Genomic DNA, 72,089 nt, shown 5'->3' on the forward strand with positions numbered 1-72,089 from the left:
CCCGGAGAAAACCCACGCAGACACGGGGAGAACATGCAAACTCCACACAGAAGGGCCCGAGCCGGGATTCAAACCAGGAACCCTCCAGCTGTGAGGCGACAGTGCTAACCACCACACCACCTTCGGGGGAGAACCCCTGCCTGAAAAGGACTCTAACTTTGGGGTTACAGCCCTGAATGTTTTCACAAGCTAGCACACGCTTTACCCAATTTAATCTTCTTTACAACTTCCTTTTTTGACTCCATCAGTGCAATACTGTAGTGGATATTAGTGCCTCAGACTACTCTGACTTTTGGTCAGGAAACAGTCCTGCAGTGACTCAAGAAAGCACATTAATGGACAACCTGCAAATTTGTGATGTTTATGATGACTGTGAGAGAGGCCCAAAAGAAACTGATGTTTCAAAGTAAAGTGTACTTTGATTGATTTGTTACTAGGAACTGTTGTTTCAACATGTAGATTTTGATAGATGAACTCATCACCATGAGGATGGTAGGTCTGGATTCATATTGTTAATAAAGATTGGGAGAATATGACAATAGGGCCACTTTTAGAGACCAATACCGATACACATACTGATTTTAGAGGTACATTTCATTAATTTTTGAGCTGGGATGAAAATAGCCCTTTACTATGTGGATTGTATAGTATGACTCTGCAGAGATACTCAGAAAGCTGCTTTCCTAAAAATATAATTTTATTAAAGAATATTTACCATTAATATACATTATATATACAATTCTAAAATATGAACACTGAGAAAATAAATAATAAATACAAATAAACTAGATTACTAAAGATCAGAATGTTAAGTATCAGGTAATATCTGAATGTACTATGAACTATGTAATGATCATTTCTAAATCACATCAAGCATCGTTTTTTGCATTATATGTTCTGTAAAAGTATTTCATAACGGATAATCGGACCAATAATTGCAGATACCGATATATCTGTAATAGGCCAATATCAGCCGATAACATCCGCAATATCGCTCTGGCCAGTAAAGTCATCATAGATAAGAAAACAGGAGGTGAGCTGAAATACCAATCCTGACTCCCACACATGCACAAGCCATATCTGTTCAAGGAGGGGGGGAATCCCACTACTCCCCTCTCCCAAGAAGGAGCTAGCACAATTGACTGGAAGTCAATATAAAAAAGATTCTTTTTTTGTGATTTGGGTGAACTGACCCGTTAACATTTGGTCCATGAAACTAAATATGAGGTAAAGGTTGGGTGTATTAGTAACATGCTTTTCTTTCTGATTCCAAAACCTAAATAAAGGGAGCTTTAATTACATGTTCAACTTTACCAATAACAGCATGTAACATTATAGTAGGTAGCCTGCACTTATTGCACACACCCACTGCTGAAATCATTGTTTCTATACTAGTGCAATGACGCCGCTCTCCTGTGTTTTCTCTGGCTGATAAAACTCAGAGGGAGAGTGAGGGGTAGAGAAACACTGAGCATGAATAGGAGTGTGCAGCTCTCTTTCTCACGGCTTTACTCCCATGTAAACTTCAGCCAAGTTGGCACCTTTAACTGTATTTTTCTTTTGTCCCAACATTGTACAATATTTTCCAGCTGTTATTAATGGGACTGGAAACAACTGTTTTCACCTTCTACACTCAACACAATGAAGGTTTAAAACTTACTCTGATTAAATTGCATCATGTTTAAGGAACATAAATCATTTTCTCATATGATCCAGACAATGTCAGGGTCAATAGGGGTCGATAATAATAATAAGGGTTATTAATATTTAGAGCTTGTGAAATGATTCTTACAAATCATTTCACAGCCTGCTGTTATACACTGGAGATAAAATTAGAGAACAAAGTATTTTTACTTGTTTTATTTTGAAATACTGTTATTTTTTATCGTTCATAATGTGATAGAATATCATCTGTGTCTATACCACTGCTGTATTAGCATGTTTTTTTAAATAACCAAGGCACTTCAACAAAAACCTTTTTTTGTGAAAAAAACAGTGATCAAAATTAGAGAACACTTTCAGAACCCTCCCAGTTATCGGTGTTAATCTGCACCTGGTGACAGTTGACTTCATTGTTGGACACACCCTATTTATCAGCATCTCTCCTGGTTAGTTAGTAAGATGTCAGGCTGCTCTAAGGAGACTGAAACCCTGAGACAGCAGACTGTCCAGATGAAGGCCAAAGGGATGACCCTCTCAGCCATCAGAGAGAGGTTGGCCGTTGTTGAGTTTAGGATTTCGCTCCAAGAGGCTTTGTACGGCAGGTGGATGAATAATAGTTATGAAAAGTTCTAAATTGACGGGCTCAGAACCCAAATCCCTGAGGGAAGAAACTCCTCTTTATCCTCACTCTTGGTGTTGAGGCAGTGGCAGCAGAGAAGAGCCTGTCGTCACGGTGACTGTTTAACTTCATCATCACAGTAGAACGTTTGGACAAATCTGAGGCACCTGAAGACTTGAAACCTCCGCCTGTGAAAATGAGGTTTCCCAGCAGATAGCAGTGTTGGACAATGCACCTTCCTTTACCCAGAACAGCTGTCGTGTGGTAAACTTGTGCTGCCTTCATGCTCTTGCTTATTAGAGATTAGAAGTCACGAATGGGACTTGTTAACAGGCTTCTCTGTTGAAATCATCTGTAACAACAATGTGCTTTTTTGGGCATCTGTTACTTTTATAAGCAGGTAGCACAGAGCTTACATGCTCTGCAGTGAAATATTAAGTCACAAAAGTAGAAACTAAGTGGAGACTGTCCATAGGCATCAAACTGTTGAATGTAATTAGGACATGGGGATGAAAGCAGAACAATGGTTTGAACTAATTCCTCAGTTCCTGTTCCTGCATTGTTAACAGCGACCACAGTGTCCCATAGTTACTATCAATACAGATGAAACAACATACACTATTGTGAACTTGTATCAATTATAGGGGGACATTTCTTTTGCAATTGAAGCAACTCATTTATTAAAAACAAGTGCATTATAATGTTCCCAGTTAAAATGTGTGTTCATGGCTCAATATGACCCAACAATATATCAATATATAAGAAAAAAATCAGATTAAATATAAGCAAACATTTTTAAATTGAACTTGTGTATTTGAATTTGTTCTAGTAATGGCCTTAAAATAGTGAAATCTCTGCTTTTGAAGTCCTGTCAGGATCAATAAACTCTATCACTGATAACAGATAACTGCTCTTACATTAAAACCTGTTGATCCAACAATATGAAAAAATCTTATTATAAATGAGCAAGCATTTTTTAAATTGAACTTGTGTATTTGAATTTGTTCTTTTAATGGCCTTAAAATAGTGAAATCTCCAAGCTGCATTTGAAGTCCTGTCAGGATCAATGAACTCTATCACTGATCACTGATGTTCCATTGAGACCTGTTGCTCCCCCTCCTGTGTGCATGTGTGACAGCTCTGCAGACTCTGACAGCTGCATGAAGCTGCTCACAGTTACACTGAAAAGCACACGCTGAGTGCTGTATCTGATTTCAAAATAAAAGCACATTTCTTTTGCTATTTGGGGTAAAATCACGTTGCTATTATGTACCTACCTGCTAAAAGGAAAATCCGGATGAATCAGTAACAAGTTGTTTTTCAACAGTTAGCTAACTGACTAAAGTCCTTTTCCCATTGTTCTTTGGGGGCCATATTTACAACATGTGGAGTTTGGCAAAAGTGCGAACAGCTGGTGTTTTCTAAATTTAGAAATCAGCCATGTTAACAGCTTTGAACAGGGGCAACCGAGGTGCATTTTATTTTTACTCCACCCGATTGCAGACAGCATTTAAGTCCTGCAGAAAATACTCCACCAAGAGATTTTTCAGAGTTAAAAATGAAAACGACCATGGGCTACTTCCCATAAATCAAACCTCTCAAGAAGCTGTTGTTATGCAAAACCCTTACATAATAATATCAAAACAACAAGTGTTACACCTGGAACAGAAGGATAATGTATTTTTACTCTGGGGAAGATACATGTATACCACTGTAAGAAATCTAGGAACCAAAATTTAAAATTCCAAATTCATTAATTTAAGTAAAACAAAATGAGAGAGATACAAGGATGGATAACCAACCAGGCACAGTGGATAACTGCCATGGGTCCGATGTTCCCCGCTTTTTATGTAAAGCGGGGAACATCGGACCCTTTTCTTTAAAAAAAAAAGTTCCGCTGTTCCCCGCTCTTCACAGAAAGGTGCCTATGTTTTGCCACAACCGGTGCTTTTATTGTGAAATCACAAACAGGAAGACCGTGTCGCTCCATCACGTGCATCTTGGCAGCGTTCACTTGGTGGGAGAGTCTTCCAGCGCCCAGCAGTGGAGCGACTCTGGCAGCCGTGGCGGCCGCCTCTCACCCTCCCACGTCCCCGCTTTCAGTAACCGACGCTGCGCTGCGGATGCACCGAGCCGCCATCATTCCCCGTTCCCTCACACCTCCGCGGAGAGCTCGCAGTCTCACCGGGGCTTCTGTATCACCGTCCCCGCGCACCTGAAAATAACTCGCACACTCTGGACTTCAGAATAAACCGCCGCTTATTACTTTTACCCTCCGTGTCTGAATGACGGGCGGTCGGTTCGACTTTGACGATGGTGGCACCTACTGCGGAGGCTGGGAGGACGGCAAAGCCCACGGCCAGGGTGTGTGCACTGGTCCCAAGGGCCAGGGCGAGTACTCGGGTTCGTGGTCTAACGGGTTCGAGGTGGTCGGTGTTTACACCTGGCCCAGCGGGAACGTGTTCCAGGGCTACTGGGCGCAGGGGAAACGCCACGGACTCGGGGTAGAAACCAAGGGGAGGTGGATTTACCGGGGAGAGTGGACTCACGGGTTCAAGGGCCGGTACGGAGTCCGACAGAGCCTGAACACACCGGCCAGGTACGAGGGCACCTGGAGTAACGGGCTGCAGGACGGGTATGGCGTGGAGACGTACGGGGATGGAGGTGAGACGGGGCAGGGATTCTGATGCAAGTGAATGTTTTTTTAATGATGGAACATATTAATATGTCTATTTTTAGAAACTACTGTGCAGCAAAAACACGGTGCACGTGTCCAGTGACCAAACATCATCCCAAATGCCTCAGTAACACACACACACACACACACACACACACACACACACACACACACACACACATTTTGAGCATTGTGTTTATCATTTTTGTATTCAGTTTGAATAAAAAGCTGTGGAGATACCTATGAGCTAGTATACTTGCTGTAAAGGGTAAAAAAAAGATTCAGATTGATTAATATGAAGAAATGTTTTATTTTATATTGGAAATATTATTTATTTTCATTATTACTTTTCATAATAACTGAATGATATTGGATATTTTGTTTTTAACCAGCCAGTTAGCTAGAACAACATCAATGCCAACCATATTCTGAATCAATTTCAATTCAATTCAATTTTATTTTTTACTGCCAAATCATAACAAAAGTTATCTCAGGACACTTTACTGAGTAGGTTAAGCCCACTCAATGACTTATTTATGATTTACATAGACCCCACAATTCCCCCGTAGAGTACGGTGGCGTTGAAAACCTTCCCTATAACAGGCAGGAACGTGGGACAGACCCAGCTCTGTGGAGGACGGACATCTGTCTTGACAACTAGAGGCTGCTGTGGCCCCTTCCCTACTTCCCTACTTCCTAACCCCCCACTTCTGCCGCCCTTGCTTCGACCACACTTCGTGCCGTCATTTTGATCTGAGCTAAATAATCCGTTTAGGATTATGCAAACCAGCCCGATGCTAAACTCCCGGGTTTTGACGTCAGCCCTGGCACACCTGCTACTCACAAATAATAAGGGTGTAAATAAAAACAATAATGTAAAGAGTGAGTGGTATTTTGTAGGGAACTGTTTTGGTTCTTGGGCTGTGGGTGACACAGTTGTATGAATGAGAAAGGTCAGGTGGACGTGGTTTTGTGCACATAACGTTAGTTCAGTATTCAGTGGCGTGCATATTTTCAGCTCTCGTGCACGTGCATATAATGCAAAATTTTCAACTTTTGACTCCGCCTCATTTCCTCTTACCAAAAAAGGGCATGTATGTGACGATGGGGGGAGGGAGATACGTCCATTCCGCTGACGTTTACCTCCCAGGAGAAGTGAGGAAACTATAAACTCCAATAAAATAAAAACTAGCCTGGTACAAAAAATATTACCCTCCTAAGTGTTGTCATGGAGATATGAAGTAAACATACAGACTAGAATGTTTTCTGTAAAGAAGTCCTGAACAGGTTTAATGATGCTGTGAAATCGGCCTGTTTAACATGGGGGTCAATGAGAAACTGCTCTACTGTGCAAACTGAGACTAGTGGAAACTCAGAGAACTGCAGTTTTTGGCACTTCAGTATGGGAACAACCAGGAAGTGGCTGTGGTGGGGGCTTGGTATTCTTTTTAAATTGTTATTTATATGCTTGAATTATTCTTCGACAGCCCTGATAGGAGGACAGCATGAATAAGTGGCCTCAGAAAACATACACTAGCATATTTAGCTACTTTATTGATTCCGTTGCTGCAGGTGGTAGACAATACCAATGGAAATTGGTATGCGCCCAATTTGGAGAATCAGGCAGGAGTATTACGCATTTAAGCCACCTAAAAAAAAATCAATATAATTCAATTTAATTCAATTCAATTTTATTTACAGTGCCAAATCATAACAAAAGTGATCTCAGGACATCTTACAAAGTAGGTAAAGACCACACTCTATGACTTATTTATGATTTACATAGACCCAACAATTCCCCCGTAGAGTACGGGAAAGTTAGACAGACCCAGCTAGCTCTATGGAGGACGGACAGATGTCTTCACCGGTTGGGGAGGAAGAAAAGGAGAGAGAAAGAGAGAAAAGACAGACAGATCGACAGAGAGAGACAAAGACAGACAGACTCTTAAATATGGGGACAGTGTCTGCCTCCTGAACAGCAATTGGGAGGTGGTTCCAGAGGAGAGGAATTTAAGTGTACAGTTTATACAGGGGGATCTGAAGCCCTTGCATCCTCTCGTCAGTCACCAAAAACAACAGTTTACCTCACAGAACACAGGGGTTGCTTCTCCAGCACTGCCTCGATCGGTTAGTTTGTTTGTTTTATTGTGTGACTTTGGTGTTTTAAAGGGTTAGGAAACTAAAAAAAAAAAAACAACCGATCAGGGCAACAGTAGACCAGCAACCCCTGTGTTCTGCGAGTTCAAATGACTGTTAAAGCCAATGGGGTGTGGTATAGATGGCTTCAGTTCCCAATCTGAAAGGGCTGTGTGGGGGTGCCTGGTGGCTCAGGGGTTAGAGCAGGGGCCTCATATACAGAGGCTATTAGTCCTCCTCTATTGCGCTCCCATTTCCTGTCAATCTCCAGCTGTACTGTCAAAATAAAAGCATAAAAAGGCCCAAAAAATATATATATATACATAAAAAATTTATTACATATATAGTATTCTAATAGCATACATTTAGTATGATATTGATTTATTAGGTTGGCCTTTTTGAAGTGTCTAAAATACGTTTCGCTGCTGCCTCTGTCCACAGCAGTACGTTGCTTGGCTTCTGTGTCACTACTGTCTGCTCTCCCAGTAGGTAACACACTCACTGTGGAAGTCACTCATACATTTAGTTTCAAGAGGCAAGGGGTAGGGGTAGGGGTACAAATGAGAAGTGTTATTTTGGAGGGATTTTTGACCATTTTTATCAATTCTTGAATGGTATAAAATGGTTAAATGTAGCACCAAATACGCATACGAATGGTATCAACTCAAACATTGCAGCCTCTAGCTCACTGGTTCTCAAACTGTGGTACACAAAGGAATCACCAAAATACATTTTAGAAAAGGAGACATTAATTACTAAATAAATATAACACTAAGAAAATACTATACTTTTAAGATCTGTGAAATTTAAAATAAGTTGATCATTTCCTGTCATGTTCTTGTTTCAGTATCAGCCTGCTGCGTAGTCCCGTTCATGAGTTAGGAGCTAAACTGTGATGGAAGAGAGTGAGCAGAGGTAAAAGGATTGGTCTGAAAACACTGACATGTCAGTTCGGATGTTCTTCCTACAGCGTGGCTGAAGACAGTCAACAGTAAATAATCTTCTGATTAGGAATAGACCTTACTGTCTGCAGCTGAATAGTGTAGACCTATGCTGCTGTACTTTAACATTGGTTTAATGGTGGGACCTGAGAGAGTCTGATATTTTCTGACCTGGTACGTCATGTGCAAGGTTTGGGAACCACTGCTCTAGCTCATCAGGTAGAGTGTTCAGCCCACAGTCTCATTGCTTGGCAGTGGCTTGGTTCCAATCTGACCTGCAGCCTTTTGCTGTGTGTCATCCCCTCGCTCTGTCTTCCCCCGCTCCTGTCACTTTTCAGCTGGGATTGGAAATAAAGGAGAAAAAGCCTCCTTTTGCAGCTTTTTAAAAAAAAAAAACCTTAAGAGACATAATAGAGTTAAGAAACAAATGGGAATCATAAACTCACAGCGTGATGTTCTAAGCCTTCATACATGTTCACAATTTATTTTAAATACTTAAAAAATACATTTTTTAAATTTATTTCTGATTTAAGACTCGAAGAAATGGACACACAGAGCTGAGCTGCTTCTCAAATTATTCTTCAGGCTCCAGCTTTCAGATGATGTACACCACTTATATAAGGGAGAAAAACCCGTTTTCTCACATGCACCTTTGTATTATAATGGCACAGAGTATTAGTAAGAAAGAGGGTTGAGCGAGTACAGCATCATCTGTATCTGTATCTGTTTACCATATGAATTATCCATATTCCGGGGCGTAACCCAGAAGTGGGCGGGATTTAACTCTTAAGTGGGTGGAGTTGTCTTGAAATGGCCAGGGCTTTAACCAGTATGTTATTTGAAGCATAATATTGATATGGTTGATCAGTAATAGTTTTATTTATTGCTGATCATAAAACTATTTCCAGGACAGCATCAGCATTGAGCTTCAGATCAATGGTTTTGATCACGACAGAAAACAAACTATTTACAACAATGAATACAACACATGAATGTAATGAACAAGAGTTAACATACTCAACATAACTTTCTTTTTTTAACTTGTATTTTTTTTATGATCAGTGTGATTTTTATTTGTGTGTGTGTGGGAGAGAGAGAAAGGGGTGGGGGAACAACTGACAACCCCCCCCCCCCCCCAAAAAAAAAAAAAACTGAGACGACCGCCAGGCAGAGGGTGTGTGTGTGTGTGTGTGTGTGTGTGTGTGTGTGTGTGTGTGTGTGTGTGTGTGTGTGTGTGTGTGTGTGTGTGTGTGTGTGTGTGTGTGTGTGTGTGTGTGTGTGTGTGTGTGTGTGTGTGTGTGTGTGTGTGTGTGTGTGTGTGTGTGTGTGTGTGTGTGTGTGTGTGTGTCTGTGTCTGTGTCTGTGTAGCAGAGGGGGACACAGCAGCTGTCACACAGTCCACAAATGAGGATTCTCATTCAATCGGAGCACGGATATTGACATGTATTACTCGTATATTGCTCGTACCCAGCAAATCTCTTGTAAGAAATGCTGTTTAGTTGTAACTGCCTCAGTGGATCTAGGTTTTCTCCAACAAACCCTGAGTTTCTGTCTCCTCCTTCTAAAAGAGGCAGACACGCTTGTCCTTTCCTCATCCAGTGTGTATCAGAGGTTTACAGTATGTCAGAGTTTAAATCCTGCTTGGACTTTAGGTACCGCTCGTATGCTTTCACTAATTTCTTTGTATTCAAAATATTGCACAGCATCAAGACACCTTCAGCTAGGGTTGCAAAGGGGCGGTACATTTTCAGAAACTTTCCATGGGAACATAAGCTAAGGAATTTTGGAAAAATTCCAAATTTGAATTTGAATTTATGGGAATTATTATAGTTTTAGAAATCAACTGTGCATGTGATGGAGGGATGAACAGTGCATGCAGGGGGCGTGCCCTCAATACCCCTGCAGTGTGCCATGTGCATGTGATTGATTAATAGTATATAACATCCTTGTTAAGGACCAACCTTCAGTTTAATCAATTCCAGGATCATTCCTGTTAAGTCCCAAATTCATTATGCGGCTATAGACACGGGAAGAGCGGGTTGTCTGACGTCCTCTATTCGGAAGATCAGTGATTCGATGCCCGGCCCATCCGATCAATGTGCCAAGGTGCCCCCAAATTAACTTTGTAAAGTTTCTACATTTGTTAAAGCTGCTGAGCCAAAATCCAAATAAATGTCTAAAATTTCAATTAAATTTTTGATTTTTTGATTTGTATTTCAATTGACTGTATTTTAACCTTCACAGCTGTTTAATGGTAATATAAACACATTTTACTGACAGATTGTGAGCTGAAATATGTCTCCATGTCTTTGATGTGTTTTTACATTTTTTATCTTCAGAAACTGGCCCTTTTTGTTTTTAAATTTGAACCAATATATTTCAAATGTAATATAGGGCGAAGCCTAATAAAGACAGTCAGATTTCATCACTTTACATCCGTTAAGGAAATGTAAGTCGTTATGTACACAGTTGTTTTTTTCCATTTTCCCTTTTTGTTGTTGTGCTGATAGAAATGTTTTACAGTTCTGACTCATCTCGGAGCTGGTTGGCTTGTTCCAGGCTTCATACTCTATAAGGATTCTCTGAAATGTCATCAGTAGAGTAAATTAATTGGAATTAATCGAATCACTTCCAGAACCAGCCACTTAAAACGTGGGTGGTCACTGTTGAAGCTAAGCTAGTTGGCTTTTACAGTAGACACATTTTACAAAGTTTTGCTTTGATTTCAGGTTTGAGGAGCTACTTTTACCCACAACTGGTTATATGAAACTGTTTGTGCTTCCCAGCCAAGTGGCCTCTCTCTCTCTCTTTCTTACACTCTCTAACTTTAGCTGTGCCCTACACCTTGATGTGCCAGGAATGAATCCATTTTACTTTGTCAAATTGTTCTCAGCCAATGCATTAGGACTATGCCTATTTGCCTGTTTGGCATAACAAACGGAACGGAAAAATTGTAAGACCAAAACTTCTGTGTTCCGTTACGCAAAGGTTACACATTGATGTAGCTGGGTTCCCATTAATTATTACTACCCATGCAATACACCGATGGAAAGGGAACATGATTGGCTACAATCCTCATGATTGACGTGTTGATAACCAATGACAGCTTGTTCTATCATGGCTGCTTAGAGACATGATGCAGCCATGTTGATGTTCCACACCCGGAGTGCTTGCTGTACGTCAGGGGCTGTCCCAGTGTGAAAAGTCAGCAGAAAAAGGTGGGAATACTTTCATTTTGTAGGCAGCAATCTAAGGAAACTAAGCATATCCAACAACCCTGTGCAAGAAGAAGATGAAATACTTTCAGTCTGAACCAGTTTGGTTTCGTTGGCTGTGGACTGGCTGAAACATGCTTGGGTATGGTACGGATGGACAGTGTGAGTGCGTCCTTACATAACCCAACCTGCAGATCTCAGTTCTGGAGTACTCTGTGAGTGGTCATCTTCCTTTTAGGAAGTGAGGCAATTCTCAAATAAAAGGTGAGGGGAGAAGAACTGAACCACATCACCTGGAATATATGATTCACACATGTGCTTTCAACTTTCAATGACAAAGAGATAGATTATGCAGTTCTTTGAGTCTGTGCCTTTTTAACACAAACAGCAGAGCATCCTCTCTGCTCCATGATTCAGACTGCAAACAGTCCAACAGGGGCTGAAATTCACAGATAAATATGCCTTAATAAACAAATCCCACACCTCAGCATCAGTATCTTAAGGTAATATAGATATGAGTTATATTGATGCTAATGAATCATACTGCAACATAATGTGTAGACCATTATAGAGTCCAGATTGCAGTGACCTAACACAGTCATATAATACTGTATTACATGGGGACAACATAGAGTATGATTAAGGAATTGACCTCCTACGCCTGTGTTCCACATCACATGGGTCAAGCATTCTATATTTACCCAGCCCAAGAAGAGACTGAAAATACTGGGTAGATCAGAGGTGTCGACCTGGGAGTTTGGATCCCCACAAGTGAAATCTGAGAGGTGTGCACAGTTCTTAACAGCATAGGAAAATGAAATCAAATTATCGTGCAATATTTGGTTTCAAGCCTTTTAGAAATAGATGCAAACAGAGCAAAGAAAAAAGTCATTGTTTGCTTGTGCTGGTAGAAAACAGAACATCAGGGACAAGTCCTGTAAATCATGCACACCCTCCGGTCTGACTCATCCTATCCAAATTGGCCTTTAGTGAATGTGGAACTCCATCTGTACTGGCTACTTTGGTGGAAGATTCATAGCAACTAAACATGCTAGCAGACAATATAGTTACTATTTTTCCCAAGGACACCATCAAATTAATTGAATGGTTGAATGAGAGAAAATGATGAAAATTGAATTTCTCTGGCTGTTTTGAGAGAAACTTCTAGAATACAGGTCTCAAGTATTTTTCTTCTTTAATAAAGTACAGTGTATTCAGTCTTCCACTGTGGAGAAGGCTTATTTCACATAGCAAGATAGCTGCTTGGAGTTATGTTTGTCCAGCTAACAGACTTCCCAGTGTCTCAAGTTACTTCCATCTTTTAAAATAGCACATTCTCACATTCTCCAGCTGAAACCATCAGGGCCAGAGCCTGAGCGCTCCTCACCAGGCCACCAAGCTTACTGTTTTATCACCTAAGGACGCTCGATGGTGGGGCTTTTAGAATCACAACTGCTTCATGTCCAAACTGTCAAAGTACCTTTCAGGCTCAAGCACATTCAGACAAACAGACAGGTGTCAGGCTCCGGGTGTGTTGTCTTGTTAGGCAGTGATTTAGTTTTAGGATTTCATAGGGCACAGACACTTGGGCTCTTTTCTGTACTTGGACCCAGAGCAGGAGAGCTAGAGAGAACGGGCACAAGAGTGAGTGTTGCCATCTTAACCACCCTGGCTGCGTTTCAAAAACATTTTTGGAACTTTTCTTTACTTTATTGAACCAAACTATAAAACGTAACATGTACAAAACAAATTAGTATAAATAAGTGGTGGGACACAATAAAAAAAAAAAAAAAAAATCGAATTAATAGCGATTAATCGCATATCAATATTTGAAACAAGTAGCAACATTTTTCAATTTCAATGGATTTTGATATATGACTTAGCATATTATAGAAAATAAAACAGTGCTTCGTACGGTATATTCAAGAAAAGTGGAAACCTAACGTAAAATATTTTGAATAATGTCATTGGCATACAATTAACAGTTTAACAGTGCTTTTTCTCCATGTTTTCAAAAACACAGAAACAAAAATGATCCATCAACTAATGACAGTCCCTCAGAAGCGTTGAGCTAATGTTAGCTGCCGCATGTTCAGTTTTGTCTGTGCTAACGTTAGCTGCAGCATGTTCAGTTTTGTCTGTGCTAATGTTAGCTGCAGCATGTTCAGCGTTGTCTGTGCTAACGTTAGCTGCAGCATGTTCAGAGTTGTCTGTGCTAATGTTAGCTGCAGCATGTTCATCATTGTCTGTGCTAACATTAGCTGCAGCAGGTTCAGCGTTGTCTGTGCTAACGTTAACTGCAGCATGTTCAGCGTTGTCTGTGCTTACATTAGCTGCAGCATGTTCAGCGTTGTCAGTGCTAACGTTAGCTGCAGCATGTTCAGTGTTGTCTGTGCTAACATTAGCTGAAGCATGTTCAGCGTTGTCTGTGCTTACATTAGCTGCAGCATGTTCAGTGTTGTCTGTGCTAACGTTAGCTGCAGCATGTTCAGTGTTGTCTGTGCTAACGTTAGCTGAAGCATATTCAGCGTTGTCTGTGCTAACGTTAGCTGCAGCATGTTCAGCGCTGTTTGTGCTAACGTTAGCTGCAGCATGTTCAGCGTTGTCTGTACTAACGTTAGCTGCAGCATGTTCAGTGTTGTCTGTGCTAACGTTTGCTGCAGCATATTCAGCGTTATCTGTGCTAATGTTAGCTGCAGCATGTTCAGCGTTGTCTGTACTAACGTTAGCTGCAGCCTGTTCAGTGTTGTGTGTGCTAACGTCAGCTGAAGCATATTCAGCGTTGTCTGTGCTAACGTTAGCTGCAGCATGTTCAGCGTTGGGGTGGAGCGGAGGCTGAAGAGCTCCGGTGGAGGTGAATTCTTACACAGCCATGCTCTTGTTGTCTTGTTTCCACTTGGTTGTTTCTTAGAACTCAAATGTCGCCCACAGAACGCAGCGACAAGTCATCTGCTTCTTATCGGTTTCATTTGTCTTGTGTTGCGCCCCGCCGGGGCGGGAATTCGTGTGATGAGCATAGTTCCGCACTTTGCAAAAAAAATTCAGATTAAATGCGTTATTTTTTTTTGTCACGTTATTTTTTCTGTAAATAATTATTCAATCGTAATTAAGTAGCATAAATATTTGTAATGGGACCCTAAAAAAAGAAAAAACTAACAAATTATCTGCACCACAGTACTTTTATAGAAAAAAAAAGAAAGGTGCAACAGGTAAGAGCAGCAACTGAAGGACTTGAAGGCACCTTTATATGTCAGAAGCTAAATTAAGTCACTAATGGTATGTTTTTCCTTACAAAGAGAAGCATCTCTGTCACCTGAAAGCTCTCATCTACTGCAAATGCTCTGTCTTCTTCTTCCTACACGAAGACACGCTGACTCACGGCCGGTGACCAAAGACTGGGACCGATGCTGCGGGTCTACTTCAAAATAAAAGTTAACTCACGTTTGGCCAGTTAAAAGCTTTTAATGTGAAGCTGCAGCTGTCTGATGTTCAGTTTGCATTATCAGTAACTTAACTGCCCAATAAAGATAGTTTGTTTGATAAAAGGACAGGGTCCTGTTCTATAGGAAAGGTGTCCTTAAATTACTTCTGTTGTGATATGGGACTATATAGAAAATGTAATTAATAATAAAATGGTAGGGGAAACACTGGATCGCCGGCTGGCTCCAGTTTGGTTTGGAAAGGCCCAGGGTCGGCCCAGGGTCGCAGGTGACTTGTTTTAGTTCCCCCCTGGCTGCTTCCCTGGGTCCATGGAATAAGTGCTCATTGCGCCCTCTACCTGCAGGAAGGGACAGAGCCTGTGCTCTCACTGTAGACCGGGGCGGACTGTCTTCATCTTGATTACCATGCTCTGTGGGTGCGACTTTTGCCATTGCATCATCATCACTTTTATAGTTTAAAAAACATTACATTTTCTAAAGTGATAAAAGAATGGAATAGATAGGTGACGGTAATGAGCTAAACATTTCCGACCACTGTTAAACAAGAAGGCACTAAAGCGGACACAACGTAAAGAAGCTGGCGCAAAAAAAGGCAAAATGGAGCAGGAGAGAGTAAGCTACAAAGAGGGAGGAGTAGGAAACGACAAAACGAACAAAAGTTTGGGACCACTTCAAGCTCAATACTCTGTGCAGTGTGTACATTGTAAAGTTAAATTAGCAAAGCATAATAGCTAGGGGTGTGACGAGACCCTCAGCTCATGAGACGAGACGATACATGATATTGACCTCGTCAGAACGAGACAACACAGACAGGTGACAGATGGGGTTGATTTTAGTAGAGAGCTAAAAGTCAATGAATCAGTTAAACACTGTTGATTTCTTCCCATTGAGCCGACATGAAAACTATCAACATTAAATTTCTGTCAGCTGGTGAAGGCAGGTTATCCAGTAGTTGCAGACAGGCGGCAGAGGCCGTTGTCCCAGGTCGTCACATACGGAAGCTTCGGGTTCGTCAGGTGCCGACACACTGACTATAACATGTAGCCTGATGTTAAAGAAGCTGCAGGAGCCCACATGATTCGTGTTTGTGTTACAGGCACTATCTTCTTACAGTGCTTACATATTTTCCCTGTCTAATCAGTCACTCTATTGCTGTTTATCCACTTAAATAATGAAATGCAAAACAACTTTTCCCCTCTACGAGAAATTTCGCCACATTTTATTATCGCAAGATCTAGTGAGACAATATCGTGTCACACCCCTAATAATATCACGACATCGATGTTTCAGCATCTCAGCTGCAAGCCCCCAGTTTATGCATCCACTGCCTAGTGCACACCCAACACAAAGTGACGTAGCGCCAACGTTGGCATAAACGTCAATCGTTGTTAGTTTAGATGTATGCCTGCGCAAATAAATAATTAATTATGGCTACATGCAATGGCTAGTTGGCCATCTAAATCATTGTGGTGTGTTTACTGACTATGCTGAAGATTGCCCTACACCCACTGACCCTATTCACTGCAATCAAACTTAATTGAATATACACATATAATTTACAGTGATGCATAAAATACCACAGAAACCGAGATATAAGATGGTGTAACCTATTTAGTAATGCAGCCTCAAATACACCAGTCCAATACAATGGGTATATTCATATAAATTATCGTCCATTCATCTTCAACCGCTTGTTCCTGTCGGGGTCGCGGGGGGGCTGGAGCCGATCCCAGCTGACATTGAGCGTAAGGCAGGGTCCACGTCATCAATGAACCTCACACCAGAATGTCTTTGGACTGTGGGAGGAAGCCGGAGAAAACCCAGGCAGACACAGGGAGAACATGAAAACTTCACACAGAAGGGCCCCAGCCGGAATTCAAACCAGGAACTTTCCCCCTATGAGGCAACAGTGCGTCGCTCATGATGCTTCATTTGGACATCACTACCTATACCCATTATATATATATATACCACTGCCCTCCAGGAGCAGAATTTGGCACCCTTGATTTTAATGTGATTGCAGTAGTGGGTATAGGTAGTGATGTTCAATGAAGCTTCATGAAGCATGTCCTTTATTTTCTGAGTCAACTCGATGGAGCTCTCTGTTCAACTTAGAGATGAAAACACACTGAGTCACCTTTCATTGAGCCCTTTACTTTAAACCAAGGGCTCCATCTAGTGGATTCAACAAATACAACTAATGCTTCATGAAGCTTCATTTGGACATCACTAGGTAGAGTAGGGTATTAGTCAGTCTTATGTACTTACAGCTATGATATTTAGGCCTAGTAATAAATGTCTATATCATTTAATCTTTTTTTCAGTTTTATTTTTAAAGCTCTGACTGTGCAATCTAACAAATAGAAAAAGAAAATTAAAAACTTGTTCATTTTAAGAGACCTGTCTTATTTTCTCTGTACAGCCAGAGCTACAACACATATGTTGCAGGTGCTACATCGAAACATGCCTGTGCTAAGCATGAATCTGCCCTGTAGAATTGGCTGCTATCAAAACGTACAGCTACAACACTGAGTGGGAGTTCGCCTGGCTCAAGTTCGATGCCACAAAGCAAGTAATGTGCTCCTGTTGTCAGACAGCACCGCTTACAATTAGAAAGGAGAACCACTATGTTGTGGGCAACCACATGTTGAAGGAAAGGCAACACGCAAAAACACTACACATCCCACTGTCACATCCTGGCTCCAGATGCCTGTCTCGCTCAGCAAAACCCGGAGCTGACCGGTACCGTTCTCCACTGGTGTCGCCCTGGCAGACAAAGCGGCCCGTGAAGACGTAATTTAAACGTATTATAGGCAGCTGTATTCTGTCCGTCTGTGTGTGTCAGAGATGGGGACTCACGTTAAATTACATATTATTGAAATGTGTTTTCTTGCCGGTGCTGCCTCTATCTGCTGCTAACGCCGTTAAACCGGGAGAATACACAATAATTATTTATGTCAGCTAAAGGCAAGTTTACGTTACAGGTTTATGTTGTTGCCTGTGTAACATTAATGATTCTGCGTTATTGGCTTTAACCATCACACTGCGTTTGAGAGGCTAGAGGATTTTTTATTAAAATATATCAGATAACCAGTGAAAACAGCAAATGTATATAAAAACATGACTATAATACAATAAAATATATCAGATAACCAGTGAAAACAGCAAATATATTTAAAAAACATGACTATAATACAATAAAATATATCAGATAACCAGTGAAAACAGCAAATATATTTAAAAAACATGACTATAATACAATAAAATATATCAGATAACCAGTGAAAACAGCAAATATATATAAAAAACATGACTATAATACAATAAAATATATCAGATAACCAGTGAAAACAGCAAATATATATAAAAAACATGACTATAATACAATAAAATATATCAGATAACCAGTGAAAACAGCAAATATATATAAAAACATGACTATAATACAATAAAATATATCAGATAACCAGTGAAAACAGCAAATATATATAAAAAACATGACTATAATACAATAAAATATATCAGATAACCAGTGAAAACAGCAAATATATTTAAAAAACATGACTATAATACCATAAAATATATCAGATAACCAGTGAAAACAGCAAATATACATCAAAATTAAACATAATCATGAATGTATAATGCAGAATATCTACAGCCAGACGTGTCGGCTCCAGGTTATTTCAAACTTCTTTAGAATCCTCCAATGAGAGCAGGACCTGGAGTTTCAGGTGTGTCTGTGATCAGTTCAGGTAAACTTTGTTTATTTACACTTGATTATAAGATGTTATAAGTTTGGACCTTGCGTAATTATACAATACAGTTGCTCTCCAACTCTATATTATTATTTATTAAAATCATTAAAGACTTGATTAGGACTTGCAAAAAGTGACTTGTGACCATCTCTGGTGTGTGTGTGTGCGCGTGTGTGTGTGCGTGTACATGTGCGCGTACGTGTGTGTGTGTGTGTGTGTGGGTGTGATCCATGCATACAAATATGTAACATTTATTCATTCATTCTTTAGACTGGTGTTTGATGGGTAAAGATGTCACGCCTGTTAATCATTTTTTAAAGGTGTAAAAATAAAGATGCTTACATTTCAAGTTATTATTCTATAATTATTTGAAATACATCATTTATATATGAATTACATTTGCAGATGTTACTGTGTAAGAGATGAGCCGCATTAATTAATGAATTAAGTATTAATGAATGAAATGTCCTCTGTAGAGGTGACAGGCATTTTTGGGGTGTGCTACAACTCTCTGTTCCTGTGCTAAAGAACTGTCAGCCTCTGTAGCACTAGTGCTGTGTGCTGGAAACGCTGAGCCCTACTGCAGACAACGACATTCCCTCATTCTTTGCAATTTTTCATGAAACGTTATTCAGTGTTTCCCACAGAGCAGGTATCAATGTGTGGTGCAGGGCCGTAAGGAGACCTTTTGAGGGGCAGGGGCTCTGACCTCCCCCCTGTACAGACTCTGACAACAGATATGTATGAAGTGCTTTTATCTGGATCATAATATGCAAACATACATAACTATATGTCTGTGGGTATGGGAAAGATGTCTTTTTTTAAACTTTCATGTTTCTTGGAAGTGAATAATCAGGATCCCATTTGAAGTTTATAGCGGGCTGGGGCTGACATTTATGTGATTAAGACATCCATAAGGCTATACTTTATTTAACTTTTTTTTTTTTTTCGACTGAAATATCTTTTTGGCACCATGATGGAAATGACAGAGCTTTTCTTTTGCTTTATCATCGTGTTTGTTTGGACAATATTTAACCAGGCCTGTTACAACGATACCAATACTGCAGCTGCACCAGAAGCCTGTTATTAAACACAGTTTAAGGAGACTGATCTGGGGTCCGTTTCACAAAGCAGGTTTAGTGAAAACTCTGAAATGAGGGAAACTGAGTTTTCCGTTTCACAAAGGGAGGTAACTCAAACCAGAGACAGAGGGGTAACTCTAGCCTGTTTCACAAGGAGAGGTAACTTAATCTCTCGGTCAGTTACCATGGTAACATGCTCTCTGAAACTAACCTGGTCGGGACCAGGTTTTTCTCAGAAAACCTCGAGTTTCTCTCTGTCTCCGCCCTCTTTCAGCCACACACGGTGTTTGATTTCCTCATTCATTCAGTCAGCAGGCGAGTTTTGGCGTAGTATAGTTCTGCTATAGTTCCGTCTGTTTTTTCAGAAAATCATTGCAAACATCAGACATTAGAAGTTATATTAAGTGGCGACTATTTCACTACCATGGCGTGTCCTTTTGATAACGATCCCGTGGATGAAGGTGCAGAATTACTGCGCAGAGAATTAAATATTCATCGGGAGATCATTATCAAACTATTGATTATAGATGTTCTTGCATTTCCAGACAATAATCTTTTTTGAGCGGCATTAACAACATTAACAACCAAAGTCATGCTCTCACATCCCAGCAGATATTGTGTGTTGCGCTGCGTTTTTTTGCAAATAGGAGTTTTTTATACAACATATAAAAAAGCCACTTACGGTAATATTTACTTTACAATGTGAAACATGCTCAAAATGAGGTCGAATCAGGGCTCCATTGATGCTGTCTTTTTTTACTTGTGGTGCACACGCTTAACTCCAGGTCAAACTACTCTGAGTTGATAAAACTAACGCAAATCTGCTGCTCTGGAACCGAAAACTCAGAGTTTCCTATCTCAGAGTAGATCAACTCAGAGTTCAGGGTTAGACTCAGAGTTTGTTGAACCTGCTTTGTGAAACGGACCCCAGTAGGTGTGGAATGATACACTGACTCAACCCACCATTGGATTCCATTCACAATACTGAGTTCACAATACGATGTTTTTAACAAAAAGTGATCAAATCTACAGAATATATAAGCTATTCTCTTCTCTTTTCTTTTTCAAATGAAAGAATGATTATTTCTGAGGTATAAACTGTAAAACACTGCACAATTCCTTTTCTTTGTTAAAGTTAAACTGAACGTTTATATTTGTTTAAATAACAAAAGCAATAATTGAATTAAAACACAAAGAAACTAAGGCTTAACCTGTGTTCCTACAGTAGTTATCAGCATATCTATATTTTCAGAAGCTGAAATCTCTGCACATTCGCAAATGAGTGCGTTTACATGGACATAAATATCCAGTTTATGAGGCTTATGATCATATTCAGGATATGGTGGTTTACAGGAGCACAGAGTACTCTGGTTATTCATATTTCTCGTACACATGATGAATACCATTCTGTTCGCAGAGGCATTGAAAAACATGAAACATTTACTAAAACTTAACAGTTATTTTCTTCTCTGCTTTGACCATCAGCAGAGTTCATCCTCCGGCTCTCTTCACCTGCACACACACACACACACACACACACTCACAGCCAGCCTGTGTCACTGACAGCGCGTAGGACAGGAAATGAGTGGATGAAGATACACAGCTTCTTTCACTTCCAAAAGACATAACTGAGTTAGAACCTCTGATAAAAGAGACCGGAGCAACCTGCTGCGCTCACCGCCATCTTAACACAGCTGTCAACAAACAAAGTCAAAAGTAGATAGCACGATGCTCTTCATTATTCATCTCAACCTATTTTGTATCGTCACACATTCTTATCGATTTTAACTGTGTCAAGATGTATCGTTACATCCCTAGCTCAGATTTTAACAACAACCAGAAGTTTGAGTTCAACTAGAGGAAACACGTATATCAAGTACAGTGATACTAGTTAAGTCATGGCAGCCCCCTTTAGGGATGCCATGCTGTCAAAATATCTTTTACCTACATTTCAAAATTAAGACACTGATGTGGACACAAGTTTGTATATTTGATGAGCATTTTACAGAAGAACCTGTAGCTCTACCTGGTTTCACGCTGACCCTCTGAGCGGCTCTCCAATGTGCCTGGAGATGCAGAGACTATTCTGAAGCCTTAATACAGACACAGATACTGTAGCCAGGAAGATGTAAGAAATAACTACAGCAAGTAAAACTGACATGTCTGCTCTGCTCTTCAAACACACGAGGCCTGTCAGATAATGCATTACGAGCATAGAAAGTGTTTGCATTATTGATCGGTGTTTATCCTTCATGAAGCCAGACAAGTTCAAATCAGCTTTCTGAGCCGCTAAACACTCACTACCCGTCCGGCACTACATTTGAGGTACAAGCCCATCCCAAATATTCGTCCAGCTCCCTCCAAAGCCGCCAGCTGAGTCTCGTTCAAGTTCCACCGTGTTTCTTTTCCTCCCTCTTGTTTCCAAGATGAAAAGAGGATCCTGTTGTGTGTCTTTGGTGTAGCCCAGCGCTGCCTCCATTCACTGGGATCTGATGAACAGAACTTGTTTTAAGTGTCGAGACTCTGTGTAGCTACGCTTTTCTTTCTACCTGAGGGGGTGTGTGTGTGTGTGTGTGTGTGTGTGTGTGTGTGTGTGTGTGTGTGTGTGTGTGTGTGTGTGTGTGTGTGTGTGTGTGTGTGTGTGTGTGTGTGTGTGTGTGTGTGTGTGTGTGTGTGTGTGTGTGTGTGTGTGTGTGTGTGTGTGTGTGTGTGTGTGTGTGTGTGTGTGTGTGTGTGTGTGTGTGTGTGTGTGTGTGTGTGTGAATGACAGGGAGAAATAGTTATATGCAGAGATGAATAAACGGAACAATATTTCGAAAGCGCGTTGAAAAATAACCAAATGTATGGGAAGCACTGTTATTCTTAAGATGTGTCACTATTTTTCAGAGTGGTGAACTTTACTTCAGAAAGACTCTTTTTATACCCCATCATGTCACTAACCTGTTCATTCATTGTGAGATGTTCCACCAGCTGTTTTCTTTTAGCATTTCACAACTTTTCCACTCTTTTGCTGCCACTGTCCTGACTCCTTTGAAACGTGGTGCTGGCATCAAATTTAAAATGGTCATATCATTTTCAAAAAAGAATGAAATTTCAAGTTTCAACATTTTTATGATCTCTTTGTGCTATTTTCACTTTAATAAGGGGTTTCAATGCTTTGGAAATCCTCCCATTCTGTTTTTGTTACAGGGTTGTATTATCATGTTACAGTGCAGTTCACCTTTGAACTTTTTGATATAAAAGGTTGTCACTTCATTCTTGAGTTAGGGGCATAATTGCGTTTTGTGAGGTCACTGTGACCTTGACCAACAAAGTCTAATCAGTTCATTCTCACTTGTGCCAAATTTGAAGAAAGTCCCTCCAGGGTTCCTGAGATATCACCTTCACAAGAACAGGATAGACGGACGGACGGACAGATGGAATGAATGATTGACTTGGGATTGCCTCCACATGGCTCTCACCCCGATATGTGAAATGCCGATGTTTTTTCACAGCCACATGCACTAACATATAAGTGCGGTCAGACTGTCTATCACAACAAACAACTGAGAACTCAGATTACAACACACACAGAGGGAGTGTGACTTTATGCTCTGCTCAGGATGCCAATACTCCACTATAGCGTTACATAGCAAATAGCTGTTTGCTGCTATATTATTGTTCTGTTGAGTACCTTTCATTAAAAAGTGGCTGCATGTGTCCACAACAGTCCACTTTGTGGCTGCTAACTCTCCCAGACTCAGTTGCTGTCTGTGAAAGGTTGAATATGTACAGACTCTATTAAAAACTATATAAATAAATATATTTAATCTGAATTAATATTATACATTTTTGTTTGAGGGGTTTGACAATGACTTTGTGTCCTGTTCTGTTTCCATGGTAGCAGCCAATAGCGTTGGCCGTTGCTGGTTGCCAGGGTTGTCTGTTGTTGGGTGCAGGTACTGTAGGCTGGCACTGGGTAAAATGGAGTTTGCCAATCCTGCAGCTGCTTCGGAGCCTCAGTGAAGGGGGTGTTATTGGTCCCAGCAGCTGAGTGAGCGGAGACGGGCAAAAACCAGAGTCAATATAGGCCGAGCATTCACTCCATGGACTGAGAGAAAGGAGAGAAACGCCATTAAAACGCACGCCCAAATGGCTACGGTTCTCCTTGATCGCTAACATCACTTTCATCTTTACTTAGCTGGAATGGCTAATGCTAACGGCTAACGCTAACTGTAAGTCAAACTGGTTCAAACAGGCTCAAACAGACTCTGGTCTCCTGTAGGCTACTGGGCCAGGTCTAACCAACCTGGCAACCCGACTGCTGGACTTATTTTTTGTTGTTTCAACTACGATCTTGAGGCACCAGATGGAGGTGTTCTGTTCATTCTCCATATTCAACCTTTAAGGATCTTAGCTTTAACAAGAGCTGACTAATCAGTCTGGAAAAGAATCACCCCTGGTACTTATTAAAGTTAATAATGACAACATCAATTTAGGTGTTCCCATCCCAGGGCCCTGGTATTGTGCACAGTGGCTCACTACTCTAGTATGGCTTTACTGGGACACTAAATGGAGGGAAGCCATCATTATTGGTTTAACATACTGTACACCTGGACTCATACCACTGTAACAAGTCAACATTTCTGCTGTGAATAAGGTCTTTGCTCCAGCACACGCAGAGGGTGTTATCTTTATAATAACATGTACTGATGGTTTGCTAAATGATTGCTGCTGGTGCAGATCATCTTCATGAAGCTGTGACACGCAGGAACAGCTGATTGGCACACTGATTAGTAATTAGCTGATGAGGTGAATTTGCCTTCTTGAAGTTAATGTGATTGGGTAACAGCAGGAAGATTGTGACATGAATACAAATTTCCCAGGCTTCTTGTGCCCCAGAGGGGAAACTCCAGCTTCACTGTGCAGTGGAGGCACAACGCAAGAGGTCAGCATTTACTGGTTCTACTGCAAGTCCTTTGTCAATTGGCTTGCAGATGGTTGCTAGGCAACCTGACTCATCAGATTGTTTGTTACACAGCCATCTGAGGTGTCATTAGAATCTGATTGGGAAACATACCTGGAAGGGGGTTTGATGGCAAATCAATCAGTCAGGAGAAGAGAGAACATCTTTTTCAGGCGTTCAGTGCCAAACTCTCCAGTTCTGATATAAACTGATGCTATTTTAGCATCTAAGCTAACCTCCTTTAGGAGCCACCGTTTTGAACAAGCAGTTGTCACTCATGTCGTCGTCACCCTCCACTCCCCCCTAAACAGCCAGTAGCTCCTCACAGGACACTGATTGGCTGGATGACTTCTAGCTGAAAAACAAACACTTAACATGGAGCCTGACTAGATGGATTTTGGTCAGGTAGGCCTGCCATGGTTACCACATTACCACGGTGACACAATCCTGCAACATCCACCACAAAGTAGGGCTGGGAGATAAGTCAATATAATAATTTATCATCTTTCAATGGAATGGAATTTTTGGGGGGAATATCATTTTGAATATGAAATGACCTATATCGGGACTAACGGTGCGTTTCATTTACCTCGGAAGTTGGAGCTGGGAATGACGTCACACCCGAGTTATCAGCTTTTCAGTTACAACTACCAGGCTACGGTTAGCCGTTGTTAGCATGATTTGCTTTGTAGTTCGCATGTACACATGGAAACTGTTAATTACACTATGACAGCATTTCCATATATATACATCTAACAACACAATGTATATGGCTGACTTATTGTGACAACAAATAGTAAAAAGTGTTAATAAAAGGATTATTACATTAGGATTATTCTACTTACGGTTTACAACTTGGGCAGCCATCTTTAAATGTCAACTCGGGGGTTGTGTTGACCGTCCAACTTTCCGAGTCGGAAATCCGTCATTGGGGGTCATTCCAGTAAAAAGTTCCGACTCGGAGCTCGGAAATAACGACTTCCGAGTACTCGAACGCACCATTAGCCCATCTCTACCACAAATTCAAGCTTATTACGACTATCACCTATTTGTTTTAGGCCTATTGTTTATGTTTCAGTTTTTCCAAGTAGTAATAAACAGAACAAGCAGAACTCAACTTTATTCTAGTATTCTTATTTCACTCACCCTGTTGACACAACAGGACAGTCCTGGATAATGGAGCAGTACTCAAGGCAGTCCTATGATGATGTTGCAGATGTTGATTAAAAAAACTGCAGCTCCATAAAAGCAGACATATCACATAGTCTAAGAAAAGAAGAGCAGTCATTAGAACAGGATACAAATGAAAGACATATTCTAACTCTAAGAAAAATAATGCAAGCAGATTGCAAAAAGAAATAGTTGAGTCCATAAAGGACCCTAAAGTTCTTAAATAAGCACTGGCATTTATATTTTCCTGGCAGTCCCTGGTGCATCCATGCTAAACAGCAAAAACGGCATCAGGATGTAAATTTAGTGATGTGCACAGATTCAGTAAGTCTTTATCACTTTGAAAAACCTGTGCTGGCAAATAGTGAGACAATTTAAGAATAATGTTTCTCAAAGTAAAATTGCGAAGAATCAGTGCATGGGCTCAGGAACACTTCTAAAAACCTGCCACCAATATCAAGTGTTTCAATAATACTGCAGCCTATAAAAACACATTTCCATTAGCACATTTACAACATATACAGAAATAATTATTATATCACATGATTTATTTCCTTTATTTCTCGTTTTTACACTTTTTTTTCAGTTGAATGATATTTATAGTATGAAAAAAATCAAAGTCTCTTTTTTTTTTAATATTTATTTTTTTGGCCTTTTATGCCTTTATTTTATTTTATTTTTATTTTTCGGGCCTTTCATGCCTTTATTTGTTTAGTATAGCTGGTGGATGACAGGGTGGCAGAGAGAGGGGGGGTGACATGTAGCAAGGGGCCGCAGGTAGGAGTTGAACCAAGGCCAATGCAGCGAGGACTTCTGTATGTCCTGCATGATGCAGGGTTCGTACAGGTGCTTGGAAATCCTTGAAAATGCTTGAATTTTGGATAAAGTGCTTGAAAATGCTTGAAATTGTAACTGTATTGCATTTCTTTTACAACAAATAGCTATAGAATAGAGTTGTATTTAATTTCTTATCCTTCTGGTGTTATGAAACACAATTTTAGTTGTTTATAGCATGCAATCATCTCTTATAATGGGATAAAAAGGGGGAAATAATCATTTTCAATATGTATTTGCAGAAAAATGTAATTTCTCACAGCCTTCAGGTGCTGGAAACGCTCGGAAATGGACCTTAAAAATCCTTGAAAGTGTGAAATTTCACACTTGAAAAGATGTACAACCCTGATGATGATAATGTCATCCTCAGCAGAGAATAAAGTCACTCTCCCTCTGTGTTTGTTTTAATAACCTCTATGGCTGTACATACATGTGAGTTCTTTGTGCGTCGGTATCAGACGCTGAGAACTTGACAAAGCGATGGGGACCCCAGCCCTCATTTTTTTTTTCAGTATTTCAGAAACAGCACATCTGAGAGGAGTTTTTCTACTGACAAATTGCAGATGCATTTATAATCAAACTAGTTGCTGATTCAATACCTGTTGAGAGACTAATTGTTGCAGCTCTCGTTATGTCAAAGTCATTGGTGACAAAATGTATTTAGATCAAATCTCTCTGTAATCTATGAGTGATTTTGTTCCTTGTACGTCTCAGATTTTTTATTTCTGTATTTTACAGTTCACTCAGTGTTGTCTCTCTCCCTCCCAATGTTCTTGCTGCAGGTACGTACCAGGGCCAGTGGACTGGTGGGATGCGTCATGGCTACGGCGTGCGTCAAAGTGTTCCATACGGTATGGCCTCTGTCATCCGCTCTCCTCTACGAACCTCGTTGTCTTCCCTCCGCAGTGAGCAGAGTAATGGAACAGTACTGCGTGACAGCCTGTCTGACAGCCCTGCTGGTACACGTGGTGGCTTCGTGCTCAACTTCCACTCAGATGGAGAAGGTTCAGAGAAGAAGAAAGGGCTTTTTCGCCGTGGCTCACTCTTCGGAAGCCTTCAGCGACTGCGCAAATCGGACTCACGCTCATCGATATCCAGTAAGCGCAGCTCAGCACACAGTGACACCACCATGAGCCGCATCAGTTCGAGCGACGCCAACTCCACCATCAGCTTTGGAGACGGAGACGCGGGTGATGACTACCTGCCTCTGGAGGATAACGTGGACGCCACCACCACCGAGTCTTACATGGGTGAGTGGAAGAATGACAAGCGCAGCGGCTTCGGTGTCTCTGAGCGCTCCAACGGCATGAAGTACGAAGGCGAGTGGTTGAACAATAAGCGTCATGGCTACGGCTGCACCATATTTCCTGATGGCACCAAGGAAGAAGGGAAGTACAAGAACAACGTGCTCGCACGGGGCATCAGGAAGCATCTGATCCCGCTAAGGAACACCAAGACCAAACAGAAGGTGGATCGAGCAATTGAGGGAGCAGTGAGAGCAGCAGCTATCGCCAGAACCAAAGTAGAGATTGCCATCTCCAGGTAAAATTTCCCGTATAATACCTCAGAAAGCTATAAACTTGCACTTTTTGTTTTGGGGCATTTTTTGCCTTCTTTTAGATTTTAGGTGCTGTAGAGAGCTGACAGCAGTAATTGGGGATATCGGATATAGACAAATATAGATCCTTATTGTCATTGTTTTAGGACATGAAACACTGATTAGCATCTTTTAAGGACAGACAATAAAAATAGCAAAATACGTATAAAATAGTTTTTAAAAAAATCCAGTACATACACTACAACCGAAATGGGGGATATCGGGCAAAGTAGTTTTGGGCAATATTTAAATTCCCTTCATGACCATGTTACTTTTAGAAAAGCAATGATATTTGATATTATCACCCAAAAAAAAGATAAGGAGAGCACATTGATATAAACATCTATGGACTGGATACGCATACGTTGCAATTCTTGTAAGTGGTCACAATGTATAGCCACTGTTTTACAGAAGGGCAAGCTGAGATCAATAAATCAGACCAATCAGCTATTATTGATCAGCATTGATGCATGGAACGAGGATAGCACAAGCCTACATTTTAACTACAACCTACCAGTTTGGTGAGTTGATGCCTCTATCAGTTCATAGATGGTGAACAAACCCTGCTTCTACTACTTGTACGGTGAAAAGCAAGCTAACTAGGTAAGGGAGGGTACCCATGTTCCCCGGGTCCCATGTTCCTTTTTCGGGAAAAAGGGTTTGATGTTCCCAGAGCGGGGAACATAGGACCTGGGGAACATAGGGATAACCCCCTAAGTAACAGACTTGTTAGCTAGCTTGCTAATTCTGTCATGCATTAATACTACACTTGAATGAGCTGAACAAAGTTGTCACATACTGACCTATGATTACATGGAATTTCTTCCCACGCAGAATAATGTAATTATTGTGGTGAGTGGATATATGCTGCTTACTCATTTAGCAGCTTGCTAACGGAGTCCGGTGCAGTTCTCACTCCACAGTAAACACAGCAGGCACTGCTGTTACATTAAAGTACATCACATCCAGTAAACTTCATAGAGAACGGCAAGGGCAAAACAGCATCACCAATGTGTTTTAACAAAATATTCTCAGGTCTAGTTCGCGTAAAAACATAGAATTAATGAGCCGGTTTTGTAAACTAGGCTACCAACAACATTATCTTTGCTTCACTTGTTCAACTAACTTTTGTTTCGATAACAAACACTCAACTGTCCTGCAGTTATTACAGACACTTTAACTAACCACAGAGAGTTGCTTTGTTTAGGGAGTCACGGCATTGCGCCCCTGCAGAATAAAGATAGGGGAAACACTAAACAGAGACTGAATAGCGCAAATTCATAACAACATCGCATAACTGAAATAGCATATCATTCTGTGGGACGGCTGTGGCTTGGTGGCAGAGTGGGTCGTCCTCTGATTGAGAGATTGGTGGTTTGATCCCCATCTCCCCCCGGTCCACATGTCGAAGTGTCCTTGAGCAAGACACTGAACCCCAAATTGCTCCCTGTGCTGCGCATGGGTGTGTGAATGTGGTGTGAATGGTTAGATCAGATTAGATGGTATGTAGATGTCCACTGCCATCAGCGTGAATGTCTGTGTGAATGGGTGAATGTGACAAACACTGTGAAGCGCCTTGAGTAGTCAGATGACTAGAAAGGCGCTATATAAGTACAAGTCCATTTACCATCCATTCTGTTATGGTGAACATGAGAGGATGATTATAATGGCCAGCCAATACCCCATTGAACTATAATCTCATCATATCGCACAAGCCTAGTGCAAAGGTCCTTGGACTTGGAGATGTTGTAATTACATTCAAGTTGCACAATTAGTCAAATATCAATCACAATCATAATTTTGGCTTCAATCAATTAGATGAATGTGGCTGACTGCGATATTTGCATATTTGCATATTTGCATAGACTGTAAATATAAAGATGGATGACATGACGGCTCCCTAATAGTGAAGCCAGAACATCTGGATCTGCCCCTGGTGGCTGGTTGCAGTATAGTTTATAAACCCCGCTCTTCCATGTTAGTGGATGGGACATGGGCCAGACAAAAAAAATCAAAGTACACCTCAAATACATTTTCCCCAAAGATGGTTTCTATCATTTTAGGTTGTTTTTTATCACAGTGATGTTTGTCCAAGTGTTCATGTATCTGGTTGGATAGGTGTATGAATGGGATTTCGATACTGCCTGATCCCTACTACGGACTGATTGCAAAATTACAACATGGAGGCACCCTCATCCGGAATATTCTGGCTTCACTTTCGTACAGCGAGGAAGTGGAGCCGTATCGTCCATCTTATACAGTCTATGGCTCAGACCTGGGGTGGAGTTACATTTCCAGTACTAAAGTAGTAAGTCAACTAACTGTGTTGAAGGGGGCTAGGGGTCTCTCTGACAGGATGATACTGCTGCTACTTGGTGGGCATTTTTTTTCTAAAACACCTGTATATTTCTGTGCACAAAAGTCCACATCACAAGAATCTAATGATAGTACAGTATTGTAACAACTTTTGGCAGCGCACAGCCACACGCACACACGCGTGTATTTTCTGAGTAGTGTCAGATCCCAAAAAGAGTCATTTAAGGATCCCTTTCCTATAGAACAGCTTACCTTGAATACCTTTTAGTAAACAAACTTAACAGTCTTATGTTATTTATCATATTTACACGATAGCATGTAAATTCTGTCTGTACATGGTCTTGTGTTTCCAATTCTCAATTGGACATTAACTGATTCCATGAAGGAGGTTAAACCTTGGATTCAGTTGGTGGATAACTTGTTGTTAGTCAGGTTTCTCCACAGTGTAAACAGGGATCTGCTCCATGCTAATGTCTTCAGCTACAGTCCTGTTTATCTGCTGTGTTTCTGCTGACTTGGCTCCATATTATCTCTGCTGATTAAATAGAGTTGGTACAGCAGCTGTCACTGTTTGTGTCTCGTTGTTAGTTGACTTTTGACACATGTTATTGTGTCATCCTGTTTAAATTACATTTCTCAAAGATAGACGGGCAGGACAAATGACATTAACGTTACTGTTTATTATTAGACGCTAGCTGCTAGATTTACATCCTTAGCCTTTCCCTGGTCATTAGCCTTGTATGCTAAATACTTCCAAGCGGTACTTTTGCTCTTGTTCATTTTCCACTTAAACTGGTCTCCAAGGTCCTCCAGCAGCAGCTCTACCTGTGTTCATTCAGCTGAGTGTTGTTATTGGATAAACCAGTGTTCATGAGCTCAGAGACAGGAGCTGGAGCTTATGTCTTGTTTTGTCTGCAGAGCTGCTGAGTGACGTTACTCATCAACTGGAGGAGGTGGCTGCTGCACTTTTGATGCCAAAGATATCGATATTCAATTCAATTCAATTCAAAAAAAAATTATTTGTCCCCGGGGGGCAATTCAGGGCACACAGAGCAGCAAACAACGACAGTGCAACTATACAAAAACATCTTAACCTAACAACAAGAATAAAGTGTAAAAGAAGAATAAGTGTCAGGATGTTAGTGTGTTAGTACAGGTAGAATAAGTGTCAGGATGTTAGTGTGTTAGTACAGGTAGAATAAGTGTCAGGATGTAAGTGTGTTAGTACAGGTTAGATATGGAGAACATCGTCAGCGTGAGATGTAGAAAGACATGCGTATCGATATTGTAACTAATCCGTTACTGATTTTAAGTATCGATTCTTTTCAGAGTATAATTTTTTTTTTACATATATATACCAGACTAACCATATATACTGTAAATGTTGAAAATATTTAGATTTGTCACAATCGACAGGTATTATTCTGGAACTCTTTCACCGTGCTGAGTATAGAATATAATAAAGAATAACTTTTGCAAATTAGATCGTTGGTGGACATCAGGTTTTTTTACAGCAATGAGGAATATATGTGGCTGGGATTACCTGTTGCCGTACCTGGAAAAAGAGGAATCAATGGTTGCAGACCGGGATCATTCATTTTCATTTCACTTTTATTTGATAGGGACTGCTACCACTTGAAACAAGAAATCTCTAATGTACGACATCAGAGCATTTATAGCAACTGCTGATTTCCTGTGCCCGTCCCTAGTCCTAATCTGGCTGAAAAACTCCTCAGAGTATCTTGCCGAGTAGCTTGGCTCAGCCCTTTAATCCCAGACTCCATGGGGGCTCTCCATTCACCATCAGAACAGAACGATTGCATCGGGAAGAGCAGAGAGAGGTGCCTGCTTCTCTTTCCATATTTTATGATTGACAATGACTTTTTCTCTTCTATATACAGTATACATGTAGGTTGTTCTTTGCTTCATTTTCTATTATCTCTTAATATGTCATTGAATGCACCGAACACCAAGGCAAATTCCTTGTATGTGAAAACCTACGTGGCAACAAAACCCCTTCTGATTGTGATGATGTAACTTCCCTTAATTAACTTGTAACAGTGGTTTCTATGATTATTACGTTTTACTGAACAGCCACATTCACACTATGCATGAGCATAGGAGGGACATGTGCACATATCCTTGCTTTAATCCATAGAGACAGTCTAACAGAGACAATCTGACACAGTAAGAGCTGCTGATAGAATGTAGGAAATAGGATATGCCGCCTTTGAAGGTTGCAGAGCCATAGCCGATGAATGAAATCATCTGGGCGAAATACAGCAGCGAGCGAGAGAGAGAGAGAGAGAGAGAGAGAGAGTGAGAGAGAGAGACTTTACAAAGTTCAACTCTGTAATTTCTGATTTCAAAGAGCTTAATGACCTCTTAAAATAAAAAAGGAGACAAGGCATATCCATGACTTTATTGGCATGGGGATCAAGTGTGGATTAATGACCAAAAAAAAACACAAAATAAATAAAAATCGCTGCATGATACCAGACTGATCTGTGAGTAAAATACAATGGAGCTCAGAGATCAGGATGGTCTCACAAGGCTAGGAAACATCAGACTGAAGATGAAAATAGAGTGTAACTAGTTGACAATTATGTCAGGCTAATTTATGCATACAGATTAGTAGAGATAACTTAATCAAGACATTGCAGTTAAGGAATATAAATACATATAAGTGAGAATGTTGTATGTTCTATGCAAAGAGATCAGCACAGTGCAACACTGACAATCAGTGCAGGAATACACGGATGATTCACAGTCTCCATAGTGCCTTTATTCCATTGGACGCCCCTTTTCTGTCACACAGCGTACTAATCTTGCTGCTGTGTTTGCACGCTGTTGTATTTCACTCAGCAGGTATCAACATCATGTTCATGCAGCATGATGTTGATACATGCACCAAAATCTTTTAGGTGTATATGTGGTGTGTATGTCTCTGGCGTCTTGGTACAGTTGGCAGCTAGTTTCCACCTTGTGTTGTATGCAGTGGCTGCAGCGGGTGATGCCTGTGATGGTCTCTTTAGATGGCGTCGCTGTGCTCGCTGAGTCTGTACAGCATCAAAGGTTTCCTTAACTGTGGATCAGCCACAGTGCTCAGGTATTCTACCACTGTGTATTCTCTGTTTTTGGTTGATTCTCTCCAGTAGTAAGTAGTTTTCTTTTTTGTTTAGGGCCCGTCCACTCGAAGACGCATTATCCTGTAACCGCCACACGCAGCCGGTGTTATTGGAGCCTGAAAAAACGGTGTATTTTGTAACCAGGTCCCACAGTGGGAAGATTTGAAAACACCCCCCATGGCGTTGTCTTCTGGATGGTGAAACCTGACACCTTGTTGAACGATGGCGTCATTGCCCCACCTCCGACCTCTAACCCTGCAGCGTCACATAACAACAACAGTGCTGCTGCGTGAGAGGAGAGAGACTGACCCAGAGACTGTTTACTGAACTAGACTCTGAGCCACATGCATGGGAATGAATTGGGTCGAGCACAGATTACTCCCTTTTCCCTGATGCTCTGAATAAGGAGCTAAACTGCTCTCTAGTCTCTTTTTCTAAATCCAGTTCTAAGAAGGTGTGAAAGGTCTCTAAATGCAGTGAGAAAGTGGCGCCTGTGAGTGCTTTGGGACGGGGAAGGGGCTCCCAGCAGAACCCTCTGCTCGTTGAGGACACTAACTACAGAGTGATTGGTGCATCAGAGTCCAAAACAGCACAAAACTCTCCACTAACACCAGAAACAGTTACACATTTCTTTCTAGGATGGAGGAGGATATGGGAAGTCTCCAGATTTGGATCTGTGTTTGGATCGGTGTTTGGATTCTCCCCAGCGTCTCCCTGTCTCTTCTTCTCTGTTGTTGGTGTATTTCTGTGGCAGTTACAGCACCACATCCAGGCCTGGCATTTGTTTCAATGGTTTCGGGCTGATGCAGATATTTCTTGAGCCGAGGCCGTGTGGACAGAAAACTTTTTACGAAATGCCGAAAAAATAAAGGTTGTTTTTGATCATGTCGACGTAGGGTTTGTGTCGGTTTGCTCATTTAAAATGCTCTCTTCTTGGGTTCTGATAATTAAATAATTCTGCTCTGCATGCATTATTTGGTGTCTTCTATTGGGCACAGAGGAAAGATTTGCATAAATGGAAATCAATTTTTTTAGAGTCCAATATTTGAAGCCAGATTTGGTGTAAAGAGCTCTTCTTGCCTTGTCTCTCAGGTCATCGTTGTTGAACCTACCTGGCGTGCTGACGTTTAGAAAGATGTAGGACCGTAGGGCAACCGTATCTAGAAAGAATTTATATTTGTGGTGTTGGAGGTTAGGTGTTTTTTGGAATATCATATTTTTGGTTTATTTGTTTGTTTATTTATTATTTGTTTTGACTATCAAGGCCCAGGGCTGGGAGATATTGCACAGAAGATCAGGTGCTGTTGTAGTCCGTTTTTGGTTGTAGTCCGTCTTTGGTCCAGATCATCTGCAAACAATAGGCATTTGACTTCAGTGTCTGCTAGGGGGATGCCCAGCGCTGCAGGCAGTTCTATAGCCCTTGCCAATTTATTGATGTACATGTTGAAGAGGGTTGGGCTCAAGCTGCAGCCCTGTCTAACCTCCTGGCTTTGGGGAAATAAGTCTTAAGGCTCCAAGAACCCAGAACTGTGAACCTATGTGAGACATTAAGTTTTCTGCCAGCATGAACCCTGACTGAATTTTCCATTCCAAGAGACTTTGATATAAGCCTCTTTATTTTGATGTAGTTTTTATTTTGAAAACCGAACAAACTAAAGTGTGTGTCAAAGTGTTTTTGAGATAGAACAATTGTACCACTATGAAGCTGTGATTCTTATCAAACGTAATATTTGTAAAAGATCTGAACATGTGGAGTAACAGTTTCTCCTTTTGTGTGAAAACATAAAAATGTGCAGTTCCACTAAGGCAACGCCATTCAACGAAAACTTCAGTCTTTGCTATGAAGTGTAACCAATGTCTTAAGCCTTTTCTGGCCACATTTGAGGGGGATCTGTTCAACCTGCTAGGAGAGGGAAATCAAAATATACAACATGAAATTTTATGTTGCCAGTAGGTGGTGTTATAACTTAAACTCAATATTGTCACATAGATGCCTTCAGGCCTCTTATCAGTCATGTGGAGTTTGGGACAGATTGGACACTGTAGTCTGAATACAAACTACTTCCTGTTTCATCACGGAACATTGACATTTTTGCCAACCCAAAGCCAAGTAATGCATGCAGTGCAGCAACGCTCTTGACAAAAGCTCAAAAGCTTTGCCAAGGTATAAAGATTGTTCTGTACTTCACTGAAACAGCCGCTAGTTGATCGGCACATACTGTAGTTTGAGGACACGTCCACTGATACGTCTGGTCCTCCTTCTTTCTTGGTGTTCACACGCTTGAACGCCCTCCTGACGTCATGCTCATAAAGGGAGATAGATGTGAGAGACACACCAACCCAACCATTTACCTCTGCTTGAGCTGTTTCTGCTTGTTGGCTGCCAATGGCCTCAAAGTGACGGCTGTGGCTTGGTGCCAGAGTGGGTCGTCCTCTGTTCGAGAGATTGGTGGTTCGATCTCCATCTCCCCCCGGTCCACATGCCGAAGTGTCCTTGGGCAAGACACTGAACCCTGAATTGCTCCCCGTGCTGCGCATGGGTGTGTAAATGTGGTGTGAATGGTTAGATCAGATTAGATGGTATGTAGATGTCTGTGTGAATGGGTGAATGTGACAGACACTGTGAAGCGCCTTGAGTAGTTGACTAGAAAGGCGCTATATAAGTACAAGTCCATTTACCATTTACCAAAGTGAGTGAAAGGTTGTTAAGCTCACTTGCTGTAGCAAGGGAAATTATTTTATTGATACAGATGGTTATAATCATTAGATATTTATTCTCAATTCCAACCCTCTGTTGCAAAACAAAGGCATGGCTCTTATAGTGTAGTGAATATGACTGGAACAGAAATTGCCTAAATGTGCAAAGTCCTGGGATTATACATTGTTAGTGGTCGATAATGTAATGGAACAAATGACGAAATCATATTCATTCCTCAAAAATGATGACACGAAAATAACTCCCAACTTAAAGTTAAAACAGACAAAGAGAAGAAACGAATACATACAACAGAAATCTATTCAATGAATAACATAGAATGCTGTAATTTACTGGACAGAGTATTTCAATTAGGCCGTTATTTTACCCGGATATAACATCCTAAAAATACAAACCCTTCGTAGATGTAGACTTGGGAAAATTAACTCGCTAGAGAGAAGGTGTGTGGGCTGGAGGGAGAGAAGCAAGTAGCCACATTCTTGGCCAGATTGCATGTGCATGTCTTACCTGTGTGTGTGTGTGTGTGTGTGTGTGTGTGTGTGTGTGTGTGTGTGTGTGTGTGTGTGTGTGTGTGTGTGTGTGTGTGTGTGTGTGTGTGTGTGTGTGTGTGTGTGTGTGTGTGTGTGTGTGTGTGTGTGTGTGTGTGTGTGTGTGTGTGTGTGTGTGTGTGTGTGTGTGTGTGTGTCTCCACGTCAGAAGTAGTGCTTGTCTAAATAAGGCCAAGGAAGACGACGCTTATCAACAGCTGACAAACCCAACCCCCCCTGCCCCCTCATCCCCTTTTGGCCATCGCTACATGCACGCACGCACACACACACACACACACACACACACACACACACACACAGTAAGGTGCTTCATCTGGTATTCTCCTTGGTCAGTGTGTAAGAACAGTCAAACTCATGGCAGGGCTGACCTTTGGACCGAAGCTTACCTGGTTTGGGTTCTGTTGTCGCTCAAGACGGATTTAAATTATTTTCACCAAATAATGTATAAAGAGTACCATGGCCAACAATAATACATAATATTGAAATATTGAGTGAGTGTAATCAGTTGTAGATATCAGGGTTTTAAGGAGCTAGCAAAGGTTAACAAGGTAGGCCTAGAAAATAGCAAAGGTTGCGAAGCTAGGCTAAGAAGCTAGCGGGGCTACTTCGCCGGGGAGGACAGCCAATGGAGGTAGCGTAGAGATGGCGTTACTTAGCAGATGTATCAATTACAATTCAGGCAGAGCAAACCGCAGCACTGAGGGTCACAGCTGGCTGGAAGCTGCTGCTGGGTCTAACCTGAGTCGGGGCAATCCGATATCCAGAGTCCGACCCCCGCTGCTGCGGTTTTGGATGCCTGAACTTAAGCTAACTTAAAGTCTCCCACTCTGTCAGTTACCACCAGAGATAGTCACAAGTTACTTTTTGCAAGTCCAAGTCAAGTTTCAAGCCTTTGAGGCATAGTCCAAGTCAAATCTCAAGTCTCTTATGGTTTTAATAAATAAATAATAATACAGAGTTGGGTACAACAGTATTGTATAATTACACAAGGTCCCAAATTATGACATTTTATAATCTACTGTAAATAAAGACTGCTGCTCCTTTTACCTGGAACTCCTTAGAAACAGACCTGAAACTTTAGGTAATGCTCTCATTGGATGCTTTTAAAGAAACTTTAAATAACTTTATCCTCACAAATCCTCTCCAAATCATCCTAAACATGCTCCTCTTTAAAATGTAACTCCTTCCACATGCTACCACCTACAGACCTCATTTGATCTTTAAACGATTGCCAAAACTTTGGCCTCTTCTGATGTGACTTTTTATTATATCTTTTATAGTTTTTAAATAATCAGTTTAAGTTTTATGTTCTTTTTTTACATTTAAAAAATGTAATTATTAACTTTATCCACACAAAAATGTCTCCATGTACAGCAAAGCCTTCCAATGCTCAAAGTGAAGAAATTTTAACAATACAACTCATAGTTTTTAGCCTGATAAGCAGAGGTTTGAGAGGGTGTGTCTCTGCATTTCTGAGTTCATGAGTGACCTAGATATTGATATGAATAACCGTGTTTGAAATCGTTCCCTATCACAGAAATAGTGCACTATAGTACGTGTGTACGCCATATTGTAGTAGTGATCAAATTCTCTGTGGTTAATTTCATTCACTAATGCACAGCTAATTTGAGTGTACATACGATGTACACTACATTGTACTCCTGTATCCCACAATGCAATGTGGTCGTGTTTTACCGGAGGAGAAGAAGAAGCAGAAGAGGTGCTAACAGTATCTAAGCGCTAACTGCAGTTACCAACAACCGCTCCTCAACAGCTGACAGCTGTTACTCATCTCATCTCATCTTCATCCGCTTATCCAGGGTCGGGTAGCGGGGGCAGCAGCTTTAGCAGGGGACCCCAAACTTCCCTTTCCCGGGCCACATTAACCAGCTTGAACTGGGGGATCCCGAGGCGTTCCCAGGCCAGTTTGGAGATATAATCTCTCCACCTAGTCCTGGGTCTTCCCCGAGGCCTCCTCCTAGCTGGACGTGCCCAGGGGGCATCCTTACTAGATGCCCGAACCACCTCAACTGGCTCCTTTCAATGCAAAGGCTCTACTCCGAGTTCCTCACGGATGGCTGAACTTCTCACCCTATCTCTAAGGGAGACTCCAGCCACCCTCCTGAGAAAACCCATTTTGGCCGCTTGTTCCCGCGACCTCGTTCTTTCGGTCATGACCCAGCTTTCATGACCATAGGTAAGGGTAGGTACAAAGATTGGCCGGTAGAACGAGAGCTTTGCCTTCCGGCTAAGCTTTTCGTCGCAAAGGTGCGGTAGAGCAACTGCAGCCATGAAAATCATGAACAGGATTGGTGACAAAGCGCACCCCTGGCGGAGGCCAACCCCCACAGGGAACAAATCCAACTTACTGCCAAGGATCTGGAACACAGCTCTCTCTTTGGGTGTGCAGAGATTGGATGGCCCACAGAAGTGACCCCCTCACCCCATCATCCCGCAGCTCCTCCCACAGTATCTCCCGAGGGACCCGGTCATATGCCTTCTCCAGATCCACAAAACACATGTAGACTGGATGGGCATACTACCAGGCCCCCATCAAGGATCCTTGCGAGAATGAAGAGCTGGTCCGTTGTTCCACGTCTTGGACGGAATCCACATTGTTTCCCTTCAATCTGAGGTTCGACTATAGGATGAACCCTCCTTTCCAGCACCTTGGAGTAGACTTTACCAGGATGGCTGAGTAGCGTCATACCCCTGTAACACACACCCTCTGGTCCCTCTTTTTTAAATAGGGGAACCACCACCCCGGTCTGCAACACCCTTGGCACTTGGTTCCCTGTTTCCCCCTCCTGAGATGTCGAATGGTTTTCCAGAAGCACCTTGGTGCCGCCCGAAAGACCTACTCCATGACTTTTCTAAACTCCTCCCACACCCTCTGCTTTGCCTCTGATACAGCAGAGGCTGCAGCCCTTCTGGTCCATCGGTACCTTGCAATTGCTTCCGGAGTCTTCTAGGATAACATATCCCGGAAGGCCTCATTCTTCAGTCGGACAGCTTCCCTGACCACCGGTGTCCACCACGGTGTTCGAGGGCTACCCTTGAGGCACCTAAGACCATGAGGCTACAGCTCACCACTGCAGCTTCAGCAATGTAAGCTTTGAACATTGCCCACTCCGGTTCAATGCCCCCAACCTCCACAGGGATGCCAGAAAAGCTCAGCCGGAGGTGTGAGTTGAAAATCTCTCGGACAGGGGCCTCCTCCAGACATTCCCAGTTCACCCGCACTACTCGTTTGGGCTTACCTGGTCTGTCCAGAATCTTCACCTATCCTCTGACCCAACTCATCACCAGATGGTGATCAGTTGACAGCTCTGCCCCTCTCTTCACTCGAGTGTCCGAAACATACGGCCTCAGATCAGATGATACGATCACAAAATCGATCATCGACCTTTGGCCTAGGGTGCTCTTGTACCATGTAGACTTATGAGCATCCTTATATTCGAACATGGCGTTCGTTATAGACAATCCGTGACCAGCACATAAGTCTAATAACAGATGGCTGCTCGGATTTAGATCAGGGAGGCCGTTCCTCCTAATCACGCCTCTCCAGGTGTCTCCATTATTGCCCACGTGGGCGTTGAAGTCTCAACTGCTGTTCAGTGCATATGCACAAACAACAGTCAGAGTTTTCCCCCCTACCACCCGCAGGCGTGAGGAGGCGACCCTCTCGTCAACCGGGGTGAACTCTAACACCGCAGCGCTCAGCCTGGGGTTTGTGAGTATCCCCACACCCGCCCGGCGCCTCGCACCCTGGGAAACTCCAGAGAAGAATAGGGTCCAACCCCTATCCAGGAGTACGGTTCCAGAACCAAGACTGTGTGTGGAGGTAAACCCCATCAGATCTAACTGGTAGCGCTCCACCTCCCGCAAAAGCTCCGGCTCCTTCCCCGACAGAGAGGTGACATTCCACGTCCCCAGAGCCAGCCTCTGCTGCCCCGTCTGGTCCGTCGAGGCCCCTCACCTTCACTGCTACCCGTGCAGCAGCGCACCCGACTCCAGCAATTCCTCCTGCGAGTGGTGGGCCCACAGGATGGAGAGGAGGGGAGGTGCCACGTCACTTTTTCGGGCTGTGCCCGGCCGGGCTCCGTGGCAAACCTGGCCGCCAGGCGCTCCCCGGCAAGCCCTCCGCCTGGGCCTAGCTCCAGACGGGAGCCCCGGGCTTCCTTCGGGCAGGGTCTCTCTTCCTCTTCCTCGTTTGTGCATAGAGTCTTTGTGAACCATTCTTAGTCTGGCCCCTCGCCTGAGACCAGTCTGCCATGGGAGACCCTACCAGGAGCACTAGGCTCCAGACAACACAGCCCTCAGGTTCACAGGGACACACAAACCTCTCCACCAGGATAAGGTGATGGTTCCCGGAGAGGCCCTAACAGGATGTTTGTGTTAAATGTATAACTGAAAAAGGAACTTTGATTCACTGCCTATGGGAATGCTCTAAGATTTCGATTATTTTTGGAAACTGTAGTGTAACATTCCTTTGACGTCAACTATCTGTATACTGGGAATATACCCCAAGGACTTCATCAAAACAATGAAGCAATCGAAAATGATTGACTTTGGATTACTCCACACAGGGAGAGTGATTGCACTATATTGGAAAAAATATGGAACCACCATCACTGGCATTATGGAAGAAGGAGTTGATGACTTGTCTTGGACTGAAGAGATTGACATACGTTGTTAGAGGTAAAAAGGAGGAGTTTGCTGGTATTTGAGAATCATTTACTGTATGTCATTCCTGACGAATGAAGCAAATAGCGCTGACTGAATAACAGGTTATGGAATGATGCTGCCTTTTATTTTATTTCATTTTTTTTTTGTTTCTTATTTTATTTTATTTGTACTATCTTATTCTCATTGTTATTTATTTATTTTACTCCATTAGCTTGATGTCTGTTGTCACTGTCATTTTTGTGTATTCTTATTTCTTTGTCTGTGTAAATGAGGGGCTGTTCAAGGGAATATAAATGAAAATGTTTGTACATTCGACATAAAGTTTGATATGCATTTAAAACTTCAATAAAAATGTTGTTTATTTGTTTATTAAAGCTAATACCAAACCATAACTATCTGCCCTGGCATCTGGACACCGTCCCCATAGTAGACATTTTATTTCATTGAAACTTCACCACACTTTACTTTTAAAATTACATTTTTTTTAAAATCACAATATATTGCCTTGCTTTCAGTGTTACAATAGATTGCAATGTGTTGAATTGTAACCCCTGTATCATGGTAGGTATGGTATCGCAAGATTATTGCCAATACACAGTCTGACTGACTGTCTGAATATTTGTGTCTTTTTGCAGGACATCCCATGCCCGAGCCAAAGCAGAGACTGCAGACCAGGCTGCACACTCAGCCAGTCAGGATTCAGATATAGCGAGAGCTGTGGCCAGAGAGCTCTCCCCAGGTTTCCATCAACCAGGTACTGTAAGAGCAGCAACAGTGGAGGCAGAAGGATAGCTAAACATTTGACACGCCAACTAAAAACAGAGCTTGTTAGCATGTAAACAACTGTGGGTTTCGTGAAAAAGTTGCTAAAAGAGGGAGAGAGCTAGGGGTGCTTGTGCAGAACTAGCGTGGTCTTAAATGTAAACAACACAGACGCGATATATGCTAATCCTAGGCATGTCTCCACGATAGAAGTGATGGTCAAAGACTATGCTCCAAAAGCCAATGTTGTTTAGTGCCAAAGTGGAGGAAACAGGAAATGGGAAAGAGTTAAAAGAAGAGACAGGAAGAAAAAAGGCATTTTGGGAGGATGTTAATATTTTACTTTAGTATTTATAGTGCTTCCTGCTATCTTTAGCCTACATGACTGCTAGCTGCATATAAAGATCAGTGTCTGCCAGTGGAATACCATTAGTTTTAAATGCCACCTGCTAATGGAAGGCGGTTATAATAAGAAATGAGTTGATTAGTGGTATTTCACAATGCCATTAGAGCAGGAGGGTGCAATTCTGAATGGCATATGTCTAGAACTGTACCTGGTGCTAGAAGTGAGCCGAGTGAAGAGGAGCTGTATTACGCAGTGGAAAAGATCCTACATGACTCACCTCCCTGGCACTTTAAGGGAGCAATGTGGATTTTGGAGGGTGGTGGAAATCACATATATGACATCACTGTAGTGCAGGAGACGTGGTGAGAAAAACAGGAGGAATGGAAGGACCACAAAGACTGAGCAATCTGTAACAAATCTGAGGGCTTTGACTTTTCAGTGTATTTATAATCATGTATTTTAACAATTTTTTGGGTGCATTTCATTCTGAATTTAGGAACTGCTGAATGTTTAAGTGTTTTAAGAGCAATACTAAATTCAGATTAAGACTTCTTGTTTTCCTTGTACTATTAATTATTTACAATAGACTGCATCAAAATCATGAAACTACATCTTTTCTCAATGTATCCATGTCCCAATTCAAGTTGTCCGTTGACAACATGGGTTTCTTAATTGTCTGACTTTGCTCTAACAATGTTGTCTTGCTCCCAGATACTGTGTAATTTGTAAGAGATAGATATGATGGACCTAGAAAATAAGACCAAAGTTGTAATAATCCAGAATTATCCTTATCCCTTTAATGCCGTGCTATTTCCTCATTAAATATAACTTGCTTTAGTCCTTTTTCTGTGTGCATATAGCGCTCTTAACTTTGCTTTTCTTTCAGGCCCTGACTATATACGTCAGAAATATAATGAACCAGTGGAGGTGAAGGAGGTCCCTGTGGAGGAGCCAAAGAAATCTCCATCAGGGAGCCCTCATTTCTACCGGAAAGGCACAACACCCAACCAGTCTCCAACTCAGAGCCCAAGTCACAGTCCCACTCCTTCACCTACTGTTGATAAAAGTACATATTTTAACAGTAAAACCCCTGCCGCCATTGCTCCACCAAAGCCTACTGGGAAAGAGAACAAAACCCCAACAGCTGAGTCTTTGACTGCAGGTAAACCACTTGGGTTATTGTTAGTATGACCAGCATGTCTTTCTCATGAAACATCCTTCCTCAGCAATTGATCGTCGCAAAGTTACAAAGTTAATTTATTTTTAATTTTACAACCAGACCGCCTTCACCTTATAGGTCAAATCGGCGAGCAGCTCATAACGACCCATATTTACATTTGTTGTAAGGTGGCAGCCTCTTGTGGCCATAGTAATTATCACAGAAGCAAATGAGGAAGTAAGTTCAGGTACCTATATAAACCCCAAACTCTTCCTAAGGATGAAGGTTGGAGTGTTGGATGGAACAGTGACATTTTTTAACTTAACCAACTTCCATCCATAACATCATGACGTTTGTGACTCATTTTAGGCCCATCGATGATCTTTTTCTAAACACTTACCAAGTACTTTAGTTTTCTAAACCTAACCATGTAGTTTTGTTGTCTAATCCTAACCAAGTAGTTTTGTTGTCTAAATCTAACCATGTAGTTTTGTTGCCTAAATCTAAACATGTAGTTTTGTTGCCTAAATCTAACCATGTAGTTTTGTTGTCTAAATCTAACCATTTAGTTTGGTTGTCTAAACCTAACCATTTAGTTTTGTTGTCTAAACCTAACCATGTAGTTTAGTTGTCTAAACCTAACCATGTAGTTTTGTTGTCTAATCCCAACCATGTAGTTTTGTTGTCTTATCCTAACCAAGTAGTTTTGTTGTCTAATCCTAACCATGTAGTTTTGTTGCCTAAACCTAACCATGTAGTTTTGTTGCCTAGGCCGATCGATGATCTTTTTCTAAACACTTACTAAGTACTTTAGTTTTCTAAACCTGACCATGTAGTTTTGTTGTCTAATCCTAACCAAGTAGTTTTGTTGCCTACATCCAACCATGTAGTTTTGTTGCCTAAACCTAACCATGTAGTTTTGTTGTCTAATCCTAACCATTTAATTTGGTTGTCTAATTCTAACCATGTAGTTTTGTTGTCTCAACCTAACCATATAGTTTAGTTGTCTTAACATAACCATGTCATTTTGTTGTCTAATCCTAACCATGTAGTTTTGTTTTCTAAACCTAACCATGTAGTTTTGTTGTCTAATCCTAACCATGTAGTTTTGTTGTCTAAACCTAACCATGTAGTTTTGTTGTCTAAATCTAACCATTTAGTTTGGTTGTCTAAACCTAACCATTTAGTTTGGTTGTCTAATTCTAACCATGTGGTTTTGTTGTCTAAATCTAACCATGTAGTTTTGTTGTCTAATCCTAACCATTTAATTTGGTTGTCTAATTCTAGCCATGTAGTTTTGTTGTCTAATCCTAACCATTTAATTTGGTTGTCTAATTCTAACCATGTAGTTTTGTTGTCTCAACCTAACCATATAGTTTAGTTGTCTTAACATAACCATGTCATTTTGTTGTCTAATCCTAACCATGTAGTTTTGTTGTCTAAATCTAGCCATGTAGTTTTGTTGCCTAATCCTAACCATTTAGTTTGGTTGTCTAATTCTAACCATGTAGTTTTGTTTTCTAATCCTACGCATGTAGTTTTGTTGTCTAAGTCGAGCCATGTAGTTTAGTTGTCTAATCCTAACCATGTATTTTTGTTGTCTAATCCTAACCATGTAGTTTTGTTGTCTTATCCTAACCAAGTAGTTTTGTTGTCTAATCCTAACCATGTAGTTTTGTTGCCTAAACCTAACCATGTAGTTTTGTTGCCTAGGCCGATCGATGATCTTTTTCTAAACACTTACCAAGTACTTTAGTTTTCTAAACCTGATCATGTAGTTTTGTTGTCTAATCCTAACCATGTAGTTTTGTTGTCTAAATCTAGCCATGTAGTATTGTTGCCTAATCCTAACCATTTATTTTGGTTGTCTAATTCTTACCATGTAGTTTTGTTGTCTAAACTTAACCATGTAGTTTTGTTGTCTAAACCTAACCATGTAGTTTTGTTGTCTAATCCTAACCATGTAGTTTTGTTGTCTAAACCTAACCATGTAGTTTTGTTGTCTAATCCTAACCATGTAGTTTTGTTGTCTAAACCTAACCATGTAGTTTTGTTGTCTAAATCTAACCATTTAGTTTGGTTGTCTAAACCTAACCATTTAGTTTGGTTGTCTAATTCTAACCATGTGGTTTTGTTGTCTAAATCTAACCATGTAGTTTTGTTGTCTAATCCTAACCATTTAATTTGGTTGTCTAATTCTAGCCATGTAGTTTTGTTGTCTAATCCTAACCATTTAATTTGGTTGTCTAATTCTAACCATGTAGTTTTGTTGTCTCAACCTAACCATATAGTTTAGTTGTCTTAACCTAACCATGTCGTTTTGTTGTCTAATCCTAACCATGTAGTTTTGTTGTCTAAATCTAGCCATGTAGTTTTGTTGCCTAATCCTAACCATTTAGTTTGGTTGTCTAATTCTAACCATCTAGTTTTGTTTTCTAATCCTAACCATGTAGTTTTGTTGTCTAAGTCTAGCCATGTAGTTTTGTTGCCTAATCCTTACTATTTAGTTTGGTTGTCTAAACCTAACCATGTAGTTTTGTTGTCTAATCCTAACCATGTAGTTTTGTTGTCTAATCCTAACCATGTAGTTTTGTTGTCTCAACCTAACCATTTCGTTTTGTTGTCTTAACCTAACCAAGTATTTATGTTGCTTAATCCTACTAATGTAGTAATGTTGCCTAAACCTTGACATTTTAGTGCAAAGTATGCGAATTATACACATTGTATAAATAAAGTATATGCAGTGACTGCTGCCTCGTGACATCAAACTGCGGTTTCTCAGTCAAAAACACATAAGATACAATGAACTAACGATCAGCCAATCAGCATCATGGTCTGTATAAACCCAACTCCTCATTTGCCTACTCCATTGCTACCATAGAGTCACGACTGTTGCAGCTGGAAAAATAGTTTTGAGCGTCATTAGATAGTTTTCAAGTCAGCATAGCTGTGAACCGGAAGTTAGCCAGCTTGGACCGAGAGTATCTTGTGAATGGTTAGGGAAAATCAAATCCCCTTACCCATGGACATCAGTTAGAGTGCAGGAAAGGTCAGACTGAATATGGAAACAGAGTGAAACTACCTGTAGCTGACAGTTCTGTCTGATATTAGGCTATGGTAGAAATCTGGCTATAGCAATTGAATTTTGCTATTGGCTTATTTGGTGGCAGATGACGAATAAACACACTAACCCCTAACCTGACTCCTCCAGATGGAATGATTCTCATGATTCTCATTGTCTCTGCATATCCATCTGGGAACTCTCATTTGGAGATCTTTTGGGAAGGGGTGAAAATACTGGTTTCTGATTGGATAAACCAATCAACCAATCAGATCAACGAAGCGTATGATGTACTAACAGCATCGGGGCAAAGCTCAGAAAGTAAACAACATGTTGGTAAAGGCTATTTTCTGTGTGTGTAAACGTGAATTTAAGGATCAAAGGCAAAATTTCAGGAGCCTGGTCCATATTCAACAGAAGGATCCAGAGAAAAAAGAGTTAGTGAGCGGCTTGATCCATAACTGCTCATCTCATCCATGGAAGCCTCCATGTTGTTTACACTGAACAGTATCTTCGGTCACTTGGCAAACTTCTTTAAATTTTCTCAGCCGCACGACTGATCTGAGAGTAAAATACAATGGAGCTCAGAGATCAGGATGGTCTCATGAGGCTAACTAACCCCACCCCCTTCTGAACCAAGATTTCCTGACTGCAGACTGTGCAGAGGATTTGGTGGTGTTTTTGGTTAACTATTTCTCTTCTCTTTTTCTCTCTTCTATTCGGCAGGCATAACAAAGGCAGCATCAAAACTTTCACTCAGACAGGAAGTGAGGCAACAGGAGGCTCCTCCAGAAGTCAAATCACTCAGCAGTTACCCCAGCAATGGGCAAATTCACTCCCAGTACCACGGTTACTATGTCAAGGCAGATGTCAAGAGTCCACCCCCCGAGGAACCAATTGGTGTGGAGGACGACCTGCACCCATCAAGCCTTGCGCGCTTGCCTCCACCTGCCAAACCAATTTGGATGCCCCCACAAAAATCCCTACCAGCCCCAAGCCCTTCACCAGTTCCAGCTAAAGAGGTCACCAAAGCACCAGAGCCACCCAAGCCAAAACGACAGGAATCAAACAAACCAAAGAGCCTAGCAGAAACCAAGAAAGCTAGTATGGAAAAAGCTCCTGAAATTGTAGAGGAGGAGTCGGTGAGTTAGATAAAGTTACCATACATGTTTGGTTTAGATTTGCTGAGCAACAATCCCACAATCCTGGTCATGTTAAAGGAGACCTCTTAATGCTTTTCCTTATTTACCGTCACATAGGCTTCTAAACCAAACACCACATAACCTGATACGTTCCAGCAGGAATGTGATTTGAGAAATTATTGAGAAATTAACATCTGCATCCAAGGTTACAGCTTTGTCTGGCATTAGCATGTAGTTACATGTAGCAGTGTATGTAAAATGTAAATACAGCAGTAGGCTGCCTGGAGCAGATGACAATATAAAGAAATCCGACACAGATTGATGGAAATTTGAGCCGAGAGTTGTTGGAAACAACGAATTCAGGGCGGGGTGAAATCTGTTTAATATGATAATCCGACATTGTAACATCATCAGAGGGCGTCCTCAGAGTCACTGCATGGGGTTTTTTCACAAAGATGTCTCAAAATATACATTAACATGAACACAGCATATTATTAGCAAAGATACATTGGTGAAAAAGAAATACATTTACACAACCTTGATGATAGGCTTACTGGCTAATAGGCTCTTACAGTAGGTAGCCACTAAGGTAGCCATGCACAGATACAATTAAGCTGATTCAATGTGCCTTCCAAATGTAGGTTGAACTTTAACATATGATGTATAAATATATGAATATGTTAATAATGATCATTGTAATATCTTAGTATTGTATTTACCATAAAAATCTTTGTGTATAGGCTTTAGACCGCCCTAGCTGTTAGGCCCAACTTAACATATATTAAATTGGGCATATGCCAACTCGATTTAGTACAATGTAAGTATAAGGGGGCCCCTGCTTCGCCTCTCTTTCAGCTAAGGGGTCTTGGCCTTAAAAACATTGAACACCCCTGTGCAAAAATATTCCATTCAATTCAAAGGGCTTTATTGGCATGGACAATTTATTAACAATGTTGCCAAAGTATCAAAATACAATTTGTCTAAATATTATTTCAGCTTATTCTGTCTACCTATAGGTCCTTTTAAGATGCTTGACTTTAGGCATTTTCAGACCAAACGTTTGTGGCGAGTCTGTTAGAGGAACTGGGGAGCTCCCCTGAGAACCACATTCCTAAAGGCCTTTTTTTTCTGTTTGCATTCACACCGGCAAACGGAAAACTGAAGTGACATTAGCTGGCAGGTCCCTCTGCCTCACTCCCTGCCTGTGGCAATAGCTCAGTGGCAGGGAGTGAGTTGGAGGGACTGTTAAACTCAGCACTGCTGTTGGTGAAATTAGCAGGCCAGCTAAATAACTAGCGGACAGCTGGCTAGTATTTCCACGAGGAGAGTACCTACAAAAGAAGCTAAAAATAAGTTAAAATAGTCCCTAATGGTGTACAGAGTAAAAAGTAATGTTCCTAAACTATGAAAAGGTTCCTCCCATCTAATAAAATGCCTTGTGTTTAACTGCCATTGAGCAACTTTGTTTGATAGCAAGTTCGTGCTGGGCTGGTAGACTCAGTGTATAGAAGCTTATCTGTTGCAAACAGCTGCTTATGGGGATCATAAATACACCAAACGCGTTTGCCATACAGAATATACTGTATGCTAAAGTAGCAGGACTGCATTCAGAACACATAATACAACAGAACCATTTCTTGTGTTTTCACAGGGCCCGAACTCTATCTTGGTGGCTCTAGTGATGCTGTTGAACGTAGGTCTAGCGATCATTTTTGTCCATTTCCTCACCTGACCAAATCTGAACTCAGGTAAGAATTTTTAGAACTATTTAGTGCTGAAAGGTATCTTAGTTCATAGATAACGTAGATAATTTAAAAGGCATCACAATCAAGTGCATGTTTGAAACTTTTGAACTATATTTGTTTTTTCTAATGTATGTTTGTATTTCGATAGATAGATAGATAGATAGATAGATAGATAGATAGATAGATAGATAGATAGATAGATAGATAGATAACTTTATTTATCACCGAGGGGAAATTAGGTCATCGTAGCAGTGGTATAAAACATCAGAAGTACAAAAAATAAAATACAAAATATGAACTACAATAAAAGTACAGTATCGCAGATAAACACTATATTAAAATATACTATGTGATTTTAAGGTGCAAGAGAGAGAAAGGTGCATTTCAGTGATAGGTCACTTAAAGTAGTGTGAGTTTATTCCCTGAGCGTTGCACAGCGTTGTTGTGAAGCATTGTACAGTCTGACGGCAACAGGTAGGAATGATTTCCTGTGCCGTTCTTTAAGGCAGCGAGGTTGAAGGTGTCTGCTGCTGAAGCTATTCGTGGAGGGGATGAGAGACATTGTCAATGATCACCAGCAGTTTTGCCAGCATCCTGTGCTCCACCCACATCCTCCAGGGTGACAAGCTTAGAGTGTTTTAGAGACCCTGCCTTCTTTATAAGTTTGTTATTTACTTGTTTTCCCTTTCACACAACGTATGGTGTTACTCACGGGAATCCTTAAAATATGCTAAATATGCTGGCAGCTTTGTTTATAATCCCACAGGTTTTAATTTATACCCGATTCAGAGCCCACAGAAACACAGGTTAAACCTGAATGTGGGTGAGGTGCCGATTGACACATAGGGAACTTTAGGTCAAAATGGTAGACTTGGTACATCCTTGCTTCTCCCATTAATGAAATTGCATGGGCTATACTGACTAATACAACAAATGATTTAAACCCCACTAACCAACGAGATTATGGTGTGCATTGATCGGTGTTTATATGAGGCCGTTTTCTGTAGTTGGCTAGAAAAAGAATGTTCACCTCTGTCCCTGTGAAAGGCTCCACAGCAGCAACATTGTGAATTTGCAGAGATCTCAGCTTCTGCCTGAAAATGTGATGTGATGATATGCTAATATTCATTATCCAAATTAGGAACACAGGCCAAGTTTGTTTTTAAAAAATTAAGTTATGGCTTTTGTTATTTAAAACAAAATATAGGTTAGTATATTACACATACACTGTAAGATTTGTATCTAGTTAATTGTCTGTTAAGTTCCTATCTAGCAAAGAGTGAGTTAAAACAACGGTGATTGATCATATGACCCACTAATGAAAGACCTTGTCTGTAACAGGCAAATACTTTTTCACAGCACTGTAATAACCACTGATAGATATTCATCTGCAAAACCCTTGCTGGTAAATCGCCAACTTTTTATCTGACCCCTGTTGCTCTGGCACTGTGGCACATACTGAACCAGCTCCAGCTGCAGTCCACTCATACCTCTCTACAACGTCAAGACTATCCTCAGTCATTATTTCACTGAACCTGCACCTTGTTGCCTGTTTGTTTGAATGTTTCTATTATTTTTATTTCAGTTATTTGACCGTTTGCTAAGTCTTGACCCCTTCAGCTACTGTTGCTATGCCTGTTAAGCTTTCCAGTCTCCACTGAATTTACAATGATACCAGTGTAGGTAGACAAGTAGACTTTGGCTTTTTCTTAAAATAGGCTTCTTATTTCTAACGCAAAAGCATGGTTTTTCCACCTGAAATGACGACTGTCTCTTGCTGGTCAATCAGCTGTAGCTAGGTAATTAAGTTAACTTTAGCTCTGTGAGTTCATGGAAAACATTATCACCGGCTGACTTTTAAATGTTTCATGCTTGCTCGTTTTAAAACAAGAACTCCGTAAAAGGGACCCTTAATGTGCACTTGATGTCTAAATGCGTTGATGTTTTATTGTGCTAAAAATGTGGGGCTAACAGGTACAAAGTCAGTATCCTCAACAGGTGAGGATGCATTAGATGTGACAATGAAGGAACAGCATTGTTCTTGTATTGCTGTATAGAGCTAGTTAGTGTAGTGTTTGTATGATAAATGTAAAACAAATATAAGCTCTAACAATTATTTCACTGTTTGCCTGCATACTTACATACTTGTACATTTCACTTTTAATGTTGCAAACGTAACCCTATCTCAGAAAACACTGCCTGGGGCCGCTGGAGTATAAGCTTTTGCGCTAACATTACTATAACTCTGCCAGCATCCAGGCGAAGCTTCCATACAATGGAGAAATGATACACATTATCAACAAACAGTGGAGGACAACAAAACGCCATTTCACTATCTCGTCTACTGAATCCAAGAGACGAAGAAGATGTTGCTGTGGAGAGCTGCTGCCAAAGATCCTCTCTAATAAATATTGCATGTTCTTGTGCTAGTTTGCTGCACCAATGGACTCAAATGGTACCCACTTATAATTAGGGATATCACGATACCAGAATTTCGATACAGATAATATTCAATACTTGATATCATTTTTTGATACTACAGGAAGAAGGCAGAATTTTTAAAATAAAGATCAGATCAATACAAACATCTATAACTCACTTGTATGTTTTATTGTCTTGTTTAGCTCAGGGATTTCTGTGGACATTTAATGATTCCTAAACCTTGGTTTCAGTCGGTGAATCAGTTGTTGTTAGTCAGGTTTCTCCACAGTGTAAACAGGGATTTGCTCCATGCTAATGTCTTCAGCTACAGTTCAGAGGGGTGTACTACAAAGCCTTTTACTGCATATGTTTGTTGTTGCATTGTCATCTTCGCCCCTCACCTATATCTGACCTGTGTACATGAGGCATCTACATAGGAGTTACTTTTTTATGTTTAAAACCCAAAGAATTAAGTTTCTGTTTACTTGTAAGTGTAAAGTTGCAGTATGGCTGGAAACAGTCCCTGAATGTCATTAGACAAGATTTATCCCTAATCCCTGACTCTTCTGACCCTGCAGTGGACTCATCCAAACAAGTCGCCCAAGTCGCTAACTCTCCATCCGCCAAAGGGGCCTTTTAAAAAAAACGGCACCCCTCAGAACGGCAGACACGGGCAAAACGGAGGACTGAAAATAGACGAGTTAAGGTGGAGAAGAAGTGGGGGGTGTAACACATGAAGGAGACAGAGAAAGATGAAACCTCCACCACCACCGCCACCAGCAGCCCCCACCCCCCACCCCCTCTCTCTATGGATGGACTGAATGACTGTCTCTGGTGCCCGAGTCCAACTTGATTGGACTGGCGATGATTTGTGACTCCACTTAGAGTGCAGTGAAAGCTGAAGCAAGCAGTCGCTGGTTGGAAATGGGCCTCTGAGCCCCAACTATGGATTCTCTATCAGGCTTAGAAATAACAGGAGGCCTGGAGAGTCCAGTGAATGTGAGTGAGTGTGAGGTGAGGCCTGGCATCTACACTGCCTATAAATGCCTGCAATGTGTGTGCTTGTTCGTCTGTAGCTCCATTTCCATCCAACTGTTCAGCAAATTTGAAAGTTTTGAAATGCTGCAATAAAAAGGGTTGTGCGTCGTAAAGCTGAGTTGAAGAGAATTTGTTTCCTGAATGATCCAGCAGAAGAACGGAGAGCGCCTTTACAGTGTTGATAAGTAATGGAACATAATCATTGCCAGTGTTGGTCATACGCCATACCTTCATCCAATTGAACTATCTTCACATACTTACACTTTGGATGGACAATATTTAGAACACATCTGCAGGTTGTGGCAATCAGAAAGCCTATTTTGCACTACAGTGCACTTTGATGGAACTGTTCACCGGGGCCTTTTATTATTCAGTCAATCAATGCCTTCCTGCTGCTCTCTGCTGCACAATGTGTTGATTAAGAAATGACGTTCTGCTTCAAGTGAGCATGAGGGCGTCTTGAATTGGTGGAGGACTTTTGTTGAGTTTTGCTGCTTCTACTCAACTTGTCTCTTACATAAAAATCCACACAAAATTACTTGGATGGAAACCAGGCTTGTGCATATCTCAGTGTATTTTACATGTGTTTGTATCTGCTGTGTGTGCGTGTGTGTGTGTGGGTGGGTGGGTGGTGGACTGGATATGTTCAGAGATGCACTTTGAGCTGATGGAAGCCAACAGCTGCCTTACTATTTTACAGTGTGACGTGGTGGTGGGTGAGAAGGGCCCAGGCAGGAATGTGAAGCGCTCGGCTGATTCTCCCTCTGCCATGTCCTGGGAGAGCGGCTCTATTTCCATCAGTCTGTATATCGATCTGTTCATATCTGTTTTTATCTGTTTCCGTGTGTCTCAGTGCCTGACGTTTTATATACCACATCAGGTGCACATTAGACAATCCGAGGGGTTTGTAATATTTGAAAACTATGAGGTTATGGTTATATTTTACAAGTTTCATTGTAATTTTGCAAAAAGATATTTCTCCATTTTCTATGTGCAATCTGGTACCAGAGTCTTTTAATGAATGGATTTGGGATCTTTTTGACATGGCCTTCACTGATACTTGGTACTGAACCATTAATTCATTTCCATATTTGAATTCATGTTCCCACAGTCCTCATTACTGTTGCGCTTAATTTGACGTTGGCACATGTCTTCTTTTGATAAAGCATAGAGTATAATAGCTGTATATATCGTAAAGGATTCTTTAATGGAGCCCAGTTGAATACATTTAGATACAGTCCCTGATTTGGTCTTGTGTGTAGAAGCTCACAGCTGTTCAATTTTAAAGGTTGAATGTGTAGAATCCTTATGAAAAGCTATATTTACAAAAAAATAATAATAATACACCCACGGGGTGTTTTGAGGGGTACAGAATAAAAGTATTGCTTTCCATAAAAAATATATTTAGTCTGAATCAGTATTTTAAATTTCGTTTGATGGGTTTGAGAATGACTTTGTGTCCCGTTCTGTTTCCATGGTAGCAGCCAATAGCGTTGGGCGTTGCTGGTTGCCAGGGTTGCCTGTTGTTGGGTGCAGCTACTGTAGGCTGGCACTGGGTGAAATGGAGTTTGCCAATCCTGCAGCTGCTTTGGAGCCTCAGTGAAGGGGGCATTATTTGTCCCAGCAGCTGAGTGAGCGGAGACGGGCAAAAACCAGAGTCAATATAGGCCGAGCATTCACTCCATGGACTGAGAGAAAGGAGAGAAACGCCATTCAAACGCACGCCCAAATGGCTACGGTTCTCCTTGATCGCTAACTTGATCACTTTCATCTTTACTTAGCTGGAACGGCTAATGCTAACAGCTAACAGCTAACAGTAACTGTCAGTCAAACTCCTCTTATCCTTGTTTTTATGGTGTGATTTGCTGGAGGGGATGGGTTCAAACAGACTCTGGTCTCCTGTAGCTACTGGGCCGGGTCTGACCAACCTGGCAACCCGACTGCTGGAGTTATTTTTTGTTGTTGTGTCAACGATCTTGAGACACTAGGTGGCGCTGCTCTGATCATTCTCCATATTCAACCTTTTAGATAGGGCTGCATTTGGTGATTATTTTCATTATGTAGTGTAACAGTTATTACGATGAATGACTGAGTAATTGGATAAAGCACAAGTAGTATAAAGAACTAAAGTAACTACTAAGTGTAGAACTAAAGTGATATTTGAGCAGCATATACCACTGTTGTTTTAGCATGTCAATGCTACACATACAGTGTTACTTCCTACTGGCAGGTGCAATTTACTCCACTGGCAGATCAGCATCCTGTAAGCAGCTAGCTGTCACTGTGATCACTTCATCAGCAGTGAGCAGGGGGGGAATGAGAGTGTTATTGTTGTAGTTTTGTTTGCAGGAATACTTCGTGGATTTGAATAAAGTCAGTGACCATTGTGAAGGAGTGCACACACAGACACCCAACAACACTTCTGTTTGTCTAAAAGAATTTGAAAGTCAAGTTGTTAGGGGCTTTGAATCTTGAAACGTTTTGTCTGCTTTGATCTGGATCAGGACAAGTTGATAGAGAACGCTCCGCCACATAAAGACAGCAGTGCAGAGAGTTTGTTTTCATTCTTCCTGATCACCGCAGAAGGTAGATATCTAGATATTACACGTCGTCCAAAATTCATAGAAGCATAGTGATGTGTAACTGTTGTTTGGAGCTGTGTGTGAAAAGAGATGAAGGTTGTGCAACTGGTCAGTAGGTTTGCAGATATACATGAGCAAAGGCATTATGCCGTGGACATAGACAGCCGTACTGAGGGCTGGGACAGAGTGTCATCAAGCTGAAACATGGGGTGAAATGGCCCTTTAAATTCAAGGATAAGAGGTCTCGATCTCCTTTTCCACAACAATAACCTGTAAACCTATAGTTTGTTAGCTCTGGTCCAAATCAGTTGATGAGTTTGTAAACTTGGAGTGATATTCCCCTTGGTTACGCATCTTTTCACACAGAGAAAGATCCAAGCGAGAAAGGTATTACTACAAACCACACAAGAACTTTATCTCCCTCCGCTTATCGCTCAGATGTGTAGGGAGACGGAAGACAATACATGAAGAAGGTCCTGTGTTCTGGACTAGGTGACGGCGAGCTTGACTGCAGTATATTTATGTGAGAGAAACATTGCAGTTCTCTGGCTAGCTGCTACAGTGTGCATGCTCGGCCCATGGATGGATGTTTCATTAAGCTATCTTTATCTGCTGCATGGCAAATCGCTAAGCAGACCTGACTACAGGGGCAGTTTAACTCAGATTTGCGGCGTACACCTGATAGGTCAGATCATTTTCTGACCGCAAACAGAGCGTACCCAAGTGTACCAGAGTCTGATTGTGACCGTTTTGGTCAGCACCTTAGTGCAATTGCTGTGTTTACACCTGCCCAAATGGACCGCACCAAGGGGGTAAACGCTTGAAGGTTCGATTCAATCGAACTTTACAAGTTAGGTGTGAGAACGCCCCAAAGCACCATGATGACCATGTGCTGCACGAGTGAAATGAATGTTCAAAGATACTGACTTAAAGAGGAATGATGAATGCCCCTACACTGTTCAGAGACAGACACTTGTTGGTATCATTTTTTTGCTTAAAGCAATATTTTCAGGGTTCACTTTAGGCCAGGGCAACCTTTTTGATATGAATTACCATTTTAAAATGTTCTTGTAAATCAGTGTGCCATATCAACATTAAGCCGAGCCCGTTCAGGGAGTGGTATTCTTTACCCAGCCGCTCCGCATAATGTGAAGAAGTCAATGAGTAATAGCCAATCGGAGGCAGAATGTGGATGGGGAAAGGTCAATTAAACTACCATCAATAACATGCCATGCACCTGCCAGTGGCAGTGTCTTGAAAGTTGTAATTTGCCGATTAGAGGGCACTTCATCATTTCCAAAAAACTCTCTTGCACACTAGTGTGCCATGTGTTAAGCTACTGCATGCCAATGGTGGCACACATACCTAAGGCTGCTGACCCCTGGGTTAGGCTGACTAGGTTGTATGACTCTCTGGGACAGGCTGAGCTGTTAAAAATCTTACTGTAGTTGTACCATTTTAGTCAGAATAGTTTTATTACTTTCTGTAATTGCTCAACTAGCAAATGAGTCATCTGTTAAGGAAATACTATTTATTGATGTAAAGTTGATGATAATGATTTCTCCTATGCTGTTAGTCACCATACAGTTTCAACAGAATGTATTTTGGAGCGTTGTCACATAGTGGATATCATGCAGAATTAAACATTTGAACTACTGCCATCCAAGGAATCCTCCATTACAACAATTTTAAAGTGAGTCATTGGTTTCTTGGAAGACTGAACTTAAAGTGTTTGCATTTGTGCCACGAAGCACAGAGCAATGATGCTGAATATATATTATTTATTTATTCATATTTTGATGTGAAAATATGCATTTTGCAGCTTTAACCAATAAAATGTTTTGTTTGCAGAAGAAGGACTGACATTTACTGATAGTGATTAACAGCCTGTGACTATTTGATGTATTATTATCAATGGATTTAGTCATGATACCGGTTCTGTGTAACAATGGTCTCATGGTTCATTTCCAATTATTGTTCAATATTCTATATGTTACAACAAGTCAAAATGTCTACATGTATATGGTTGACACATTTTATTTTATGGGTTTGCAATAAGGGCTCTACACTAACAGTTGCCAGGTTACCATTGCCAACCCTTTTGAGGAATTGGCAACCAAAGGCCAAGAACTGGTTGCCAGTTCCTCAAATTCAGTGGAAAACACTTTTTAACATATAAAAACAGCAAGACTTGCACTCCAAGACAATCATTTTTTTACATATTTCTTGCAGAGTGATATTTTAATATTGCTGTTACAGTCAGAACTGAAACCAGACAATGCTGCGGGTGCAGGTGTGTGTATACTCAGGTGCACAAAGGCTTCTGTTTAAGAGATAACAGCAAGTCTAATTAAGCTGTTTGACTGTGGGATGAAATGTTCGATTAACCCATTTGGACACATTTTTATTACTAAGCTGATATAAGCTGCATAGTATAGTAATTACTCAAAATATAAGGTGACTAAACATGGCAACCATATTTTCAGCTTTGGCGACCATGACTGAAAAGTTGGTGTTGACTCCTGTAAATTCCAAATCACTTCCATAAAGTTATAATGTTTTTTTTTGTTTTTTTTTCCGAAAACCTTTTCAGGAAGTCCATAGGACATTACAGACATGAAAAATAAAGCTAGTATACAGTCAGACCTTCAACAAGATTATTGTGTTATTGAATGAAATCAGTTTCCTATTGAATGAATTGACATTCTGTAGAATATTTCTGCAGAGTAATTAGGTGGTTTAACACTCACATTTAGATCTATATCAAATGAGTCCATGACGTAGATGATTGTGGGATAAATGCACCGTCATGTTGTCTCATCATCATTTTAAAGTTACACCTGGGACACTGCTGCCTATTGGAACAGTGCAGTGACCAAGAAAGGTGCCGTTTAAATGTTGTCTCCTTAGAATATGATAAACATTTCTTTTGATTGTTTGATTTTGATCTCTGATGAGTGGAAATGTATCACGTATCAGTTCTATGTTATATTTGCAGATGTTTATAATTTATTCAAAGCTTCTGGTGTGTGAATAGTGGTTTCAAAATAAAGTTTTTGCCCTTTGAAGTCTGCCAACACTAACACGCATGATGCCGTTTCAAGCATATATCTGTAATGGGCTGAAATATTTAAACTGAGTATTTGAACTCTTAATTAAGTTTACTTTGGAAGAAGAAAAAACATTGTCTTAAATCTGTTTCCACCCTGATTGCTGGATTTATTTGTGTTATATGATTGTGGTGCCTAGTTAAGCATGTGGATACTGGCTGGTTTTGTTTTGTTACTTTGGATGCCAGAGAAAAATATGGCATGAAGTGTGTGTATTCAGTCAGACAGATTTCAGAGTTTGAAATGGATTGCAGAAGTTAAAGTTGGTGTGTGAAACTCTGTCCTAGCAAGGCTGCAGTATGGTGTATTTTTAGAGTAATGACTAAAAGAAAAGCTCCATTCCCATTTGTTTATAGGATCCCACTGAAACTCAACTGACAGGCATCTTCATTCCATCACTGGGAATTTAGTGCTGTCCAATATCTGCAGGAAAATAGCTTCATCTTTTTTCTTTGATAATAACAGATGTTCAGCATAAGAATCAACTTATTAGGCATAAACTGCCTTTTCATACTTCATATCATTGGGATGTAGGAACCACAGTTACTGAAGAAAATCTGCTGTTCATCCTGGCTTGATATAGGTAAATAAAATTTAGGTTAATACTTTAAGATTAGATAACTTTCCCGCTCAAAGCATGTTCCCCGCTCCCCGGTCACATACAAAGCAGGGAACATTGGACCCGGGGAACACAGGTACGCTCCGTCTATTTCCACTACACTGTCATGCTACACTCTCCACGGAAAATCAGCGTAACAGTGGGCTGGTGACCAGCTAGCTAACTAGCCTGCACCGGATATGGACATGCTAGCTAGCTAACTGTAGTCTGCCATTGGTGGGGAGTGAGGTGGAAGGCCCTGATGGCTGGCTTTTCTCTGTTAAAGTGGTGTTTTGGGGCTTTTTGCAAATCTTGATTTCCTTTGATGATATAAATCTAAGTTCGGTAAACATTTAAGAGATTTTCTTTTCCCAGTTTGAGAATCTGAGAATTCCCAGTTGACAGCTTTTCATTGAAAGCTGGTTTCCACTTTGCAGTGACTTAGTTGGAAATAGGCTATGGCTATAATGATGTTTATTTAAGGAAATGTGTTATAAAAGAGGAAGTTTTGTCTTGTTTTTCTGGAAAAGGTTTACTGTACATGGAAGCAGCAGAGTTGTGAGATAAGACGCAGACTTGAAGATTGTATTTTCTCACTTGGATTTGTTCCCACTGAGGTGGAAGACAATAGTGTAGTGTGGAATGCATTACTCTAGTGTGTCTGCAGTTGTGTGGCTCTTGTGAATGTCACTGTGCTTTTGTAGTAGAAGATCATTTGGGCTTATAATTGTTGTAGCAGGTGAAATGAGTCAACATCATGGCATTACATGCAGAGGTCTGACAGATCGCAAAACTGCATTACAACCTCTCTCCAGGAATTGCATTTAAATGGATGACACCACCCAACAAGAGGCTCAAAGTTCTATTGTTTAACTCATCAGCCAAATCACCAGAAAACCATTTTGGCATTGTATGTTTCTACAAACTAAAGATATGTTGATATGAAAAGTTTTTGACACCCTTTGCATATTTATGAGACACCGGGCTTTCAGCTAACTCCACTGTAAAACCATACATTAATATTTCACGCTTAGAACAGGTGCTCCAGAAGTCAGGTGACTGAGTTTAATAATATCTTTCCCTAAACCTTTTTAGTTTAGTTTTGTTACCTACACTTAACCATTTAGCGTTGATGAATAAACCTAACCGAGTCATTTTTTTATGCCTAAACTTAACCATGACATTATTTGTTTTAACCAAGCCCTCACCTAGCCACTTCCTGGTTGATCCAATCAGGAAGTACCAAAAACTGCAGTTTTCCGAGTGTCCAGTTGGAGTAGTTTGCACAATAGAGCAGTTTCTCATTGACCCCCATGTTAAACAGGCCGATTTTACAGCATATTTAAAACCTGTTTAAGGCCTGGGACAAAAAAACATTCTAGTCTGTATGTTCACAACACTTTTGAATTTTGGACCAGGCTAGTTTTTATTTTATTGGAGGTTAAAGTTTATGTGTGGCGGTGTTTCCATAAGTGACAAGATGGTTTGCTCTTCGATCAACTCTCCAAACAGATGGTTTAGGAACACAACATGTTAACGTTAGCTCTGTTATGCTAATTAAATAGCCACACTTGCACCATGACTTGAATACAGCCTGCTATGAGCATGGAACTGTGCAGAATATCAGTTTAGATCATAGCTCATAAATGCTGCCTGCACTTGACTCTCTGGAGCCGGTGTAATCTCCGCAAGAGACACGGGAAATCTAAAAAATGACTCCCGACTCCCACTCCTGTTTTTCTAGTAATGTGTTGTGTTAGCCTAGCTCCCGGGCGGTGGAGCTAATGTTGCTTATTCAGTAAACGTCAGGTAAACGTCACCCAGACAGACGTCTCTCCCTCCCTCCAACATCGCATCAATGCCCTTTTTTGTTTAGAGGAAATGAGGAGGAGTCACAGTCTGACAAGATGGCAGCTCCCAGAGGAGAATATGACTGGATCAAGTTGAGAGAACGAACCTCAATGGGAGGCTACGTCCATTTTTATACAGCCCATGATTTTAATGCCCAAACCTTACCGGGTTGTTTTCTTGCCTAATTCTAACCGAGTAGTTTTGATTCAGATTCAATGTATCTTTGGTTTGCAGAGATGTACAATGCCAACATTGTATTCTGGTGAATGAGTTGAACTAATGGTTGTCGCTACAGACAATAAATGAATACCACCCCAATAACTTTCAATAGATGTAAAATCCTGTCTCATAGTATGAACTGATATCCAGCGTTAAGGCCTACAAATGAACATACAGTATTCTGTCTTGCCATTGTAGCGGCATGCGTGCACCAAACACACTCTTGGACCCGTGTTTTTGATGCAGTGCTATTTTCAGCCTGAACGCTGGCTCATGTTTTGGCCTTCATCGGTTCAGTTGATCATATTCTGATCCCTGAGGAAGGCAAATGGTGGGTGCAAACACATGTACCTCATAAATAAGACATGATTGACTGCACATGATTTTGTTTTGAACTTTGAATTCCTTTGTCGGAGTGTGGGTGATGTTCAGTTTTAAGCAGAAAAAATACTTACATCATGCTTTTCTCAGGTCCGATGTCAGAGAGGAAACAAGGCTGTTGTTAGAGAACGAGAATGAAAGGATGGAACAGCACTGATCTGATGAAATGTTGTTTCTGAAGAGAACGCGGATCAGAAGGTGAGAGTCTCAGATGTATCAAGGATGGCCGGATTGGCAGCATTTTTATTTTTTGTGTGTGTTATTCATGTCATGAGAGTGGTTAGTCTGGAGCTAGGTTTAAGCTTGTCTGTGAAATAGATGTGGACTTTTGTGACAAATCAAGGAGGAACCTGTATGTGTATAGAATGAGCAACATCAGTCTGTGCAGCATAGTTTCTACCCCAACAGAACAATCTCGGTCTGAAATAACAAGAACAACCTTGTGTTTGTGTTTCTGTATAGAGTTTCTGCATCACTGTATATTGTGTTTGCTTTTTAGGGCATTTTGAGCCTTCTTTCTCAAACTTTTCATGACTGTATTTTGAATATTTGGCTTGATTGCTGAATGCAGCTTTCATCTTGGCTGTGGTGATACACTTCACATATTGTTATCAGTTATTTTACATGACATTATTGTTTTGTTTGTTTTTGGCAGTTGTTTCTATGGAGATAAATTAAAAAGCGGGTTTACATTTTACATCATGTGTTTGTATTCTTTTTCCCCTGCCTTTGCTGTCTACTTTTAACATTCACTTCACAAACAACAAGGAATTTACGATCATGTTCTAATCACTACAGTAAAATGTCCCATATGTATACCATCCTTATGATCAGGGGTGCAGATCCGATGTCAGGATTTGGAAACACAAAAGTGATTTTTGGGGGGTTCTTGCCCGTAACTCATAGGATTCATCAAGTACTGAACATGGAATTATTGACTGTTCTTACCTTTCCTTTTAATTTGTCTTAGACAGCCAACAGAGTATCACTGTTTGCTTAACTGTTGTATTAGTAAATCATCATTTTAACTGTTATATTAGTAAATCATCATTTTACTGAAGTGTTATATTAGTAAATCATCATTTTAACTGTTATATTAGTAAATCATCATTTTACTGAACTGTTATATTAGTAAATCATCATTTTACTGAACTGTTATAATAGTAAATCATCATATTAACTGTTATATTAGTAAATCATCATTTTAACTTTTATATTAGTAAATCATCATTTTACCGAACTGTTATATTAGTAAATCATCATTTTACCGAACTGTTATATTAGTAAATCATCATTTTAACTGTTATATTAGTAAATCATCATTTTAACTGTTATATTAGTAAAGCATCATTTTACTGAACTGTTATATTAGTAAATCATCATTTTAACTGTTATATTAGTAAATCATCATTTTAACTGTTATATTAGTAAATCATCATTTTAACTGTTATATTAGTAAATCATCATTTTAACTGTTATATTAGTAAATCATCATATTAACTGTTATATTAGTAAATCATCACTTTAACTGTTATATTAGTAAATCATCATTTTAACTGTTATATTAGTAAATCATCATTTTACTGAACTGTTATATTAGTAAATCATCATTTTACTGAACTGTTATATTAGTAAATCATCATTTTAACTGTTATATTAGTAAATCATCATTTTAACTGTTATATTAGTAAATCATCATTTACTGAACTGTTGTATTAGTAAATCATCATTTTAACTGTTATATTAGTAAATCATCATTTTAACTGTTATATTAGTAAATCATTTTACTGAACTGTTATATTAGTAAATCATCATTTAACTGTTATATTAGTAAATCATCATTTTAACTGTTATATTAGTAAATCATCATTTTAACTGTTATATTAGTAAATCATCATTTTAACTGTTATATTAGTAAATCATCATTTTACTGAACTGTTATATTAGTAAATCATCATTTTACCGAACTGTTATATTAGTAAATCATCATTTTAACTGTTATATTAGTAAATCATCATTTTACTGAACTGTTATATTAGTAAATCATCATATTAACTGTTATATTAGTAAATCATAATTTTAACTGTTATATTAGTAAATCATCATTTACTGAACTGTTATATTAGTAAATCATCATTTTACTGAACTGTTATATTAGTAAATCATCATATTAACTGTTATATTAGTAAATCATCATATTAACTGTTATATTAGTAAATCATCATTTTAACTGTTATATTAGTAAATCATCATTTTAACAGTTATATTAGTAAATCATCATTTTAACTGTTATATTAGTAAATCATCATTTTACTGAACTGTTATATTAGTAAATCATCATATTAACTGTTATATTAGTAAATCATCATTTTAACTTTTATATTAGTAAATCATCATTTTACCGAACTGTTATATTAGTAAATCATCATTTTAACTGTTATATTAGTAAATCATCATTTACTGAACTGTTATATTAGTAAATCATCATTTTAACTGTTATATTACTGAATCATCATTTTACTGAACTGTTATATTAGTAAATCATAATTTTACTGAACTGTTGTATTAGTAAATAATAATTTTAACTGTTATATTAGTAAATCATCATTTTACTGAACTGTTATATTAGTAAATCATAATTTTACTGAACTGTTATATTAGTAAATTATCATTTTAACTGTTATATTAGTAAATCATCATTTTAACGGTTATATTAGTAAATCATCATTTTACTGAACTGTTGTATTAGTAAATCATCATTTTAACTGTTATATTAGTAAATCATCATTTTACTGAACTGCTATATTAGTAAATCATCATTTTAACTGTTATATTAGTAAATCATCATTTTAACTGTTATATTAGTAAATCATCATTTTACTGAACAGTTATATTAGTAAATCATCATTTTAACTGTTATATTAGTAAATCATCATTTTAACTGTTATATTAGTAAATCATCATTTACTGAACTGTTATATTAGTGAATCATCATTTTACTGAACTGTTGTATTAGTAAATCATCATTTTAACTGTTATATTAGTAAATCATCATTTTACTGAACTGTTATATTAGTAAATCATCATTTTACCGAACTGTTATATTAGTAAATTATCATTTTAACTGTTATATTAGTAAATCATCATTTTAACTGTTATATTAGTAAATCATCATTTACTGAACTGTTATATTAGTAAATCGTCATTTTCTGAACTGTTATATTAGTAAATCATAGTTTTAACTGTTATATTAGTAAATCATCATTTTAACTGTTATATTAGTAAATCATCATTTTACTGAACTGTTATATTAGTAAATCATCATTTTAACTGTTATATTAGTAAATCATCATTTTACTGAACTGTTATATTAGTAAATCATCATTTTACCGAACTGTTATATTAGTAAATCATCATTTTAACTGTTATATTAGTAAATCATCATTTTACTGAACTGTTATATTAGTAAATCATCATTTACTGAACTGTTATATTAGTAAATCATCATTTTAACTTTTATATTAGTAAATCATCATTTTAACTGTTATATTAGTAAATCATCATTTTAACTGTTATATTAGTAAATCATCATTTACTGAACTGTTATATTAGAAAATCATCATTTTACCTAACTGTTATAATAGTAAATCATCATTTTACTGAACCTTTATATTAGTAAATCATCATTTTAACTGTTATATTAGTAAATCATCATTTTACTGAACTGTTATATTAGTAAATCATCATTTTAACTGTTATATTAGTAAATCATCATTTACTGAACTGTTATATTAGTAAATCATCATTTTAACTGTTATATTAGTAAATCATCATTTACTGAACTGTTATATTAGTAAATCATCAATTTAACTGTTATATTAGTAAATCATCATTTACTGAACTGTTATATTAGAAAATCATCATTTTACTTAACTGTTATAATAGTAAATCATCATTTTACTGAACTTTTATATTAGTAAATCATCATTTTACTGAACTGTTATATTAGTAAATCATCATTTTACTGAACTGTTATATTAGTAAATCATCATTTTAACTGTTATATTAGTAAATCATCATTTACTGAACTGTTATATTAGTAAATCATCAATTTAACTGTTATATTAGTAAATCATCATTTACTGAACTGTTATATTAGAAAAATCATCATTTTACTTAACTGTTATAATAGTAAATCATCATTTTACTGAACTTTTATATTAGTAAATCATCATTTTACTGAACTGTTGTATTAGTAAATCATCATTTTACTGAACTGTTTTATTAGTAAATCATAATTTTAACTGTTATATTAGTAAATCATCATTTACTGAACTGTTATATTAGTAAATCATCAATTTAACTGTTATATTAGTAAATCATCATTTACTGAACTGTTATATTAGAAAATCATCATTTTACTGAACTGTTATATTAGTAAATCATCATTTTACTGAACTGTTATATTAGTAAATCATCAATTTAACTGTTATATTAGCAAATCATCATTTTAACTGTTATATTAGTAAATCATCATTTTAACTGTTATATTAGTAAATCATCATTTTAACTGTTATATTAGTAAATCATCATTTTACTGAACTGTTATATTAGTAAATCATCATTTTACTGAACTGTTATATTAGTAAATCATCATTTTAACTGTTATATTAGTAAATTATCATTTTAACTGTTATATTAGTAAATCATCATTTTACTGAACTGTTATATTAGTAAATCATCATTTTAACTGTTATATTAGTAAATCATCATTTTAACTGTTATATTAGTAAATCATCATTTTACTGAACTGTTATATTAGTAAATCATCATTTTACTGAACTGTTATATTAGTAAATCATCATTTTAACTGTTATATTAGTAAATCATCATTTTAACAGTTATATTAGTAAATCATCATTTTAACTGTTATATTAGTAAATCATCATTTTACTGAACTGTTATATTAGTAAATCATCATTTTACTGAACTGTTATATTAGTAAATCATCATTTTAACTGTTATATTAGTAAATCATCATTTTAACTGTTATATTAGTAAATCATCATTTTACTGAACTGTTATATTAGTAAATCATCATTTTAACTGTTATATTAGTAAATCATCATTTAATGAACTGTTATATTAGTAAATCATCATTTTACTGAACTGTTATATTAGTAAATCATCATTTTACTGAACTGTTATATTAGTAAATCATCATTTTAACTGTTATATTAGTAAATCATAATTTTACTGAACTGTTATATTAGTAAATCATCATTTTAACTGTTATATTAGTAAATCATCATTTGACTGAACTGTTATATTAGTAAATCATCATTTTAACTGTTATATTAGTAAACCATCATTTTACTGAACTGTTATATTAGTAAATCATCATTTTACTGAACTGTTATATTAGTAAATCATCATTTTAACTGTTATATTAGTAAATCATCATTTAATGAACTGTTATATTAGTAAATCATCATTTTACTGAACTGTTATATTAGTAAATCATCATTTTACTGAACTGTTATATTAGTAAATCATCATTTTAACTGTTATATTAGTAAATCATCATTTTAACTGTTATATTAGTAAATCATCATTTACTGAACTGTTATATTAGTAAATCATCATTTTAACTGTTATATTAGTAAATCATCATTTTAACTGTTATATTAGTAAATCGTCATTTTAACTGTTATATTAGTAAATCATCATTTTAACTGTTATATTAGTAAATCATCATTTAACTGTTATATTAGTAAATCATCATTTTAACTGTTATATTAGTAAATCATCATTTACTGAACTGTTATATTAGTAAATCATCATTTTAACTGTTATATTAGTAAATAATCATTTACTGAACTGTTATATTAGTAAATCATCATTTTAACTGTAATATTAGTAAATCATCATTTTAACTGTTATATTAGTAAATCATCATTTTAACTGTTATATTAGTAAATCATCATTTTAAGGGTCTTCATGTAAAGTCTCCTCAGCCCCAGTTCTTCTCTCCGTCTTCCCTTTCTCCCAGTGTATGGGACTACTTTATGCATGATTCACTGATGTGGATGAATATGAAAATATGAACCCTTTTTTTAAAGCCTGCTGATCGTCAGCGTCTGTGTAAGAAACTGCTGTTCATTTGTATTGTAGTGGAGGAGAGCAGAGATGGATGTGGAGTCAGAAATAGATTTGCCAAACATTATTTGGATGTGAAGTTTGAAAATACATTTGTTAAATTTTGAATAATTTAGGGTCTTTTTATTGGGGGGGACACTTAATGTTTTCCAGAAAGGAGACAAGCAACCATGCTTATGATCGAAGTGTCACAGTCTCATCCAGCGCAGTTAGACTATAGCCGGGAAGAAAAGAGGGACATTCCCTGCTGCTCAAGTTGATCCTGCCCCAACACGCAGCAGCCTATTCCATTAGAGATGCTCTAACTAAAAAAGTAACTAAAGTGTGAAAGTTGGCTCGGCTCTCCTATGACCAAAATAGTCCTGACGGCTGACAGCTGCTGGCCTGCCTGGAGACGGCAGCACATTATTAAAGGTTTCCAGAGGGGACATTTCCAAACATTATTCTGTGCAGTTTGGCCAATTTTTTTTTTCTTCAGAGAAGATGTAAATTTAGAGGCCTGAGATAAATGGTAAAAAATAAAAAATTGGTAGGGTTAAGCAACTTCTATGGGGCTGCAAAGTCAGTTCAATAAACAAGGGTTTTTTACTGTTCCGGATCCTCTGAGCTTCTCTCCTCTCTGTTTGTATCATTCATGTCTCATCATACATGTTACTAATTCAACTTCTTTTACCACCATAATTATTATCATTTTCATATTCTATCACCTTAGCTGTGCTTGTTTCTACTATTCTGCTGTATTAACTGCTATAACATAGAAGTCATATTCACATTACTATAGATATTATTACAGTTACTGTTACTTTTGTGGTTGCTTCATTTCTGGAAGTGTCTGTCTGTCTGTCTTTGTCCCTCTCTGTCTGTCTTTATCTCTCTCTGTCCATTTGTCTGTCTTTGTCTCTCTCTGTCCATCTGTCTGTCTTTTCTCTCTTTCTCTCTCCTTTTCTTCCTCCCCAACTGGTGCAGACAGATGTCCGTCCTTTAGAGAGCTGGGTCTGTCCCATGTTCCTGCCTGTTATAGAGAAGGTTTTCAATGCCACTATGTGCTCATGGGAGAATTGTTGGGTGTATGTAAATCATAAATAAGTCATAGAGTGTGGTCTATACTTGAGAGACAGGTATTACTGGAATAATAAGTATCATAATTTTGATTTAATTTTCCTCATGAAGACAAGGCTGGTCCATTTTGTCCGTTTGTCTTTAGCTCTTTGGAGTGTGTTTTAATGCCACGGTAGTTGATTTCTTTCTTTTTCTTTTTTTTTTCAAAATGTCTTACTGGAGTTCTGCAGACAGATAGAAAGGAAAAAAATACAACAGTTGTATGATGCATCAGTGTATCTGGTTAAAGATGAAAAAGAAGAACAAAAAACCCCAACATAACTCCCACTATCCCTGCCAACAATCCATGTCAGACGTAGTCACAGTAAACAACTGTGTAATTAAATAACATATAACATAAGTAGATAATTAAGGTACGATGAAACAAAATAGAGCAAAAACTGTGAATAATAACACAAATAAATAAAGTAACTCAAAGGGGAAAGGGGGGGAGGGGGGGTCTCTCCTTCCAGGTATTAGAAAGTGTCCTCAGCATCATCAGGAAAAATAGGGAGACTATTACTAATAAAGCTGCGTTCACACCAGACACCACAATCGATGTAAATGGCGCGATGATACGCGATGAAGGCAGAGGCACCATTGCGCCGCAACATTCAATAAGCGACGAGTTCAAGCCAACAACGTCACTTCCCTCACGTACTGTCGTTTACAGTGAGACCAACATGGATGAGAAGCTAATTGTAGCTGTGTGTGGGCACCTGGTGCTCTACGACACCACTGCCGCCTTCTACCGGGACAAAATGAAAAAAGAGGAGACGTGGGTGAAGGTCAGTGAGGAGGTGGGACTCTCCGGTACTACGTTGCTGAATGTGTTTCTCTATGAAATGTTAGCATCAGTTAGCACTTGCTGAGTTAGCGCTGCCAATCTCACAGTCGAATCATCCAAAAATGTGCAAAATGTGGTTCTGAAACAATGGATTATTCCATTCTGGCTCTGGGGGTGCTGAATGTCTGATTTTACATACAGATGCTTGGTTTCTCCCAATAAACCATGATAAAGAGCCTATCTGTGAATAAATAAAAGCCTATTAATAAATACTGTTGCTAAAAATGTGTAGGAATAACCCCCTCCCCCCCTAGACCAAGTTGTTCTATCCAGGATCCGGCACCGTCAGAGCGCATCTTGGCTGGACTTTAAATCTATCTGATCATTTACTTTGAATATTTGCCCATTTGTTGTTTTTTATTATAGAAAATCAGACACAGTCTGACACAGTGAAAGTGAAACTACAGTTCTGAATATTCTGTCAGCTATTGTCAAAGAAAGATACAAACAAAACACATTTATGTTCTAACAACAAATACTTTTAATAAGATGCTCCTATCAGAAATCAAATCTCTTAGTAACCCTCTGCCTGACACATGTGACGTGCAGCCCTGGACTCACGTGCACCCGCCGCTGTCTGCTTCATGGTCGGCTGGGGACTGCTTACAGCTGTTACAAGCATCACTGTGACTAGGGTATATCTTAGCCAATTTAGCATTGGTGAAATGGGCTCTATGAAGCACCTTCTACAGTAACAGGCCGTGCCTGGCACAAATCGAAGATGAGATGGACCAGTTTCAGAATGTCCCTCCACTGGACCCCAGTAATATCTACCCCAAAATCCTTTTGCCATGCATTTTTAGGTGATACAGTGGAGACTGTGCTCCACTGGGCCACCTTCAGTCTTAGGGAATTGAAGAATATGTTTTTTGATACGGGCTGGTTTATAGGATAGAATTGTCTTTATTGTCATTGTACCAGTACAACAGAATTTACAGTACAATCCCCCAATTATTAGTTTGCAATAATTCCAAGTGTTGGTGACCTGGGTGGGACGAATCCCTTAGAATGTTTTTAGCCCTACTAAGACAGCGAGAGAGGGGAGTGGGCAACCAATGATATTTTGGGCTGTGTTAGCAACAATTTGGAGGGCTTTCCGGTCAGCCACTGTGCAACTGGCAAGACACCAAAGGTTTCTGAGTCAGATTGTTATTCCTGAGAACTCTCAGGAAGTACAGTCTCTGTTGTGCTTTCTTGATGGTGGGTGTGGTGTTAATGTTCCAAGTAAAGTCTTCCTGTATGTGCACACCGAGAAACCGGAAATCTGTTACCCTTTCCACCTGTTTCCCCTCGATGAATAGGGGTTGAGTGTCTGTTCTGGCTTTCCCCCTGAAGTCTATGACCAGCTCCTTGGTCTTGGAGGTGTTCAGGACAAGGTTATTGTCTGAACACCACATTGACAGCTGCTCCACCTCGTCCCGGTAAGCCGACTCATATCCCCCCGAGATGAGCCCCATAACTGTGGTATCATCAGCAAACTTGATGATGGCGTTGCTGGAGTGTGCGGGGGTGCAGTCATGCATGTAGAGGGTGTAGAGTAGGGGGCTCAGCACACAGCCCTGAGGCGAGTCGATGTCTAGGCTAAGGGCTGTGGAGATGTGGGGGCCTACCTTCACCCCCAGGGAGCGTTCCGAAAGGAAGTCCTTGATCCAAATGCAGAGGGAGTTGGATATTCCCAGTTCTAAAAGTTTGGTCATTAGGCTGTTGGGGAGTGTGGTGTTAAATGCTGAGCTGAAGTCCACAAATAGGAGCCGCGCATAGCTCCCCTGCCGCTCCAGGTGGGACAAAGCAGCATGGAGAGCTGTGGCGATAGCATCCTCTGTGCACCTGTTGGTTCTGTAGGCAAACTGGTGAGGGTCAAACCTGGGTGGGGGATTTGAGATAATGTGTTTGCGTACCAGTTTCTCAAAGCATTTCATTATGACTGGGGTAAGTGCTACTGGACGGTAGTCTTTTTTGGGATTGGAATGATGGTTGAGGACTTGAGGCAGGGAGGGACGGTGCCCTGGGACTGTGGCTGGTTAAAAATGGTGGTAAAAACCCCAGCCAGCTGGTCTGCACTGTCCTGGAGCACCTGTCCGGAGATGCAGTCCGGCC

The 72,089-nt window shown here is 39.7% G+C and overlaps 1 protein-coding gene across 1 annotated transcript; it reads left to right on the forward strand.

Annotated features, from left to right (window-relative positions):
• Nucleotides 1–4,325: 4,325 nt before the first annotated feature.
• On the forward strand, nucleotides 4,326–53,752 carry LOC310957267 (junctophilin-1-like). Its single transcript, XM_083927758.1, has 7 exons — nucleotides 4,326–4,945; nucleotides 27,262–28,021; nucleotides 42,109–42,227; nucleotides 43,468–43,743; nucleotides 47,528–47,943; nucleotides 49,595–49,691; nucleotides 52,688–53,752. The coding sequence occupies exons 1-6, from the start codon at nucleotides 4,567–4,569 to the stop codon at nucleotides 49,673–49,675; spliced, it is 2,031 nt and encodes a 676-aa protein (XP_083783884.1). The 5' UTR covers nucleotides 4,326–4,566; the 3' UTR covers nucleotides 49,676–49,691; nucleotides 52,688–53,752.
• Nucleotides 53,753–72,089: the final 18,337 nt, after the last annotated feature.

The sequence above is a fragment of the Echiichthys vipera genome (genome assembly GCF_963691815.1).
Source record: "Echiichthys vipera genome assembly, chromosome: 15".
Taxonomy (NCBI): Eukaryota; Metazoa; Chordata; class Actinopteri; order Perciformes; family Trachinidae; genus Echiichthys; species Echiichthys vipera.

What these genes read in the sequence shown, in the direction of transcription:
- LOC310957267 (XM_083927758.1), top strand. Translation starts at nt 4,567, where the DNA reads ATGACGGGCGGTCGGTTCGACTTTGACGATGGTGGCACCTACTGCGGA. An exon ending in AGCTGAGTCTTTGACTGCAG is followed by an intron (nt 43,744 to 47,527) that starts GTAAACCACTTG and finishes TCTATTCGGCAG; the next exon opens with GCATAACAAAGGCAGCATCA. An exon ending in AAATTGTAGAGGAGGAGTCG is followed by an intron (nt 47,944 to 49,594) that starts GTGAGTTAGATA and finishes GTGTTTTCACAG; the next exon opens with GGCCCGAACTCTATCTTGGT.